The sequence below is a fragment of the Saimiri boliviensis genome, chromosome 19, assembly GCF_048565385.1.
Source record: "Saimiri boliviensis isolate mSaiBol1 chromosome 19, mSaiBol1.pri, whole genome shotgun sequence".
NCBI lineage: Eukaryota > Metazoa > Chordata > Mammalia > Primates > Cebidae > Saimiri > Saimiri boliviensis.
In genome coordinates, this window is record NC_133467.1 from 13,470,953 (window position 1) to 13,542,952 (window position 72,000).

At 43.0% G+C, this 72,000-nt stretch overlaps 1 protein-coding gene across 2 annotated transcripts; it reads left to right on the forward strand.

The window, feature by feature from the left end:
• The first annotated feature begins 7,967 nt into the window (after window positions 1-7,967).
• Window positions 7,968-57,217, forward strand: STX6 (syntaxin 6). Of its 2 annotated transcripts, none has more exons than XM_039460265.2 (8): window positions 7,968-8,266; window positions 23,810-23,979; window positions 26,524-26,618; window positions 36,239-36,301; window positions 39,564-39,689; window positions 41,305-41,411; window positions 45,133-45,227; window positions 45,898-57,217. In XM_039460265.2, the coding sequence occupies exons 1-8, from the start codon at window positions 8,232-8,234 to the stop codon at window positions 45,912-45,914; spliced, it is 708 nt and encodes a 235-aa protein (XP_039316199.1). In that variant the 5' UTR covers window positions 7,968-8,231; the 3' UTR covers window positions 45,915-57,217. The 2 variants fall into 2 exon arrangements, with proteins under 2 accessions (XP_039316199.1, XP_003925366.1); XM_003925317.4 differs by having other exon boundaries at window positions 7,969-8,266; window positions 53,531-57,217.
• Window positions 57,218-72,000: the final 14,783 nt, after the last annotated feature.

The window sequence follows — 72,000 nt, forward strand, 5'->3', positions numbered from 1 at the left end:
CTCTTTTGGCAGACTCGCCCAATACTCCCAGATGTCTCTCAGCACTGAAATTCCATAGCCATGTATTTGTTCCTTTGAATTTTTGTTAATATCTTGTTCCAAAAATGCATCCCATAGCATAACCTGCTGTACTACCATTAAAAAGTAGGTATGGCTACAATGTCTTTCTTTCTTTCTTTTTTTTTTCTGAGATGGAGTCTTGCTCTATCGTCCAGGCTGGAATGCAGTGGCGCCATCTCAGCTCACCACAACCTCCATCTCCCAGGTTCAAACTATTCTCCTGCCTCAGCCTCCCAAGTAACTGGGATTACAGGCATGTACCACCACACCTGGCTAATTTTTGTCTTTTTAACAGAGATGGGGTTTCACCATGTTGGCCAGGCTGGTCTTGAACTCCTGACCTCACATGATATACCTGCCTTGGCCTCCCAAAGTGCTGGGATTACAGGCATAAGCCACCACACCTGACTGATGTCTTTCATTTTTAAGTCATTTTATTCTGATCGCAAATTAGTAAATTTAATCCAGACCAGGCAAATACACACAAAAAAACAGAGAGTAATAAGATAAAAATTGCCCATCAGAAAAAAATTGCTGTTGGCTGGATGAGGTGGCTCATACCTGTAATCCCAACATGTTGGGAGGCTGAGGTGGGCAGATTGCTTGAGCTCAAGGGTTTCAGACCAGTCTGGGCAATATAGTGAAACCCCTATCTCTACCAAAAATACAAAAACTTAGCCAGGTGTGGTGCATGCGCCTGTAGTCTCAGCTATTCAGGAGGCTGACATGGGAGGATCACTTGAGCCTGGGAGGTCAAGGCTGCAGTGAGCCAAGATCATGCGACTGCACTACAACCATGGCAACAGAATGAAACCCTATAAAAGAAAGAAAGAGAGAGAGAGAGAAAGAGAGAGAGAGAAGGAAAAAGGAAGGAAGGGAGGGAGGGAGGGAGGAAGGAAGGAAGGAAGGAAGCAAAAGAGGGAGGGAGGGATTGAAAAAACTTGCTATGTTGCTCAGGCTGAAAACTGCTAACTTTTGATGTAGTTTTTCATATGTGTCACTTGGCTTTTCACTTCTCTTTTATTAATTTTTCTCTTCCTTTTTTTAAAAATCTTTCGGTATTTCTGATTATCCAAGTAACTATTTCATTGTAATTGACAAACTTTAAATACATTTCATTTTTTCTATGTTTAAAAATTTTTTATGTACCAAAACATTTCCATGTATAAAAAAGAACAGAGCTGAAATCATATCATATGTATAATTTTGTGTCTTGCTATTTTTACTCAAGCCATTCCTATGTCATTGCATACTTTTTTTTTTTTCTTTTTGAGATGGAGTCTTGCTCTGTTGCCCAGGCTGGACTGCAATGATGCAATCTCAGCTCACTGCAACCTCCGCTTCCTGGGTTCAAGCAATTCTCCTACCTCAGCTTCCTGAGTAGCTGGGACTACAGGTATGTGCCACCACATTCAGCTAATTTTTGTATTTTTAGTAGAGATGGGGTTTCACCATGTTACTCAGGCTGATCTCAAACTCCTGACCTCAGGTGATCTGCCCGCCTTGGCCTCCCAAAGTGCTGGGATTACAGATGTGAGGCACTGCGCCCAAGCTGTCATTACATACTTTTAAACAACATTTCTAATGACTATCAAATGGATGTTCCAGAAATTCTCCATCACTCCTTAGTGCTGAATATGTAAATTGACTGGAATTCTTCCTTGTTTATTTTAAATAAGTGTGTTGACAATGATGGAGGTGTTGGTAACAACCAAGAAGAGGAAATAAATCATGACCAGTGTGTTTTGATATGTATATGGATATTTTCTGTGGTTGGAGGTAGGAAACATAAGACAGCCACAGCCAGATCAGCGGAACTTAAGCGAATGTTTCCTGGAATGTCCAGGAACATGTACATGTATATCAGGGTTTCTAAAAGGTGGGATAATGATAAAGAGTATGATACCTTACATCTATGCAACACTTCACCATTTCTTATCTTTTCTTTCTTTCTTTCTTTTTTTTTTTTTTGAGACAGTTTTGCTTTTGTTGCCCAGGCTGGAGTGCAATGGCACGATCTCGGCTTGCGGCAACCTCTACCTCCCGGGTTCAAGCAAGTGTCCTGCCTCAGCCTTCCGAGTAGCTGGGATTACAGGCATGCACCACCACACCTGGCTAATTTTGTATTTTTAGCAGAGACAGGGTTTCTCCTTGTTGGTCAGGCTGGTCTCGAACTCCGGACCTCAGATGATCCGTCCACCTGAGCCTTCCAACGTGCTGGAATTACAGGCAGGAGCCACCATGCCTGGGCTTCTCCCTTTCTTTACCTTGTTTCAAGAAGGATTTAGGATGAACTCAACAAAAACAAAACAACCCAATCAAAAATGGGTTGAATAGACATTTTTCCCCACCCCAAAAAGATGATATACAAATGGCCAATAAGCACATAAAAAGGTGCTTAACAGCCGGGCCTGGTGGCTCACACCTGTAATCTCAGCACTTTGGGCTGTGGCAGGTGGATCTTGAGGTCAGGAGTTCAAGAACAGCCTGACCAATATGGTGAAACTCCATCTCTACCAAAAATACAAAAATTAGGCACGGTGGTATGCGCCTGTAATCCCAGCTACTTGGGAAGCTGAAGCAGGAGAATCACTAGAACCTGGGAGGCGGAGCTTGCAGTGAGCCGAGATCACACCACTGTATTCCAGCCTGGGCAACAGGGTGACTCCAGCTCAAAAAAAAAAAGGTATTTAACGTCATGAATTATTAAAGAAATGTGAATCTGAATCAAAATCATAATGAGATACCACTTCACACCCATTAGTACAACTACTGCAAGGGGGAAAAAACCAGACAATAACAAGTGTTGACGAAGATGTGAAGACACTGGAACACGTATGCCTTTTAGTAGGAATGTAAAATGGTGCAGTCACTATGAAAAACAATATGACTGTTCTTCAAAAAAGTGTAAAATCGAATTGCCATATTATCCAGCAGTTCCACTTCTGAATATATATCCAAAATAATTGAAAGCAGGGTCTCAAAGAGATATTTGTACACCTGTGTTCATAGCAGCATTATTTATTATAGCCAAAAGGTGAAAGAAAGCCAAGTGTCCACTGATGGACGAATGGACAAGCACAATGTGGTATATATACAATGGAATATTAGTCAGGCTTACTAAGGAAGGAAATTCTGCGATCTGCAGAATCAATGAGTGAACCTTGAAGATATCATGCTAACTTAAGGAAGCAAATCATAAAAAGACAGATCCTGTAGAATTCTACTTATGTGAGGTACCCAGAGTAGTCAAATTCATAGAGACATACAGTAGAATGGTGATTGCCAGAGATTGTTGGGGGAGAATGAGGAGTTGTTCAGTGGGTATAAAGTGTTAGTTCTGCAAGATGAAAAGAGTTCTGGACATTAATTTCACAACAAGGCAAATATATTTAACACTGCTACTAAATTGTACGCTTAAACATGGTTAAGATGGTAAATTTTATGTTACGTGTATTTTACCACAATTAAATTTTTTTTTTTTTGAGATGGAGTCTCACTCTTTCGCCAGGCTGGAAGGCAGTGGCGTGGTCTTGGCTCACTGCAACCTCTGCCTCCTGGGTTCAAGTGATTCTTCTGCCTTAGCCTCCCGAGTAGCAGGGACTACAGGTGTGTGCCACCACCCCCACCTAATTTTTGTATTTTTAGTAGAGACGGGGGTTCACCATGTTGGCCGGGGGTTCACCATCTCTTGACCCCATGATCCGTCCACCTTGGCCTCCCAAAGTGCTGGGATTATAGGCATGAGCCACTGCTCCTGGCCTCACAATGAAAAATTTTAAAAATAAAATTATTCCCATATATGATTCACTTGTTCTTTACAACAACCTGGTGAGGGAGCAGGCTGAGTGTCATTATTTCATTTTAGAGTAGGGAAGATGCCCTTGCAGAGGTGTCATGGCATTCCCACAGCTTCTAGGGACAGGGGGTAGCTACCCACTGCAATCCCTCTCAGGTCTATCCTGGCATCCCCAGCAATGAGATATGGTTTGCCCCTTTCTGATCCTCAGCTCATTTGGCTGCCTGTGCCTTATTCTCTGCGTTGCCATCTCTATTTCTGCAGAAGATGTACTGCGGGACCCAGTGTGCTGCCTTCCTCATGCACTGCTCTAACTTTGGAGACTCACTCAGGAACCAGAGGTTCTCCTGGCTGCCTGCTCATAACTCTACAGAAAGCTCAGAGTTGGCATGCCAACCTCCCCTAGAAAAAGGAACAGAAGTTAAGAGTTTTGGTTTGAGAAGTTGTGACAAATGATACTCTCATGTAACACACATTCCATCAAGATACAAAGCATTTCTAATACCACACAAAGTTTCCCTTCCCAGTTGAACTCTTTCCCCTAAGACAACCACTGTTTTGATTTTTCACTCCCTGAGAAATTTAATTTTTCCCTTGGATCGGGGGGTGGGGGGTGGGAAAGGGACGGGGGTACGGGAGTATTCTGAGTATTGCTGAGTATTCTTCCTAAGCTATTGTTTATGCCAGGACGTGGGTCCTATTAAATGAAAAAAAAAAAAAAGAAAGAAAGAAGAAAGAAATAACTTCCTTTGTTTCTCCTTGCATTTTAGCCACAGCTTCCCTTTCCTTGGGGGCAGTGGAGGCTAAGGTCTAGTTTGAGAAAGGGTGAAGGAGGGTGACGCATTAAAGAAAGGAACACACACACACACACACACACACACACACACACACACACACACACCCATTTTCTATCTCAACACTCCACTATCTCCATTGTCGGTGCTTTTTCTAAACCCCCAATTATGGGAATTTCCCAAGTCTCTGTCCTCCATCCTCTATTACTACTTGTAAGACTGTGACGTCTCTTTCCAGTTAAGAAATTCAAGGAACACAGAATAAGAGGCCATGCCAGGCACTTTGGTGGTAATAACATTACCGTAGTATCCTGTCCCTCCAGAAGTTTATAGTTTGGTGGGGACAACTGACATGCTAACAGCTAATTTACCTTCGTCCTAAATCAAATCCTCCTCTGTGTTCTCTTTCTTTATGACTGGAAGCAACACTACCCACCTGTAACTCCAGAATCCCAAAAGCCTTCCTCTTCTTTCATCAGTTCCCCCATACCCTGAATCAATCAGTCACCAAGTCTACTAATTTTGCCTCTAAAATGTGTCTCAAATACATCACTCTTCTCCAACTTAGCTGCCAGGAGCCCAGCTCAGGATACCGTCACCCCTCCTCTGGACCAGGACCTCTCAGCCACTGAAGCATCTGTCTCAAAGGCCAATCTGACCCTGTCAATTCCCTCAGTCCCTATGTGGAACTGTCCATAGGAAGTGTCCACTATTCTGAATATCACAAACAAGGGCCCCGATAATCTGACCCTCCCCACCTCCAGGCTTAGTTCCTGCTGGCCCTATCCTGTTCCTTTCACTCCAGTAACTCCCTTTCTCCTGGCTGCTTCTAGTCATTGCTCAGGAATACCCCACCCCAGCCCTGAAAACACACAAGTATACCGCTATCTTATCGCTGTGTTTCTATGGCAACCTGTGCCCTTCTCTCACCGTGCATTCTCCCACCAGCCTGACAATCCCACCAGTCTGACGGTTCCTTGAAGGCAGGAACCAAGCCTTGTTCATGCCTGTGTCTTCAGTGCTTAGCACAGAGTAGGAGCATAACATGTGTCAGGCACTGTTCTAAGCACTTTTCACACATCACCTCATGACACTCTATGAGGAAGCTGTTATTATGGTATCTTTTTCACAGTTGAGGATAGTGAGAGATTAAGCAGCTTGCCTGAGATGCAGCTGTCAAGAAGTAGCAGAACTGAGATTTAAATTCAAGCAATTGGGGTCCAAGTATGGCTCTTCAACACCTGCTCACCTGCCCTTCAATTTACATTGGCTTGTTGAATGAATGAACGATGACCCGTTTTCACCTTCCTAAGTAAATTCATCAGTTCCCTTCCAATAGCTTCCTTTCCCTGCGTCTGCCTTCCACCATTCGCTCTTTCGGGAATTTTGGGTTTTACCTCTCTCTTCTCTCCCCTACCGAAACCCATTCAGCCCCTCATCATGTCTAGGTGTTTAATCTTATTTTCCTTTTGAAACATCTGTCAGATTCACTCCTTCCTCTCTGTTCTCAATTGCTGTCATCCTGGTCTGGTCCTTATCCCTTCAGGCCAGATGACCTTAGCAGCGTCCTACTGGTTTTCCTAACTTCAGCAACTCAGTCCTTTGGGATCTCAAGGTCTCAAGGTTTACATGCATTTTTTTTTTTTTTTTTTTTTTCTGAGAAGGAGTCTCAGTCTGTTGCCCAGGTTGGAGGGCGGTGGCATGATCTCAACTCACTGCAACCTCTGCCTCCCAGGTTCCAACAATCCTCCTGCCTCAGCCTCCCAAGTAGCTGGGATTATAGGCACGTGCCACCACGCCCAGCTAATTTTTTGTATTTTTAGTAGAGATGGGGGTTCACCATGTTGGCCAGGATGGTCTCAGTCTCCTGACCTCATGATCTGCCCGCCTTGGCCTCTCAAAGTGCTGGGATTACAGGTGTGGGCCACTGCGCCCAGCTACATGCATTTTTATTTAACTATCACAACAATCCATGAACTAGCTATTATTATTTATGTTTCATGGATGAGGAAATGAATGATAGAGCCAAGGTTGGTGTTTCTCCAAGGACTGTGCCATCTCCAGAGACTGGTGACTTTGGGCAAGTCACCTAACCTCCCAGAGTCTCAGATTTCTCATTCATAAAATGAGGATGATAGCAGTAATTACAGCATTGTAAGAGCAACTGAGATAACATTTAACACCTGACACACACACAGTAAGTGCCCAATGATTTTCATCAATCAAAGTCCACAATCCCCATCCGCAAACTCCGCAGCATATCTAGCATGAGTTGGTTAATTGTTCTGGCCAAAATGTTTTCTGTAATTGTTCTTGAACCACAGTGAGACGAAGCTGTCATACCTGGCCCCTTCTTTATTCCTTGAAGGCGCTCTCTCCTGGGAAACACCATATGCTGTACGAAAAATTACTTTACATGATTATTTGCAGAATATACAGCAACAGAAGGTACACCCCATCTGGTGGAAAGTGCACAGAATCTGCAGTTCTGCCCTGTCCAAGCTGTGTGACTACAGAAAGTCTTGAAGCCTCTCTGAACTTATTTTCTCATCTACAAAATGGGGGCAATGGATGGGTGTGGTAATCCTACCACTTTGGGAGGCAGAGGCAGGAGGATCATGGGAGCTCAGGAGTTCGAGGCCAGCCTAGGCAATAAACTGAGGGCCACATCTCTACCAAAAATTTAAAAATTGGCCAGGTGTGGTGGCGCTCACCTGCAGTCCCAGCTACTCAGGAGGCTGAGGTTAGAGGATCACTTTAGCTCAGGAGGTCAAGGCTGCAGTGGGCTGTGACTGTACCACTGCAATCCAGCCTGGGTGATAGAAAGAGAGTCTGTCCCCTCTCCAGAAACCTTACCCCAAAAGATACTGAAATGATGTACATACAACCTTTAGCACACTGTCCAACAAAAGTAAGACCTAAAGGATCTGTGTAACATAACCAGATACTATGCTTCACTGTAAGTCTAGGACCAGATAGAGATATAAATTGCATACTGTCAAAATCAAGTACTAAAAGTAGAGGAAAGGTAAGAGGAGTTTGCAAATCAGGTGCAACTACAGCTTATCCTGAAAAGCCGACTGCCTACCTCGGAGGGAAGAAGCCACTCCTCACCCACGAGTGTGAGGGGGAGGGCGGCCGCAGGCCTCCTACCTCCACGGCCTCAGGGCTCCGCCTCCAGGGCGGTGTGACGCAAGCCTAGGCCCCACCCACGAGGGGGCGGAGCAGGCCCTCGTCACGTGACGGGGGTGCGGAAGTCGTGCTTCAGGCGACGTTCGTGATTGGCCGCGGCCTAGGTTCCCGGGGGTGGGGTCAGGCCCTCCGACGCGCCGGGAGGAGCCGGGACGCGGGGCTGCCGCGGGGGCTGGCGCTGGAGTCCTGTATTCGACCGGTGGTGCTGAGCGAGTGCTGGACCCGTGGCGGTCCCGGGCACCTGGCCTGCGCCAGTGCCTGCGGCTCGGCGTTCCCCAGGCTGAGACGCGGGCAGCTGCTGGAACAGGCGGGGTGGGCGGAGGGAGGCCGGGAGGCACGGGTGCCCTGTTCGCGGAGGAGGTGGAGGCGGCCGGGGCCGGGACGCCATGTCCATGGAGGACCCCTTCTTTGTGGTGAAAGGGTGAGTGTCGGCCGAGGATTCCACCGGAGGAAAAGGTGGCGGTGCTGCCTGCCTGCACCTCCCCGGTCTTCTTGCAGTAGGGGGAGGGGAGACAAGTTGAAGCTGGGGAGGGGACAGTGGAGACGGCTTAGCCTCGAGGGCCGTGACCAAAAGTCCCGAGACGTACCCTCCATCCCTACCTGGACCGTGAAGCCGCTGTCCCCAGCCAAGCTTCTGGTGGTAGTGGGGCCTTTTTGGCCTGTGCGCTGGGGTTCAACTTATTTGGGGGTCCAGGGGCTCAGCAGCTCTGCAGGTGGTGAACGAGACACGAGGGTCGTGGCCCACAGTGGCTCTCTAGTCGAGCATGGGACCTTGCTTCGAAGGAGCGAAAACAGCATCTGGGCAGGAAAAGGGAAATGGCCCTCCTGAGCTTTGTAGTTCGCCTTGACGGGAGTGAGCTCCATTGTCCATTGAGTTTGGAGCGCTGGCCCGCAGACTGGCTAGACCACAACAAGCCCAGAGGCGTCTGAGCACGTTTGCAGGGAGGGAGGCGGGGGCGGGGGCCAGTCTGGGAGGCTGGAGAGCAGGGCACCGGAAGACAATTCAATGGGGGAGTTTTTACTGAGTAAAGTGAGGAGAGGAAAGCAGTCGTTCATACTCAGTGATGATTTGGAAGGAAAACAAAATGAAACGAGCCAAACCAAACTTTCCTCAGCTTTCTGTTAGCAACCGGAATTTTCTCACAGTGCTAAAGGAAATGAGTGTTGCTTGTTAACTCCTTGATTTCATCCAGGCTGTTTGACAGGTTTCTCTCATTTCTTCTGCCTTTCAGAATAGAACTGCCTTCTGTTCCCTTATAAGCTGCCCTAACTCCGTCTTTGATTGCTCGATTGTTTCTTTGGAGATAGAAACTTCAATTGCACTTTGTAATATCCACTTCGTAGCCATTAAACAAATGCAAGAAGATCAATTCTGATGTAACTTTTAGTTTCTTATTAGAAACTTGTCAATTTTCTGTTTTAAATGTCAAACATGAAAAATCTGAAAACTGCAAAGTTCCCAGATCGGTACTGAGCACCGCAGAATGTCCCTTGCCTTCAGCTAGTTGCTGCTGTCTTCCTATTTCTGCAGTAGTACAAGCTGGCTATTGTTACATTCAAGTGTTCTAGAAAATTTAAATGGTACTTTAGGTGAAATACTTTATTGATGCAGTAAAATACACTTATACTACTGTTTTTTGGTGGCATTCTTGGAGAGAGAGGGAGTGTGTGTGTGTGTGTGTGTGTATATATATATATATATATATATACACACACACACATATTTTTTCCCACTTATACTACTACTAAACATTTCCCTGAAAAGGTTTTTCTTGACCTGAATAATTTAGATGGGAAAATGCTGAGTTGTTGAATTACTGGTAATACGTGGTTCCCTACCTGGAAAATGTGATATTTATTAGAAGGATTGAGTTAGGGGCTAATTTTTAAAATAGATGTGTGTTTTTCCTTTGAATGAAAGTTGTTGTTGTTGCTGTTTTGAGACAGAGTTTTGCTCAGGCTGGAGTGCAATGGCGCGATCTCGGCTCACTGCAACCCCCGCCTCCCTGGTTCAAGTGATTCTCCTGCCTCAGCCTCCCTCACCCTCCCCATCCCCCAACCCCAGCCCCAGTAGCGGGGTTACAGGCATGCACCACCACGCCCGGCTAATTTTGTATTTTTAGTAGAGACTAATTTTGTGGTTTTAGTAGAGTCGGGGTTTCTCCATGTTGGTCATATTGGTCTAAAACTCCTGTCCTCAGGTGATCCGCCCACCTTGGCTTCCCAAAGTGCTGCGATTACTAATAGGCATGAGCCACTGCGCCCGGCCTTGAATGAAAGTTCTTAATGCTTAGGCTGGCGAAGGTTATCTCTGGCAGTGGAGATCAGAGATGATCAGAAATTTGTTTGACTTTTCATGGAATTTGTCAAAAACCAAAATTGTTCTGCCGTCTTGGCATTTTTTTTCTTGATAATATCCAGTACAGCCTACTAATGCTTGCTCGCTGATTAAATATCACTACTTTATAGGAACATTGGCTTGGAGTGTTGATTGATTTTTACATCATTTTAGCTCCTGTCTTTAAGGTTCCTGAAGGAAAAGAGATTCTCAGGACCTTCTGCTGTGGAAAGGTAAAGTCACCCGTGAAGGTGTCTCCACATTTTTGGGGAGTCATGCACCTGCGTTTATTAAAAGTATCAAAAATGCACAGTATGGAAAAATTAAAGGTGCCTAAATTATGGCCCATAACCTAGGAGCTTCAAGTCTAATCTGAGAAATTATCCCAAAATTAAGTAGAAATAACAGATGGCAAATGATTGAGTGTTGAAGTGAATGCTACAGATAAGTGCCCCAGGAGTTCAGTGAAAGGCAGTTCCTTGGGAATTGTTAGGATTAGAAAAGCTTTTGGAGGCAGTAGTATATCTTGAATTAGGTTTTGTAGATAGGCAGAATTTAGATAATCAGGCCCATCTCTCTTATCTGGATGCTTATCAAAGAGTCTTTTAGTTGGTCTCCTTGCTTCTGGTCTTCTTTCCTCTTTCAGCTCTCCTTAGATCTATTGGATCAATGCTGTCCAATAGAAATATAGTGCCGGTCACTTACGTCATTTTACATTTTCTAGTAGCCACAGTAAAGTAAAAAGGAACAGATAAAATTAATTTTAATATAATCCCTAATACATTCAAAATATTCACCACGTGATTAAAGATTATTGATGAAATGGTTTACTTTTGGACTAATAAGGCTTCTAAATCTAATGCATGTTTTACACTTACTGCACATTTGAATTTGGACATTAAATTGTCATCAGAAATAATTGATCTGTATTTAAAGTTCATTAAACTTATAGTTGAAAAATGAATTCACATACTTTTTTTTTTTTTTTTTTTTGAGACAGTTTTGTTCTGTTGCCCAGACTGGAGTGCAGTGGTGCAATCTCTGCTCACTGCAAACTCTGCCTCCCAGATTCAAGCGATTCTTATGCCTCAGCCTCTGAGTAGCTGGGACTGCAGGTGTGCGCCACCTCGCCTGACTAATTTTTGTATTTTTAGTAGAGAAGGGGTTTTGCCATGATAGCCAGCCTGATCTTGAACTCCTGGCCTCAAGTGATCTGCTGCCTCAGCCTCCCAAAGTTCTGGAATTACAGGTGTGAGCCACCGTTGTCAGGACAATTCACATACTCTTAATTGTTCCAAACATACGTAAAGGTTTTTTGGTAACTGAATTGCATATCACTTATCAAGTTTACATTAATTAATTTCTGTCACACTAGCAACATTTCCAGTCATTGTATGTGGCTTCTGTATTGGACAGCATAGTATAATCTTTCTAGAGCCCCAGGCAGGTGTACCATACTTAATATTACTTAGTGGCTGATGCTGGCCTGCAGAATAAAGTGCCAGCACTTCCTGAACCTCCCTGATCTAGCCTCTACCCTCTCTTAGCCTTAGTGCTCCAGCAGTGGCAGACTCAGTACAGTGACTGTGACTGCTATACTGGATGCTCTTACTCTACATGCACTCACACTGCTTGATGAACCCACACAGCTTTCTGGAGTCAATGTAAGCATCTCTCTTGCCTGCAGGAAGTGCTTCCTTTGGCACCGATAATTATTGGATCCCTTCCTCTCTCTCTCTCTCATTATTGTACTATGAGCTCCGAGGATTGGGACTGTTTTTTTTCTGTCTTTCCAGCCCACACCTTGAATATATAGTGTGAATGTTGAACACAAACTCTTTGGTGGTGGTGGTGATTGTGATAGAATGGTCCTTCATGGGTGGGAACACCACCAGCAAAAGACCTAAGTTGGGCATTGTGTGTTGGCAGTGATCTAGAAGAGCAGCTCAGGTGGAGTAGGCAGTTTAGGGAAGTAGTAGTAACAGCTTACATTTAAAGGATGCATCTCCAGTGCCAGGCTTACTTAGCACTTAGAATTTTCCCTCTATAAAAAGACAGCCATATGATGAATACTAGCCACATTTTAGAGATGAGAAGCTGAGGAAGTATAGAGGGGTTAACTCACTTGCACAGGGTCGCACAGCTAATAAGTGCTGTACCCAGGGTTTAAATTAGAACAACCTGATTTCACAGCTACTGTCAATACTTGCCAGTGCAGGTAAAATAGAGTTAAGTCCTGTTGGTCTAAGGAGAATTTCATCTTGAGGCCATTACAGATTTTTAAAGCAGGGAAATGACATGAAATGAGGATTTTAGGAATATTGATTTGGTGGTCGTGTTGGGTGTATCAGTGTGAGGAAAGGTAAAAAAGGAGACCAGTTAGAAAGCTGTTGTCAATCAACATGCAGTGGTTAGTGGCTTGAGTGTTTGAGGCTCCGGTTGGGAGCCTCAAACATTGTCAATGTGCTGGTCAGAATAGAGTCCCAGAATGGGGATTGCTCTTTTATCCTTATGAAGTAGGTACTATTATTATCATCATTTCACAATAAGGAAAATGAAACCTAGAGAGTAAAAAACCAAGTTTATAAGCTTGTAAGTGGAAAGGCCAGGATTTATATATTTATTATAAACACATATATATATAATATGAGCATTTTAAAAATTGAGATTATACTCTGTATATGGTTTTGTGACTTTTTGTCTTTTTTTTTTTTTTTGACACAGAGTGTCACTGTCGCCCAGGCTGGAGTGCAATGGTGTGATCTCCGCTCACTGCAACCTCCTCCTGGGTTCAAGCAGTCCTCTTGCCTCAGCCTCCTGAGTAGCTGGGACTACAGACGTGCGCCACTACGCCTGGCTAATTTTGTTATTTTTAGTGGAGATAGGGTTTCACCCTGTTGGCCAGGCAGGTCTCAAACTTTTGACCTCAGGTGATTGCCCACCTTGGCTTCCCAAAGTGTTCAGATTATAGATGTGAGCCACTGCACCTGTCTTAAACGACTTTTCCTCTTTATTTCTTTATATACTTCAAACTTCTAGGTGGTGGCTTTTAATGACGGCATTGTATTTTATCATATAAATGTCTATCCTGGAAGATAAATTATATTACATTTATAATCATACTACAATTAATGTGATAAGGCTACTTGTCATAGGTCTGTATTGCTGCTTCTGATTTTCATAGCCTGTATTTTTGGAGCATAATTCCTAATTCAAAGGACACGCACAACAAAGCGTTTGATGCATACTACCAAATTGTTCTCCAGAATGTTCTCCCCTTCCCCTCCGAGTGTTTCAGGGACCCATTTCCCTTGATTTCAGTACTGGGATTTTTATTTTAAGAAATCTTTACTAATCTACTGGGTGAAAATATATTTAAATCTTATAGTCTTTGTATTCAGTAGGGACCTAATCAGTTTGTTGAGTGAGAACCCATATTGACTTTAGTTCTGTAGTTTTTTCCTCCGTTATTGACAAGCTTTTAGAATTAGGCTCCTTTTAGAATTTGCAACTTCTAATCAAACAGACCCCTAAGAAAACCATGTAATGGAGCATGTTGAGATAGAGTATAAGTGAGTCTCTCCTAAGGATAAAAGGCACGAATGTCATAGCTCTTTGCTATTTTGTTGCTTTGGAGGTTTTGTGTGTCTGATGAGGATAGTTTTATTTCCAGGTTTTTGGCTGTGGATCGGAGTTGAAATAATGACATAAGTAAGCAGATGATTGAGATCGTACACTTTATATTGTATTCTTTAACCTCTTTGTCTGTATATTTAGCTTTTTTAACACTAGATTATGAGCTCCTTGAGGGTATCACACATTCTGTTCAGTGTTGAAAAACCGTTTATTGGTATAGTCGCTGTGAAAAAAATAACCCTTGTTTGTCGAGTAATTTTGGCCCAGCAAAATTGAGTATAAATCAAATCTCATTTAATACTTTCTAAAAGGCAGAATCCAGTGTTTTATTGTAAAAACAACTTTGCAAGCCTTTATTATAAATTTATTGAGTGCCTAATATTATTTAGCTCCTTAAATTGTCACCTAGTTTGGAGAACACTGTGCAGATATGTGAAAGATACATTGTGTATAAGGTTTTGCAGTAGAGTTTAGATGCTGTGGAGATTGAAAAAGGAAGAAAGACCCATACTGGGAATGCTGGTCAATCTGAGCCCTAAAAGAAGTTATCTACTGAGGCATAAGGCTCTTCCAGACTGGGGAAACAGCTCAGCAGAAGTCTAGAACCAGGATTGAGAAAGATAAAGATGGGAAGAAGACCTGCCAACTGAAACGGAATTTGTTTTAGTGAGAAACTAGGCTTAATGTTAAAGACAGCCAGTTAGGGTTAGGAGGAGGAGTGGGAGGGGGTTTGAATACCTGCCTGAGGAGTTTAAATTTAATCTAATTCCTAGCATAAATTCTAAATCAGAAGGCAGTTTTTAAACTAGCAGTTGCTCTTCACTAGCTTATAGTCAGCTTTTATGGCTTCAAAACCAGATCTTCTGATTCTACAAAGAAAATAGATTTGTGTAGACGCTTTGCAGAAATGCAGTTAAATAAGTCTTGGTAATAGAAAGTGTCTCATAATCAGGGTTGGAAGAACTTGAGGCAAGCAGCCAAGATGTCTGAGCTCCAAGGTCTCATTTGTTTAATGAGCACAAACTAGATTATCTTGAAAGTTCCTTCCAGATCTAAAAATTCAGTGATTGGATTTAAGTAGAGGTTGTGCAAGGTGAGAAGGAGGAGGAGGAGTCAGAAATGACACTTGTCTAGACAAGTGTTGAAACTTGGAAAATGGTGGCACTATTAGCTAAAATGAGGAAGTTAGAAAGGGAAGCAGCCTTTTCTTTTTTGTTTGTTTTGAATGTGTTATGTTCTATGGGGAGGATATGATTAGTTTGGTTTTGGGCAAATGGAATGATCCTGTAAGCAGCTAAAAATATAGAAATTAAGCCTAGCTGAGTGGTTAGGGTTGGAAGTGTAGTGAGGGAGTCATCAGCTTAAGAGGGGTGCTTTGGACTTGTGAATGCTGATGAGCACGTAGAGGCCTCAAAAAGAGTGCTGAGAAGCATTGGGATCCAGTGGAGGAAGACAAGGAGAAAACTGGTAAAAAACTAGAGCAGCACAATGTCACAGAGACAAAGGAAGCGAGAGTGTTAAGAAAATAGATGTAATGGGCCGTAGTGTCAAGTGCACCAAAAATGAGGACAAGTTAAATTCACTCCTGACTTCGACCTGCAGTGTCATTGGTGGAGTTGTGGAAGCAGCAGCAAGTTAGGGTCAAAACTGTATATAATTGTAGGTAACTTAGTAAAGACTATGTTTCTTTCTCACAAGAGTGATTACAAAAGGTGTCACAGTGTGGTTGAATTTGAAAATGGCAGTAAAGTCAAGTGAAGGGTGTGTGTTTCCTTTTAAATACAAACGATGTGAATGTGGAAGTCAAGCAATAAAAAGAGCTCCTCTCTTTCCCAAGAGATTGGTGGTGCTACCAGGTTTGTGGGGTATGGGGCAGGAACCAGTTGGAGGAGAGTGAGGAGTGGGAGCCTGATGTGGTTGCAGAGGCTTGCTCAACCTGGGTTTTTCACGTTTCCTTACTAGAATGGAAACTAGCCTCTTTTTCAGTATGGATGAAATGGGGATCCCTCAGTAAAGAGACTTGCAGAGTGAGTGCTAGCCCAGATACCGGAGTTGTGGCAGATTGTATTTTTCCAACAATGGCTACACCAATAAATGTTCTGTCCTGTTTGCTTTTCTTAAATTGTGAAGCTGGCATTCTTTTATCGGACTGGAGTTTGTATTCCCTTCCTTTGAACCTGGGCAGACCTTTATAAACTGCATTGACTAACAGACTGAAGCACAGGTACACTGCTTGACTCCTGAAGCTTAAGTCATAAAAGATAACCAGTATACCTTCCGTCTGTATCTTTCATCTTGGGACACAAGTATAGGCTACCCTGAACTAACATAGAAGAAGTCTAGTTACATTGAAGCCGCTCAGTTAGAGCACGCCTGAAGGGAGACTGCAGAGAGATAGAGAGATGTGATGCCTTTACAGCCCCAGCCTGTTTAATCTTCTCAGCTGAGGTCCTAGACATTATGGAACAGGGACAGGTCACCTCTGCTATGTCCAATTCCTGATCTGCAGACTCCATGACATAATAAATGGTTGTTTTACACCACTAAATTTTGGGGTCATTGTTAAACAACCGCAATAACTGGAACAGATGCCAATTTAGAGTCTGCCAGCATGGGCAAAGAAGAAAGGAGAAATCAAAAGGATGAAGGGGGAGGCCAAGGCAGGAGAATCACTTGAGTCCAGGAGTTTGAGATCAGCCTGGGCAACAGTGAGACCCTGTCTCTACAATAAAAAAAAAAAATTAGCTGGGCATGGTGGTATGCACCTGTAGTCTTAATGACTTGGGAGGCTGAGATGGGAGAATCCTTTGAGCCCGGGAGTTCGAGATTGCAGTGAGCCATGATCGCACCGCTACACGCCAGCCTGGGTGACAGAGTGAGACCCTGTCTCAACCACCACAACAGAAAGGATGATGGAGGTTGTGGCTACAAATATGCAATTTGTTGGTACAACTGAATGACAAATACTGGGAAACAAAGCTCCCTAATGGCTGAGATACTCTTTTCTTCTCATTTTACTTGGCAAACTTGGTTAGATCCAAGTAAGAAAACTTTGTGATTTTTTTTGACATCTGGATGTATTACTTATAGCCCTAGAGGTTAGTTTGGTGGTGTACCAGATTGGGAGGTTGTATGGAAGAGGCTCAACTTAGACATTGACGGGATCAATGTTAGATTAACTTCAAAAATAAATGAGGTTGATTCTACCAGCATCAACTTTCTATTTATGAAGAAAGGAAGAATCGGCTGGGCACGGTGGCTCACGCCTGTAATCTCAGCACTTGGGGAGGCTGAGGCAGGCAGATAACCTGAGATCGGGAGTTCGAAACCAGCCTGACAAATGGAGAAACCTCATCTCTACTAAAAATACAAAATTATCCGGGCATGGCGGTGCATGCCTGTAATCCCAGCTGCTTGGGAGGCTGAGGCAGGAGAATCGCTTGAACCCGGGAGGCAGAGGTTGCAGTGAGCTGAGATCGCACCATTAAACTCCAGCCTTGGCAACAAGAAGGAAACTCCATCTAAAAAAAAAAAAAAGAATGAAAGAATCTGGATGCTTGGATGACTTTATTTTGTTTTTCCCAAAAGATACATTCTTCAAAGATGTGGTCAGTGTTTCCATTTTTGACAGCCACTTACTGGGAAAGCTGTAGGCATTGGGGTGAATAGCTGTGAAGAGCCAGCATTTTGGTGTCTGTAGGGAGTTTAGTCCATGAGAAGATGACAGGTCCCATGATTTGGATGGGCTGTTTTGTAGACAGCAAGGGGAAAAGCACATCCTTAGTATTGCCAGCACTGGCTCTTGATATCCACGAAATGCTACCTGTATCAGACAAGACTAATTTGGAAAGCATGTGTGGCGGATAGTGCAAGATTCGCTTGATGTGTGGAGATTCAGCCAGCTTTCGCCTTTAAAAATTTGAAAAAGGCTTCTCTGGGTCAGCAGCTAAAACTAATTCCTAGGAAAGTCATTAGCAAGTTTTCAGTGAGGTGATGTGCTAGACGTGATTCCCCAAGCTGTGGATGAGCAGATTGTTATTTACCAAGAAGTTTGCTAAGCTGAAGAACTCTGAAAATTCAAGGTATACCTGCCCCCTCATGGAAAGTTCTGAGTATCAGACTTCAATTTTTCTTGTTATATAGTTGGAAGACAAACCTGCAAATAACTAAATCAGACATAAAGAATAAAGAAGCACTACCTGTGATTGTCACTTTTCTGGACACAGACGAAAACGGATCTCTGTTGCCTAAGCAGTCAGCTGTAGCTGCTCACTCAGCAGGAAGTGCTCCTCAGAATGAAGTTTTCCTCACAGAATGAAGCGCTCACATGGGCTAGCTGTGTAGAACAGACAACAATGGTGGGTGGGCATTGGTGGGTCATGCCTCACTAGCCAGCTGATACGGAAACACTCCTTTGCCTTTCCTGAGAAAGAAATGTGAAATCAAGTAGATGGGCACTTCCCTTGTAAAAACCCTCACAAATCTCAAATAGGTGACTTTGTATGCTACTGTTTTATGAATCGATTTACTTGTAATGCCAAGTAATCTTCAGTTTTTAGTTGCAAGTACTTACAAATGGTTCTAAATTGAGAGGGTTGTCTCCCTGGTTAGATTTGTACATTATTAGGTGTGTCTTGTGGCTCTTGAAGCTGTTTAGAAATCTCAAGTGCTTTAGAAAATTCTGGTTACCATTAATGGTTGGTTTCCAAATAAGACTTGTGACCAGCATTATTTTTCTATTCCCTGTTCATGCCTTCTTTTTCAGGCTGATGCTGAGCTGAAATGATACTGGAAGAACAGTTTGGAGGTTTTACGCTTACACCCCTTTGCTTGCTATTAAGATGGGATTCCTTGATATACTGCAGATTCTGGCTTTCAGTATCCGATCCATTGCTGGCAGTTTCCACCTTTGTGATCCCATAAAACATCCATCTTAAAAATGGAAAATAACAACTCATTTACCTTTGTTATGTCTGTGTTACTAAAGGAAAACTAAACATGAATCCTCTTTTTAAAAATAAGAGCTTTAGAGTGTAATAAGCCAAGTCACTGGTCAGGCCTGTGGGATGCTGAGCATTATTCTACAATTGCTTTGTAGCATTTTTCTAATTCCTGCCATTTTTTTCATTTCTTCCTCAGGATACGCTTTATTTCTTGGGTGCTTAAGGATTTCTTGGCTTCATACTCAGTGCTACTAGAATCTACCCCTGCATACTCCCGACTCCAGTCTATCAGTGTCTTAAGACATTGTAGTTCTGAAAGTGGCCTGTAGATCACAAGGGAGCCCCAAGATCCTTTCGTAGAAGGATCTATCAGCTCAACACTCTTGATGATAATATTCAGATAATTATCTGCCTTTTTCCTTGTGTTGACATTTGCACTGATGGTGCCAAAGCTATGATGGATAAAACTCCTTGTGCCTTAGCAAAAATCAAAGCAGTGGTGCCATGCCATATTTTCTGTGGTATTCCTCTTCACCTTGTACTAACAATAAAAAAAAAAAAAAAAAAAAAGAGACATATTTCCTTAAGAATATTCTTCATGAGGCTGGGTGCTGTGGCGCCTGTAATCCTAGCACTTAGGGAGGCTGAGGTGGGTGGATCACTTGAGGTTAGATGTTTGAGACCAGCCTGGCCAACGTTGTGAAACCCTGTTTCTACTAAAAATACAAAAATTAGCTGAGTGTAGTGTCACACACCTGTAAGTTCAGCTACTCAGGAGTCCAAGGCAGGAGAATCGTTTGAATCTGGGAGGCAGAGGTTGCAGTGAGCTGAGATCGCGCCACTGCACTCCAGCCTGGGTGACTGCGTGAGATTTCGTCTAAAAAAAAAAAAAAAAAAAATTCATGAATCAGTAAAAATTACTAATTTTATAAAATCTTGACCCTCAAGTATAATTTTCTTCATTTTTTAAAAGTTATAATTTACCTACAATAAAAAGCAACCTTTTTAGTATACACTTGTATGAAATTGACAAATTCATATAGTTGTGTAATCATCACTTCCACAAGTAGGATATAGCACAGACCCATTTCCCCAAAATGTTTCTCTGTATGCCTACTTCCCCCTTGCCCAGCACCTGGCAAACCCCGATCTGTTTTCTGTTTCTATAATTTTGCCTTTCCCCGAATGTTTTGTCAGTGAAATCATATAGCACATGGCCTTCTGACTCTAGCTTTTTTCAATTAGCATAATACATTTGAGATTTGTCTATGTTGTTGAATGTAGCTGTAGTTTGCTCCTTTTTATTGCTGAATAGTATTCTGTTATACATATATACTACAGTTTATCCACTCAATAGTTGAAGGACATGTGGGTGGTTTACAATTTTTGGCTGTTACGAATAAAGCTACACTAAAAATGTGCAGGCCGTGTGAACACAAGTTTTCACTTAGGAGTGGGACTTTTGGGTCTATGGTAAATACATGCCGAAGAAACAACCAAACTGTCTTCCATATGGCTGTACTATTGTGCCTTTCCACCAGTAAGTTATGAGAGTTACGGATACTCCACGACCTTTCCAGCACTTTGTATTGTCAGTTTCATTTTCATTTTAATCCATTCTAAATATGTAGTAGTATCTCATTGAAGATTTAATTTGCATTTCATTAATGGTATCAGGCATCTTTTCCTGTGCTATTTGTCAATGTATGTCTTTGGGGAAGTGACTGGTCAAATCTTTTACCTTTTTATCTTTTTGAAACACAGTCTCACTCTGTTACTGAGACTGGAGTGCAGTGGTGCAATCTCAGTTCACTGCAACCTCCCACTCCTGGGTTGAAGTGATTCTCCTGCTTCAGCCTCCCTAGTAGCTAGGATTACAGGCATGCACTACCACACCCGGCTAGTTTTGTATTTTTAGTAGAGACGGGGTTTCCTTCATGTTGGTCAGGCTGGTCTCAAACTTCTGACCTCAGGTGATCCCTGCGTCTCGGCCTCCCAAAGTGCTGGGATTACAGGCGTGAACCACCACGCCTGGCCCAAAACTTTTTAAGCCCCAACAAGATGCTTGAAAGAAATGCTCATTGAAGCATTTTGGATTTTGGATTTTCAGATTGGGGTGCTCAACTGATAAGTATAATGCAAATATTCTAAATCTGAAAAAATCCCAAACATTTCTGGTCTCAAGCATTGTGGATAATGGAATCTCAGTCTGTACAAGTTTGACCAAAGGATTGTAATGTAAGGGAAACAAAGCTCCCTAATGACTGAGATACTCCTTCCCATTTTACGTGGTAAATCAAGAAAAACAAGAAAATTATTATTGTAAAATAAGAAAATCTAAAAACTTCTTTAATACAGTCTTAGGATCCACGTTGCAGCTAACCTTTAACAGCTAGTTGTCAAGTTTTGTTAACAAAAAAGAACACCCGCAGTTGTCTGAAAAGACTATTAAAATTCTCTTCCCTTTTCCAAGTGTTTATTTGTATGAGGCTGGATTCTCATCATAGGTTTCTACCAAAATGTGTGTCCATACACTGATGATAGAAGTGGTTGTGAGAATCCACATGTGTTAAAGAGATTTGCAAAAATTTAAAACAATGTCGTTCTTCTCACTACATTTTTTTTGTTTTAGAATTTTTAAAATCATTGTTAGCATATAAACTCACATTTTAAAATTGGCAAATACTCTTTAAATGTCTGTTTGAATTCCTAATATAGTAAATGGCATTCAATATATAGCACACATCACTCTAAGCTCTTTGGAGTCTTCAATAATTTTGAAGAGTGCAAAGGAATCTCCTGAGACCAAAAAAGTTCATAGGTTGCTACGTAGAATTTAATTCCAGCATCAAAATTGTGTACTGGTGATGGAGAACAAACCTAAACCCTAGCCCAAGGCTTCTTGGTTTGAGGCTGCTAGTTCTCAAAAAGGAATTCATATTTGCTTTACAGAATCAATAATTTTCTATTCTTTAAAATGAGATGTCTTCACAGATACCTCTTTAACTCTGTCTTCTATTATCATAGACGTTACTCAGTACTTAGAAATAAACCAGTGCAATCAGACCTTCATCTCTGTGGATTCCAAGTCTGTGGATTCAGCCAACTCAGGATTGAACATATTCAGGGAAAAAAAAGAATGATTGCATCTGTACTGAACACGTACAGACTTCTTTTTTCTTATTCCCTAAACAATACAGTATAACAGCAATTTATGTAGCATTTAAATTACATTAGGTATTATAAATCTAGAGATGATTTAAAGTATGTAGGAGGATGTGTGTAGGTTGTATGCAAATACCGTGCCACTTTATATATGGACTTGAGCATCTGCAGATTTGGTATCCTGTGGGGGTCCCGGAACCAGTCCTCCGAGGATACCACAGGATGACTGACTTTGCATTAAGGAATGGTACACAGCTCTTTCTCCACTAAATCGTCCAGATCTCATAAAGGGTAAAGAAAGTAGATTTGCACCTTACTTAATTCTTCCCCCTTTTATCTTAAATAATGGTTTCTCATTAGCACTGAACGTCTAAAGGCTGCCATGAAAGGAACAATGAGGTGACTTGCCTAAGCCATACGTGAACAGACGTTGGTCGATTTCTTATTGTCCGTATAGCTTGCTGACTTACTCAGCCTAGCTGTATTCTCTCTTTAACATTCAGCCTCTTAGCTCTCATCAGTATGCCACAGACCTAAATATTATAAGGTGCTTTTCTTCATTTTTGTTGGTGCTTTCTTTTTTCCAGTACTTGAAACTTCAGAGCGTATAGGATACGTGCGAATTCTGTCTTAAAGCCATAGACAACAAACACCCTGATCAGCTAGAACACGTTTTTGTGGTCTTTGTTCCAGAAGAAATCCTAGAAGGATCAAAACAGTTCTTCTAGTTTGGGAGCAGTGGGAATATCAGCTTTGTACATGAGAGACCATATGATTATAAAATGACTCCCTTTTGGCTTTTGTATGTGGTAATATTAGATTATAACATTTAAATGGTGAATATTGGCCCAGTGGTGGGGGTAAAAGTTCTTAAAATCTTGTGACTATATCTAATCTAAAAGCATGCTAAATCATAGCACTTAATGGCCTACTCTCCTTCTCTAAACAAGATAAACACTAACCTGGCGGGGTGCAGTAGCTTATGCCTGTAATCCTAGCACTTTGGGAGGCTGAAGCAGGTGGAGCACCTGAGGTCAAGAGTTCAAGAGCAGCCTGGCCAACATGACAAAATCCCCTCTCTACCGAAAATACAAAAATTAGTCAGACATATTGGTGGGCACTTGTAATGCCAGCTGCTTGGGAGGCCAAGGCATGAGAGTCACTTGAACCCGGAGTGGTGATGGTGGGGAGGTTGCAGTGAGCCAAGATCATGGAATTTCTCTCCAACCTGGGCAAAAGAGCAAGACTCCATTTCAAAACAAAGCAAAACAACAACAAAAAACCACGAATCTGTGATACGGTATTGTTTAATTAAGGAAAGTAGGTATATTTAAAGCTAATAATGTTTGGAAATCTTCTAATGAGATTTTTGGGTTTAAAAATTTCTCATTAAAATAATTAACCTATAATAAAACAGTAGCTATATAAGAGTAACCCTCCCTCCAGCATTCTCCTTTCTCCCATGCCAAGAAAAGAAAGACTGTATTAGGACTTTTTCATCTGAGTGTAAATTATTAATACTATCACACCAAGTGGTGGAAGCATGTGGGAATGCTCATTGCCCCTTAGTTAATTTGTAGGATTGCTTCACTATATTTTTATGCATAGTCTGTTCAGAGAAAAAAATTAAATTTGTCCTTCCCTAACAAACTTGATATTGTGGCTGCTTAAATAATGGCTATTGTATTCCAGGCATCAGCTGAGAACATAATTCTCAGACTGTGTATCAAAGTTTTGAACTTTGATATTTGTAAAGAGCTGTCTGTGGGAATGGTGGTTGCTGAGGATGGTGTGTGATCATAAATGTTAACCTAAATCATGCAGTAACTTGTTCATGGAATGTTCTCTGTGATTTCTCTCCTTTGCCTCATCTTGATTACAGAGAGGTACAGAAAGCAGTCAACACTGCCCAGGGATTGTTTCAGAGATGGACAGAGCTCCTCCAGGACCCCTCCACAGCAACAAGGGAAGAAATCGACTGGACCACCAACGAGCTGAGAAACAACCTCCGAAGCATAGAGTGGGATCTAGAGGACCTTGATGAAACCATCAATATCCTTTTCTGTGGTGTCTGTGCCATTTGGGGTAAATAAATAGACAAATGGACAAGTTTTTCTCCAGTTGTTTCCAGTATGTAGATGAAACGTTTTCTTTTATAATCAGTTGATGTTGCTCTTACTTATACCATGACGTGTTTAAAGTATTTGCCCCTGTAAGTTAAGGTAGAGTAGCTGAATTCTTGTACAGTGTGTGACAAATCCTGTACTGTAAATGTATATATAAAGGCAGCATAGTGTAATGATGACAACTCTAGACCCTGGCGTCAGATTGCTGGTGTTCAAATCCTGGCTCCACCAATGTAAAAGGAAGAAAAAAAAACCCTTTTTTTCTTTTAAGTCTGTGCCCTCCCACTCAACTTGGTGTGGTATTTCTGACACTGTTTACTTGGAAATAATATCAGGTCCACAAGTTAAGAGCTCAGTCCCGCAAGACTGCCCCCACTTCAGATGCTGTTTGCAAGCCCCAGGTTGTGACCAGTGCTCCTAACTGACCAGCTGTTAATTGAGGTTCCCACAACCCCCTCCGTAGATCGAATTAATTTAATTGCAAGAACAGCCCACGGAACTCGGGGAAATAGTCTCCTTTAGTTTATCCATTTATTGTAAAAGATATTACAAAGGATACAGATGAATGACCAGATGGAAGAGGTGCATGCAACCTATGGGAAAAGAGGTGCAGCACTTCCAGGCTCTCTCCAGGTACCTCCAGGAACCTCCACACCTTCAGCGATCTGGAAGCTTCCTGAACTGTCCTTTTGGGTGTATGTGGAGGCTTCATTACATAGGCATGATTGATCACATTAATTGGTCCGTTGGTGATCAACTCAGCCTTCAGCCCCTTTCCCCTGGGGTTGGCTTGAGCAGGGGGCTGAAAGTTTCTGTCTGATCACATAGTTGGTTCCTCTGGGGACCAGCCCCTCATCCTGAGGCTATCTAGGAACCTCCAGCCATCAGTCATGCCATTAACATACAAAACACAGTCATCACTCTGAAGATTCCAGGGGATTTAAGAGCTGTGTGCCAGAAATGAGGGGCAGACACCAAATTTGTATTTATTATATTACAGCATCGCAACCAGTTACCATGTGACTTGGGCTTCTCTTTAGTGGAAAGTTAGGATAACAAGAGTATGTAGCTCATAGAATTATTGAGATTATACAGGTAAAGAGTTTAAATGGCGCCTGGCATACAGCTTCTGTAATAGTGTTAGCGGTCATTATTATATAGAGATACATAGAGGCCAATGTTACACGTTGGTAATTAGAGATCAAAAGAAAATCTTTTTGTAGACTGTCTTCCTGTTTAAGATGTGATGTTACAGTGCTGTTCCTCATTGAAGAGGCGTCTTGTACCATGAAACTGCATTTAGTAAAAGCAGATCTGTTGTGTTAATTCATTATATTGATGAATTAGCAGTCCACTGTGAGTCCACTGATCTGACTGATGCACTAGAGAACTGTAGAAACTTCATTATATAGGCTTTTTTTCCAACTGGAAATCCCATTTAACCAAAACTTTAAATGGACGATATGCCACTTGCATACTCTGAGTTCTGTTTTGTTTTTTCCCTAAGTGAGATAAAACAGCAAGGAAACCAGCTTTTGTCAGGATCACTCTATAGTTAGCACAGGTTCATATGCAGTTAATAGGTGGAGTAAATAATTTCTGGGATTCATGATGTTCCTGGGTACTTTTAAAATTGTTAAAAGGCAAGTATGTTCTCTAAATTTAGTGGAAAATATGTGAGGGGACAGGATCAAAAGCACAGTTACAGGGAGATAATTCTTCCCTTGAGACAGGAGGGAAGGAAAAAAGGTTACGGGAGCTAGAGAAAACGTGAGATGAAAAAAACAAAGTTTTAATAGATACTCATCATTCATCCAGCAAATGTTTATTGAGTATACTATGTGACCGGCATTTTGTTGGTTACTGAAATTAGATTAATAAACATTATACCAGCCCTCACAGAACTTTGGGTGGATGGTAATCAAATAATAACACAGATACCCGCAGACTCTGCAAGGGAAGTAGAGAGAGCTATGCAAGTGTCTGACATGGCATGTTGGACCATGCTAGTGGGTAAAGGAATGAGGGCAGCTTCTCTGAAGAAGGCCTGATCTCTAGATTAAGACATAGGGTTGGTATTGTGGCATAATGGGAAGTGGTTTGGAATGGCAGGGGAAAAAGATTTGCAAAAGTTGTCTTAGTAAAAGTGATCAGGAGTTAAAAAAGGATAAACACAAGTGTTAGCAAACACGAAGAGCTCAGCTTAGCTGTGGTCAGATATCCTCAAGGGTTTGTAGTGAAGCTTCAGCAGGAGCTGTGCTTCCTAACCTCAGTCATCTCTGTCTTGGGACAGAAGGATCCTTCCTCCTATGGCTGTGGGCAGAAGTTTGAGAATGATTGGTGTCCGGTTGACTGTTTTCAGAAAGTTTGAACCAGATTTTATTTGTTTGCATGTGAGAGATTCAGTGGTTTAACAGGATGTTGTCAGACTTTGATGATGAAATTGTTTTACCTTGACTTTTTGACCTACGCATAGTTGAAGCAAATCCTAGAAAATTTAACCTCGATGCAACTGAATTGAGTATAAGAAAAGCCTTCATTACAAGTACTCGGCAAGTGGTCAGGGTAAGGAATATGATCTTACTGTGTTCTCTTTATAAGACATAGCCAGACTTCTTAGAACTCTTTTCCTTAATTGTAAACTAATAGGTTACCTCTCATATCACTTTTTAAATGTGAATTAAATGCCAGTTTCCCCACAAATAATTTTGCTGATTGGCTGGGCATGGTGGCTAACACCTGGAATCTTAGCACTTTGGGAGGCAGAGGTGGGGTGGATCACTTGAGCCCAGGAGTTTCAGACCAGGCTGGGCAACATGACGAAACCCTGTCTCTACAAAAAATAGAAAAATCAGCTGGGCATGGTAGTGCACGCCTGTAGTTTCAACTATGTAGGAGGCCGAGGTAGGAGGATCAGGTTGAGGCTGAGAGCTATAATCATATCACTGAACTCTGCAAAAAAAAAAAAATTCATGATGGAAGAAAAAGAAATCTGTTTTTAGTTTTTCTTTTTTTGACACGAGGTCTCACTGTGTTGCCCAGGTTGAAGTATGGTGGTTCAGTCTTGGCTGACTGCAGTCTCCACCTCTCAAGTGATTTTCCTGCCTCAGCCTCCCAAGTAGCTAGGACTACAGGCGTGCATCCCCACACCAGGCTAATTTTTCGTAGAGACAGGGTTTCAACATGTTGCTCAGGCTGCTTTCAAACTAGTAAACTCAAGCAGTTCGGCTGCCTCGGCCTCTCAAAGGGCTAGGATTACAGGCATGAGCCACCATGCCCAGCCTGTCAGGCTTATTTCCGAGAGCAAAAATGAAGCAGTAATCGTTGGTTTTGGGCAGGGTACTTTAATGCTGTCATCCTGAATGATTAAACACTTGTCAATATCTCTAGTTTATTCAAGCTAGTTATCTTTCTCTCTTTTTATTTCTTCGTGTACTCTATTTCTTCATGAACAAAACAATTACTATTGTAGAAACCATTTGGTTTTTTTGATTGATTGGTAATCACTTTGCATTGTTGAAGAGTGACTCTTAGAGGGTTTGGATAGCAGCTTCTTCCACCATCTGAATTCCTTCTGGAACTCTTGCAACCCATGTTACTGACATTTCCATATGTAACTACTTGACAGCCATTCCAGCGTTATCCAGAGCAAACAAGCATCTATCAGAGTGTAAAAAATTGACCCAACTGAAATCTTTAGTCCTAAGTTATTTAGAGTAATAACCATTGTTAAAGAATCTAAGAAAAAACATTATTTAAGTATAATCTTGTGTCATTAAAATGTTTCATATTTTGAAACTATATGGCTAAGCCATTTGATTAGCATAACTAGATGTAAGAGAACCAGCTGTCTTTAACATATGTACTAGAAAGCAGCTTCCTTGAATAAAAAGACTTGGGATCATACCAGTGCTAACATATGGCTTTTTAAGAGTCATCTCAGGCAGGAACCTTAGTATGTGTTTGCCAAAGCCTTTATATCATGTGGTTTCCTTTTGAAATTCTTTCAAATGGTAGATTATCACTGAACTTTATATATTATTGTTTCTTGTTTTACTCATTAGTTGCCTTTCTCTATACATATACGTAAATTGTTTATAAATAAACCCACATTTTAATAAGAAAGAAACCTTTCTAGACCTCAGATGCCCCATCCACAGTGACTGTTTTGATTAGACACTCTTAATTTCTAGCCAGTTCAAAATACTGTTCTGATGAGGAAGCCTTGTGGTTAGGTGACATTTTTTGTAAGATAAATAAATCCCCAATTATTTTTTATAAGCTTTTTTTTTTGTAGTCAGTTATTTGAAGGACACTGCTATAGACATTAATATTTAAGTGGGGCCTTGCAGTGAAGTTTATGTCCTTAACCTTAATCATTATATTTATTATTTCTGCAAGGTAGACTTTCGAAGTTTGCAGCTTGAAATCCAAAGGTCCATATATTGAAAATTAAGTTCATTGATATAATGGAAAGAAGAATCCAAAGTTTATTTTCTAATATCTGAAAAGCTTTTTAAAGTACATTCTTAGAGGTTGATATGGTTTAGCTGTTTCCCCACCCAAAACCTGATCTTGAATTGTAATCCCCATAATCCCATGTGTCACAGGAGAGACCAGGTGAAAGTAATTGAATGAATCATGGGGGGCATTTCCCCCATGCTGTTATGATAGTAATCGAGTCTCATGAGATCTGATGATTCTATAAGGGGCTCTTCCCACTGTGCTCTGTCACTCTTTTCCCTGCCGCCTTGTGAAGAAGGTGCCTTGCTTCCCCTTCTGCCGTGATTGTACGTTTCCTGAGACTTCCCTAGCCATGCCAAACTGTGAGTAAATTAAACCTCTTTCCCTTATAAATTACCCAGTCTCGGGCAGTTATTTATAGCAATGTGAGAACAGACTAATAAGAGATATTCTAAATCAAGTCAGTACTTCAAAATATTACTGTCCTTTTAGAGTTGAGATCTAAACCATACTCAACTGTGTGATCCACCTGAATATTTTAGGGCTTTAAATCATTTTTGTTTAAATTTATGACCTGTTTGGGCGAAGCTGTTAGTATTTACCAGTGGTAGGCTAATAGTACCTAACTCAGCTTTTGCTGATCTGATTTTAATAAATTCTAGTTCAAAGTCCTATAGAAGATAAGGAAATAGCAATGGTGCTCACTTGATTAAAAATAAAAACAAAATACACCTGTGTAATTCCATGTTACCACGTTTAGCTAAGCAGTGTTTGTATGTAGAGATTTCTGGGTTCTGGGTGGAGGAGCTTGACGGAGAGGGATCAGGGAGTTAGCAGATTTGGAAAATGAGATAAAACCAAGTTCAAATTAGGAATTTGTAATATTTCTGTTAGCTCTTCTGTTACTATTGTCAGTGGGCTTTCATTTAATGTTGCTCCAAAATTTTGACTATCTTTCAAACATTGTATTCTACTTATGCTTTCTCTTTTGTAGGCAGTGATACTCTATGCATTTTGAGTTTTTTTTCCCCTCTTTTTTGCTTCAACCTGAAGATATAAATCTCCTGTTTCTTCTTGATAAAAGTCCATCGGTTGTGCCTTTAGTAAGCCTTCCTTGTTTAGAGTCGTGTGTGTGTTTTTCCAAGCATCTTTTAAGTTTGTACAAATTCAGTTTTACTGGCAGTTTTTAGCAAAGAAACCAAAATATTCAAGTTTTTGTGTAAATAGCTTTCATATTTTTGAGGTGGTTGTTTTCACGCTTTTGGAATCACCTATACATCAAAGATTTTCCATGTGCAATATTTGTGTTTTAGAAATACATCACAGAAGTGACCTTGGTTTTACTTTAGGATCAAAAGATTTTGTAATGTATGGCAGAACAACAGTAAATAAGGGGTAAGGGAACCTGAGTTCTAGGCTACGCTGTGACATTAATAAATGTTAACCATGGTAAGTCATTCAACCTCCGTGGATCTCAGTTTTATCAATGAAATAGTCCTCACTAACATTCTCTGACTTTAACTTTAAAAGTTAGAATCAGAACTATTACTCTCTCCAGGAAAAAAACCCAACCTGCTCCAATGTAGGAATTGTTTACAGTCAATTATAAGTCAAGATGGAAATGGCTTTGGTTAATTAAAAAGGGTGAAGTATCCAGTGTGTGCACAGATGACCTTGAGATATAAGAGTTATGAGTGGGAAGCACTGGGATTTACGATGTCTCATTCATTCAGCTTGGAAGACAGTGTGAAATGGGAACAGGTGCATAAATAACCAAGACATTTGTTGTTCCTTTCACGGATTAACCATATTTTGTTGGGACTCACTATTGACTGCTGGTTCTAAAGTTCATGTGTTAGAAAGAAGAGGAGTAATTATGTTTTTGGCATGATAGATTGTTACAAAATGTTTAAAACTATTTAGTAACATAGTTTAAGATCCCACATTCTAATATGAAGGTGTTCCGTTTTGTGGTTTTTGACCTGCATGGATAAAGTGCCATCATAGAAGTGAAAGCCAACTAGGGCGCAGTGGCTCACGCCTTTAATCCCAGCACTTTGGGAGGTTGAGGTAGGCAGATCAGTTGAGGTCAGGAGTTTGAGACTAGCCTGGCCAACACGGTGAAACTCTGTCTCTACTAAAAATACAAAAATTTAGCTGGGCATGGTGGTGGGCACCTGTAGTCCCAGCTACTTGGGAGGCTGAGGCCAGAGAATCGTTTGAACCTAGTGACGGAGGTTGTAGTGAACCAAGATTGTGCTGCTGTACTCCAGCCTGGGAGACAGAGTGAGACTCTGTCTCAAAAAAAAAAAAAGGGAAAGCCATAGCTCATTACGTGCAGTGGTCACATAACTGAAAGCCATAGCTCCTTACCTTTGGTGCTGTCCCATACAGGATGCCCACCACAGGGCTGTCGGAAGAATCTGCCTCATCAGGGCTAACACCCATGAAAGCACACACATAACCCACATGGTTTTTATTAAGCATAAAACTTTAAAAACTGAAATTTTAAAATATATATTTTTTATATAATGTAAGCTCAAAGAAAATTAGAGAAATTTTTCAAGAGGAAAAAGCAGAAAAAGGAACCTAAACTCAATATATAAAATATATATAATAACATATAAAATATATATAATAATATATAAAATATATATTTTATATAATTTATATAATGTAAGCTCAAAGAAAATTAGAGAAATTTTTCAAGAGGAAAAAGCAGAAAAAGGAATCTAAACTCAAAATAATACACAGCACAAGACAGTTTTCTTCATAATTTTCCTCCCAGTGCAGTGCAGTTGTATTTTTACATAGTTATGATCATACCATTACACAATCATAGCATTTTATTTTCTTAAGTTAAAAATAATCTGTACTTGGTATTTATAAAATGCAAATAATTTTGATAGAAAGGAGCAAAAGGCCCCTTCATTCTCTTTTCACTCCCTAGAAATAATCAATGTCAACAATTTTTATTTTTGCAACCATTTTAAGGACATTGAAATACTTAAACTTTTTTTTTTTTTTTTTGAGACGGAGTTTCGCTCTTGTTACCCAGGCTGGAGTGCAATGGCGCGATCTCGGCTCACCGCAACCTCCGCCTCCTGGGTTCAGGCAATTCTCCTGCCTCAGCCTCCTGAGTAGCTGGGATTACAGGCACGCGCCACCATGTCCAGTTAATTTTTTGTATTTTTAGTAGAGACGGGATTTCACCATGTTGACCAGGATGGTCTCGATCTCTTGACCTCGTGATCCGCCTGCCTCGGCCTCCCAAAGTGCTGGGATTACAGGCTTGAGCCACCGTGCCCGGCCTACTTAAACTTTTAAAAAGCAGTGGCATGATCTATAATATTTTTCTATGAAAAATTACATTGTGGACATAGTCTTATAATGATACAGATAAATCTAGAGAAGTGCTGTTCAGTAGTGATAAAATGTGAACCTCTTGGTCATTTTTAATTTTCTAGTTGCTACATTAAAAGTAAAAAGTAGGTGAGCTTCATCTATTTTATGTAACCTAATATATTCAAAAGGTGATCATTTAAACATATAGTCAATACAAGGGATAGAGATTTAAATTTTTTAACTTTTTGTAATAAATCTGGCATGTATTTCATACTCCAGCATATCTCAATTCAGATGTGAAATTTTCATTGGAAATACTTAGAGTTGAAAAAGTGGAATCACAAACACAATTTTTCCAGACGTACTTAAATTTTTCTAATAACTGAATATCAATTAATTAAAATAAAATTCAGTTGCTCAGTTGCACTGACCACATGTTAGGTGCTCAGTAGCTAGTGGGTCCTGCATTACCCAGGAGCAGATTATCCTTTTTAATAGTTACATACTTTTATTTGGTGGTAATTTTTATTGAGTGCTTACTATATTGTTGGCTACTGTTAATCATGCTTCATGTGTTACCTCTATTAATCCCTGCAGTGATACTAAAAGATAATATCCTAAATGTACGGAAGAACTAGAAACTTAGCACAGCTATGAAAAAGAATAACTAAGTCTTAAACCTAGGTCTTTGACATGAAAGATTCTGCTCTTACCCTCTCCTCTAATGTGGCTCTGTTATGATTTTTTAAATCATTGACCTACCAGTAGATATTTTGGTTATTGTTATTATTGGCAATTTCAAACCCTACTTCAGGGACCATCTTTGTGAGCATAACTTACGTATTTGTTTAAGTAGTTAAAAAAAAAAATCAATGAGAATACACATTTGAAATATTCATAACGAGTCGTAGTGGGTCATGCCTATAATCCCAGCAATTTGGGAGGCCAAGGCAGGAAGATCACTTGTGAATTCAGGAGTTCAAGACCAGCTTGGGCAATATAGTGAGACCCCCATCTCTACCAAAAATTAAAAAAAAAAAAAAAGTAGGTGTGGTGGTGTATTTCTGTAGTCCCAGCTGCTCGGGAGGCTGAGGTGGGAGGATTGTTTGAGCCTGGGCGGTTGAGGCTGCAGTAGCTGTGGCAGCACCACTGTATTCTAGCCTGGCCATCAGAGTGATATCCTGTCTCAAAACAAAAAATTGTTTTCAAAGTATCCTATAGAAAGAACTTATCAGTTATATTTCTAATAGGGTGTTAGAATACACCTTCACTAAGTATTATCAGCCTTTTTCATCTTTCTTGGTATAATCAGAGAAAATATCTCTTAGCTACACTTCTTTGATTACCCGTGGGTTATTGCATCTACTCATGTTTGGTCATTTGTGGGTTTTCTTGTGAATTGTCTGTTCACTGAACTCTCTTCATAAGCACAATGCCTAGTACATAATGCCTAGTATGTAACACTGCATTGTGCGGATTGTGTTGCTGTTCCCTTATTTGGAGTTGCTGCTTATTTCTGCTTTTTTTCATATTGCAAATAATACTGCAGTGCACATCTTTGCGTGTCTTTTTTGTATATATTTTATATGATTTCCTTAAAATAAATTCCTGTTAGTGGAATTACTGGGTCAAGGCAGTGAATATTTTGAGACTCATGGTATGGAATGAAAAATTTATTTTCAAAGTGCTGGTCTAGTTTACCATCCAGCCATTGTTTGGGACCAGTGGTATTTTAAAAAATACATTTGTTAAAGTATAACAGTATAGAAAAGTGTAATTAACCTAAATATATAGCTTAATAAATTTATAAACTGAACACAGCCATCTAAACAACCCCCAGAAGCATTGCAGAGTGTTACCAGCACCCCCAGAAGCCTACCTGTGCTGCTTTTCAGCCAATATCTACCTTCCACTGCACTGACTTCTAACAGCAAAGATACATCGTACATGTAACATTCAAAGGCTAACATGTCACTTTTCCATACATGCATGTTGGTATCTTTATTATGCAAGTCATGTGTTCATTTTTTTTAAAAAAAGACTATAATGCAATGACTATATTTTTTATTTTATTTATTTATTTTGTAGAAATGGGGTTTCACTGTGTTGCCCAGGCTGGTCTTGAACTCCTGGCCTCAAGCGATCTGCCTGCCTTGGCTTCCCAAGTGCTGGGGCTGTAGGCTCAAGCTATAGTGCCCAGCTGAGTATATTTTTTAAAGCATGTATTATCTCCCTAGTGGATGTTGCTCTGCAGTTTTTAATATATATTTAAATAAATCAGGCTGTTGGATTGACTATCAGAATGTCATCTTAAACTCTAATTGATAACCAGAAAGGGAATCCTGCAGTCCAGGAGATACTTCTGTAATGGTCATTCTCTCTTTGAGGCTTCTAGATTTCTGTTGTAAGACAAGGAATGGGGGTGGGGGGGTGCTTGTTAAAAATGTGCCATCAAGAGTCTGATTTCATAGGTCTCAGTGGGGCCTAGGGAACTACACTTAAAAATACTTGTAAAATTTTATTTATTGATACATAATGGTTGTGCATATTTTTAGGATACATGTGATATTTTGATACATATGTATAATGTGTAATGATCAAATCAAGTGAAGGTAATTGGAATATCCATCATTTTAAACATTTTTCTTTATGCTGCAAACATTTGAATTACTCTCTTCTTGCTATTTGGAAATATACAATAGATTATTGTTGAACTTTAGTCTACCTACTGATCTATTGAACACTAGGTCTTATTTCTTCTAAGTGTATGTTTTACCCGTTAATCAACCTCTCTTCATCCTGCTTTCCCCCTGCACTCTTCCTGGCCTCAGGTAACCAACCACCTATCTATCTCTATCTTCATGAAATCCACCTTTTTAGCCCCCACCTATGAGTGAGAACATGCAGTATTTGTCTTCCTGTGCCTGGCTTATCTCACTGAGCATAGTGACATCCAGGGAAACTGCATCTTTAACAACACTCATGTGACTGACTTGCGCACATCATCCTGATGTGAGCTCCATGTGTGCAGGGACCTACCTAGTATTCACCGCTGTATGCCTGGCCACATAGTAGACATCAGTGAGTGAGTGCTAAGTGGGTAGATAAGTGGTTTGAAAGTTGAATCAGGTGGGTCTCACTCCCACTTACTATAGTACTGGGATTGTAAAAGTGGTGGCACTGTCTGATCTACTGTTCACTTATCATGGGTCTTTAAAAAAGTTTTTAAAAGTCTTATACTTTAACATCTGTGTAAATTATAAAGTATTTTGACAGCCTTTAAAAATTTTTTTATTGAAGTCACGATGTATTCAGTTCAAATCATTCTCTAGTATGTTGGATTGTAGCTAAATAAATAGAATGACTCATTTAATAAACTGTTTTGCTTCAGATAAAGTAATGGATCTATTCAATTTTCATTCCATACAAAATTATTTTTGACACCACTCTGGAAATTCACTTTGATGTTAGGGTTAGTCTATACCTTTAATGAATCCAACTCAGAAATAAAACGTGTTGTGACCGGGCACGGTGGCTCAAGCCTGTAATCCCAGCACTTTGGGAGGCCGAGGCGGGTGGATCACGAGGTCAAGAGATCGAGACCATCCTGGTCAACATGGTGAAACCCCGTCTCTACTAAAAATACAAAAAATTAGCTGCGCATGGTGGCACGTGCCTGTAATCCCAGCTACTCAGGAGGCTGAGTCAGGAGAATTGCCTGAACCCAGGAGGCGGAGGTTGCGGTGAGCCGAGATCGCGCCATTGCACTCCAGCCTGGGTAACAAGAGCGAAACTCCGTCTCAAAAAAAAAAAAAGCAAAAAAAAAAAAAACCTGTTGTACCCCTATTTGAAAGTATTCTTTGGTGCTTAATAGTAAATATAGTTTATACTAAAAGCACATGTTTTTTTAACATATATTATAAAAAAGATAACCCTCGAACACGTGCATTTGTGTTTGTACCCCAGGGATGTTCTTTACTAGTGATGTGACTTTGAGAAAGTATCATTGTTGTTTTGGACCTACGTCTCCTCAACCTTAAAATGGAAATAGTACCAGCTTCACAGCGTCCTTGTGAAAATTCATTGATAATGTGTGTACATGTTTAGCATTATTTTTGACCTGTGGTAGGTACCTGGTAAATGTTAATTCTGTTCCTCTTTCCTCCTATTTAAATTAGTAGCCAGGTTACTTGTTTTTAAGGGACCATCTTTCTTTTTGTTTTCTTTTCTTTATTTTTGAGATTGAAAATAAAGCCAAGAAATGCTGTCTTGTTTTTAAAAATAATAAATTGTGTGTTTTGCTATTGTACGAAATGTTAACTGTAATTTTGTTTAAGGATGTGCTTCATTTGTTTTCCTATCTTCTTTCTCATTAGGACATGAAAGATCAGATGTCAACTTCTTCTGTGCAGGCATTAGCTGAAAGAAAAAATAGACAGGTGAGAAAACATCAGGACATAATTATCAGTGAGGGAAAGTATACAGTTAGATATTTGATATTTAAAAATGCTGACCATCCATGGATCGTGTAATTAAGAGGAAGACCTCTGCATGCAGGCCCCGGTGTGACCATGGGAGGTTTGGTGACAGTCCAGGCAGCCTGTCCCAGCACCCTGTCAGCGTTTCCCTCCCCTTTCTCACCTTCTGATCCTTTCCTGGGGGCTCCCATAGTACCTTTTGCCTACCCTTACTATAGCACTGATCACAGAGTACTTTTACTGTTTTCATGTGTGTATTCTGCACCTGTGGAGCACTTTCTGTGTGCTAGGCTCTTTTAAGGGCTGTCATTACTTACTGTCTTTCTCTCTGCTGGGCCCAGGCCCCATGAGAGTAAGGAGAGATCTGTGTCTTGGTTTTTAGTTATTTGTTTTCTTTTTGTTTGTTTTTGTTGTTGTTGTTGTTTTTTGAGCTCTCTAGTAGTTAATACATTGCTTACCCGTGGAACACATTAGACGTCTAAGGATTGACATTTGATGTAAAGACATTAGAGGAACCTTAAACTTGTGTGTTAAATTTCTCTTTAAGTAGTTTTTAAAAATTACATACTTTGGCATATTTATAGAAACTGCTTTCTAATTGTTAACATACAGTCCTTTTAAAAAAATGTAGAATGGTCATCTAGAATTTACACTTTAATTTAGATTGAAATTTGATTTAGACCTTTTTGGTGGGATAGAATGTTTTTTGCCTGTTGCTAAACTGTTAGGTGATTTTTTTGACAGAAGTAGTTTTTAAAAATTCTGTGGATATCCATTTTCCTTAGGAGTAAACAGTAAACAGTATCATGAAAAATGATACTGTTTGTTTTAAACGAATTATCTTAACCTCATTTTATTCAGATTCCAGAAAGTTATGAATTGTCCATATAGTAGGCTCTTGAGAAATCTTGCTATTTTTACTTAACTAGCAATCAGTACTTCATAACATAAATCCTTACTTTATACCTGTGAGTGTTTGTCAAGCCACTTAATTTTGAAAACAAATATTATGAAAGCTTGAAGAAGGGGGAAGATTCTATAAATACCACCTGACTTAATTTTTCTGTTTCCTTTTCTTGCATTCCATTTTTCAAGTCATTGTTTTGTTTTTGGCTTTTTAATCTTATTTGCCTCCTTTGCTTTTTTTTTTTTTTTGATCAGTACAGCTAGGAAAAGTTACTAGCTGGTCCATTCCATCTGGCTTCCTCTCTTGAAAGAAGCTAGTGAATGGCCTCAAGTTGGCTAGTTTTGGAGTTCTCTTCTTATTTGCACTTGACCTTATAGGAAGTGGAAGTACCTGAAGTAGTTGTGACAGTGAAGTTGGTAACACCTATGCTGTCACCCTTAACTTCAATGTTTTATTCTCTAGATAGTATAGGCTATTATTCACATTAGTATGGGCTAATGTGAATAAAATGGGTATACATATTGCCTGTCCAAGTATGGCTTGGAATTTGGTTTTAGGCCATGAGTGAAATGTCAAGTTGCAAATTTTTAAGGAACGGCAAGGCAAGGGCTTTCTAAGCCTCCAGCAGGCATGGGCCTTGCTGTGTCATGCCAGGCACACACACAGGTGCATCTCCCAGTGCTTGGCTCCTCTCTCAATCTCTTTCCCATTATCACAGACCTCTACGGTCAGACCAATGAACTTTAAGCTACTTTACAATAAAATGTGGATGATTTGCCCTATACTTAGCTCTGCCTAAGTGTAGACCATGGAAAATGTAGGCAAAATAGCCCTGTGACCTCAGGAGCACACAAGGCCCTGGTGATGTCCCAGTTCACTGTCCTTAGGCCAGTGATGCATTATAGACTTTTTCTGACCCTAAAAAAATTGTCACTAGTTCCTCATGTCTTCCAAGGTCCTTAGAGTCTGGATCAGCATGAGCAGGATCTTTTCAGTGTCGACAGCCCTAAGAGACCGGGTCAGGGCAGGACCACCCACAAAAACCCTTGGATCTGCTTTACACCAGACAGTCACCATCCAGCCTCTTGACTGGACTAAAGCTCTGGGCCGCTGGGAGCTCTTGTAAGAAGAGCTTCTAATAACTGAGCTTCTTAGAAACTCTGCTAATAACCACCTCAGAACATAGCACACTGCATCCTGAGCTGCCCTGATCCTGGCCCCTGAAGTCTGGCCATTTGATGGAGTTCACCCCTTGCAGTCTGAGAAGAGGTCAGTGTCAGTATGAAGGAAGATCATGAGGCTGTTAGAAGGGTTTTCAGACAGAACCAACCAGCCAGGCTTTTAATAGTGCCAGAGATTTTTAAAAAATTATTACCTGATAGGAAATGGAAACTCTACAAGGAAAAAGAGTCTTAGTTGCTAGCGTCTTCTGGCTCTTGGTGCACAGCTGGTGCGAGCAGTTACTTTGCCCCGTCAGAAAGCCTTGTGGGCATCTGGTCAGAACCAACTGTGGAGACTGAGCTCTCACATTCCTGCCTGGCCTCTTCATGTGAGGAAGACATACCCAACCTTACCCATTTATGGCTGCAGACTTCCCTAATTTCATGCTTCAGAAACCCGGCCCTGTTGTCTGGGAGCCGTGGTGGAAGACTCGGACTTTAGGGCAGCCCTTGCCTAGGTTGCCAAGGTCAGGGATTCCTTGTGGTCATACCTGCCTGGTGAAGCAACCCCATTTGTCATCTGGAAAGCCTGAAGGACCCTGGATTCTATTCATGGGTTAAACTTAACAGACATTGATGGTTCTTAAGCCTTTTGTGTTTGAAGGGCTATGGCTTACCTGCTGGTTGTTCTAGGGAACTCTCCCCTTCCCCCACCAAAACCCCCCAAAACTTCCCTGGGTCACACTTTTCTTAAAAAAGTACTCTAGATCTTTGGAATCAGGTTGACTGGAACCTATGGGTTGCTGAAATTCCACAGGTACCAGGAAGAGCTCTTTTACAAAAGATTGAGTGCTTTTCAGTTATAACACAGTATCTAGGTGGGCATTTGTTGATTTAGCAGGCATTTATTTGCACTTGAAGGGACAAAGCCCATTGTGAGGCCTATTGGGAGAGCTTAAACAGAGAGAGGGCCCTTCTGGAATTCCTTAAATTGTACCACACAGGCACCAGATCACATCACTACATAAAAGCCTGGCCCAGGGGAAAATAGATGATAAGAAATGTGAAAACTCTTTATATCACTCTTGATGCTTCACTTGTTCAAGATAGTAACCGTTTGTTTCTCCTGACTCCTCCGGTTGTCCTGCTCACACAGGCACTGCTGGGAGACAGTGGCAGCCAGAACTGGAGCACTGGAACAACAGATAAATACGGGCGCCTGGACAGAGAACTCCAGCGAGCCAATTCTCATTTCATTGAGGAGCAGCAGGCACAGCAGCAGGTACCCCGAGGGGCCCGGGCTTAGGATGGGGCAGTGGGAAAAAATAAACCCACCTTAGTTCCTTTGCCAGCCATGGGGTCTCATGGCTTAATGACAAGTGCGGTAAGCCAGAGCTTGTCCTGTGGTTTATTGTGTTTAAATATTTAATGATTACATTCATAAAGAGTTTCAGAATCTTCACAGCATGACTGCTTCAAGAGAACCAAGCTCAGCCAGGCATGGTGGTTTATACCTTTAGTCTCAGCTACTCAGGAGGCTGAGGCCAGAGGATCCTTCAGCCCAGGAGTTCAAGGCTACAGTGAGCTTTGATCATGCCTTTGCACTTTAGCTTGGGTGACAGAGCAAGACCCTGTCTCTAAAAGCAAAGGACCAAGTGGCCTGGTGCGGTGGCTGACCCCTGTAATCCCAGCACTTTGGGAGGCCAAGACGGGCGGATTATGAGATCAGGAGATCGATACCATCCTGGCCAACATGGTGAAACCCCGTCTCTACTAAAATAAAAAAATTAGGTGTGGTGATGCGCGCCTGTAGTCCCAGCTACTTGGAAGGTTGAGGCAAGGGAATCGCTGGAACTTGGGAGGTGGAGGTTGCAGTGAGCCAGTTATCGCACCACTGCACTCCAGCCCGGTGACAGCGAGACAACCTTTCAAAAAAAAAAAGAACCAAGCTCGGTTCTCTTAGAAAAAGCAGATCTTTGTTCATTTCAGCAAAGGCACTTTCAGAAAGATCTCATTTTTTTCATTGAAAATTATTCATTGGTTTCATGATATATAAAGTTGACTGCTTTTGTGTATGGTAAGGGTAGGAGGGAAATGAAGTGGACTATGTCTGTTGTTGCCTCTGATGTGTAGAGCTGTATTAATAAAAGGCAGCTAATGATAATGTGTCTGGGGATTTGAGGAGCATGTATCCGTTGAAACTGTTGATTATTAAATACAGTGCTTTATGTATACAGATAGCTTATATGTTCTTTTGTTCTTTACATTAGTACGTCTGCCTAACAAGTGTTTACTTAAATTGCTATTAAACCCAGCAAAATTTTTCCTATAGAAAGTGAGAAGAATACAACACAACTAAAAGTAAATACTTGTCAGTCAGTAGTTGTCCTTAAGGTAACTTATTGCCCTGGGGCATCTTGAGTTTGTCCTTGAAGAGGGAGGAGAGTCTGTGTGCCTAGTTTCCCCACATCCAGAGATTTGCCAGACTCTCTTGTATTTAAGCTGTGGCAGTCTGTTGTGGATTGAGACCTTGATCTTGGCAGTGGGCTTCCTCCTCCCAAACATCCCCGTGTCTCAGTGGTCATCTGCACGTGTGCTTTCAGCCATTGTCTGCTCCATTATTGGATGTCAGCCAACCGGAGTAAATCTCTCTTGGTGGTTTCAAACCCCGCTGACTGTTCACAAGTTGGATCAGCAGGAGATATCAGTAGCTTGACAATCCAGCCCTTTGAGCAGTGTGTTCTCAGAGGCAACGGTCTGGTCCTTTGATTTCTGGGCTTTGCTTCTGAATGTGAATTGTCCCAAGTTGGCAAAGAAACTAGCAGCTGCTAGAGTGCTGGGCTTGGAACCAGGTAAGATGGATTTTAATTGCTTATTTCCCATTTCTCTGGCACCAGTTGATTGTGGAACAGCAGGATGAGCAGTTGGAGCTGGTCTCTGGCAGCATCGGGGTGCTGAAGAACATGTCCCAGCGCATCGGAGGGGAGCTGGAGGAACAGGCAGTGTGAGTATTGAGACGCCCCTCTTGCTGCAGTGAAACTGAGGGGCAAAACCATCCTACAAGGCCCCTAAAAAGCCTGGCAGCTACATGGCTGGTAAAACCAAAAGCTAGTTTATTCATTGCTGCATTTTAAATTCTTTTACAGACTAGCCTCCCCAAAAGAAACAAATCCACTCGGTAAATTTTACTACAGGCTTTAGGCAAAGTTGTTATTTTTGTAAACACCTCCAAAAACAGACACAGATTTCTCTGAGCAGATACTCGAAGTATAGTTATGAATGGGAATGTGAAACAAAGAAGCCTCTATAACCTGTGGCGATTTTCGTTTCAAAGAGGATAGGACCTGAGCTGACTTTATCATCCCATGACTCTCCTGCTACATTGAACAAACACTTTTTGCTTTGAATCTTCAATTATCGTAACTTTTTTTTTTAAGTTACAAAGTTCACTACAGTTAATGAGGAAAAAATCTTCCCTCTCAAAAAAATAAAAACAAAACATAACTTCAGTTTGTTTTTCCTTGTGAACAATCCCTTTTGCACTCAGAAGTTTGATGGCAAAAACTACATTCTTAAATGCTGCCACAGGATACCTTTATCATTTTATAAACATTTTGCTGGAGAAAAATAATAAAACAGTTCACCAGGATATTTCAGAAACTTTCCTGTCTCAATATTATGTTTATTATTACACATCCATTCATTATAAATTCTTAGCACTTGTTCTATACCAGGCCTTCTGGAAGCCTAGGGATATAGAAGGGAGCAGAACAGACAAGACACCCCATCTCTGCCAAAGAGTTTGCCACTTGCTGGGTAGAACGGACATTGTGTAAGTGGTGGGGGTGTCATTAGGTGATGGCAGTGGTGTGGGAGGGCCCCTGTGATGGGGCCAGTGCATGCCTGGAGAGCCCTAACTTAGCCCAAGGTCCCTGAGGAAGAGGGGTTTAACTGAAACCTGAAGGATGTGTGGACGCTAGCCAGGTGAGGTGAGAGTTAGTGTGAAGTCAGGTAGCATGGGGAACGTAGACCAGGAGGAAGAAAGTGCACCTGTGAAGATAAGAGGTGCACACGTGCATGAAGCAGAGAGGTTCCATGTGTCTCAAGGCAGAGAAGAAACCAGGGGAGTCCTTGTCAGCATGGTAAGGAGGTAGGACTACTTAGGCTCAGTGTGATGAGAGACCGGTAGAGGTGAGGTTAGGAGTGATGGTGTGATCAGGTGTGATTTAGATGATGCGCTGTAGTGGAACCAGGTAGGGAGACCAGGTGGGAAGCTGGAGTAGCCAGATGTGTTTCATTTCTACCTAAAATGGGCCTTGACCCTAAAGTTCACTTTGAGGATGGGAAGGGACTAATGGCCTGAGCTTGTCTGTTGATGAGGCAGCGTAGCTGGGCAGTGGGCAATAGAGTCTGAGGGACTTCCAGTGAAAAATGGTGAATTGACACACCCCTACCTCCACTCCCTCTCCACAGCTCACTAGAGCAATAGTAAAGGGGTTTGTTTTCAAGGGCATGAAACCACTGGGCATGGTGGTTTACACATGTATTCCCAAGTGCTAGGGAAGGAGGCTGAGGTGGGAGGATTGCTTGAGCCCAGGAGTTAGAGGCTGCAGTGAGCTACGATGGCACCACTGTACTCCAGCCTGGGTAACAGAGGAGACCCTGTCTCTAATAAAATAGAAATAGCAGATAATTGGGAAAAACATAGGATTTGGACTGAGGTCTGTGCTATCCAATCTAATAGCTACTAGCCACATGTGGCTGATGAGTAAGTGATCTGTGGTCAATCTGAGTTGAGATGTGCTCCAGGGTAGAATGCATACTGGACTTTGAAGACATAGTATGGACAAATGTAAAATAGCTTATTAATAACTTTTTTTTTTTTTTGAGACGGAGTCTCGCTCTGTCGCCAGTCTGGAGTACAGTGGCGCAATCTTGGCTCACTGCAACCTCTGTCTCCTGGGTTCCAGTGATTCCCCTGCCTCAGCCTCCTGAGTAACTGGGACTGCAGGTGCGCACCACCATGCCCAGCTAATTTTGTATTTTAATAGAGACAGGGTTTCACCATGCTGGTCAGGATGATCTCAATCTCCCGACCTCGTGATCTACCTGCCTTGGCTTCTCAAAGTGCTGAGATTATAGGCATGGGCCACCATGCCTGGCCTTATTAATAATTTTTTATATTGCATGTTGAAGTGATAGTATTTTGGCTACATTAGGCTAAATACAACAGAATATTAATTTCATTTGTTTCTTTTGAAATTTTTAAAAATGTGGCTACTGCAAAATGTAAAATGGCATACGTGACTCATATTTTTGCTGGATGTTATTGAGATAGATTTGGGCTAGCAACTTCATTGGTGAGTGTCCATGGACTGAAGGGCAGGTGATGTGCCTGTTTTGTCTTCAGTAAGAAAAACCATAACCAGCGCACAAAGGTAGCTCTTGCTTTTCAGTGTTTGGCGCTGCCTGCCAGCTGCAGGGCCATGATGCTGCCAGGATCTAAAATGAGATAAATATGTTTTGATTTGAAAATTTAGATAAGGGACAAAGACTTGTTTATTGAGTTGTCAATAGGAGTTGATGTAATAGTTAATTTAATGAAGAGTTGGTTGCCCCATCCTGCAAGGCTGTCAGGTGTCTGGTGTGGAGAGATCGAGACCAGCAGTTTCTAGCTGTCAGTGATGCTGTCAGACTTACTACAGCCTTTTTAGTGAGACCCTTAGTACTAATTGGTATGTTGCATTCTAGCCTCAGAACAATCATTTACTAATCAGCAGTTGAAAAGTCTGGACTATTTAGTGATTTTTCTAGGCACTCCTAAAAGAGTATTTTGGTGTTTTCTTTCCCAGATGCACATTGGACAGCAAATAGTGTAAGCCTGCTGGAGTCAGTTCTCCTAGTGGGAAATAACTGGTTTCTCTGTGAGGACAGATGGGGAGACACGTGTATGCGTGGGTGCACATACACACTCTCACACACACCCCATCAGGGATGTATGTTAGTCCTGAGGTCTTCTGGGTTTATGATAAAGCTTAGAGCGCTTTCTAGGAGATTATTTTATTAAAGCACATGCCTGAACTCATATTGACACAAAGTGCTTTAGTATATTACCTGGTTCTCACAAGAGCCCTGTGAGGGAAGTTGAGCTGATAGGATTGTCCTGTTTTACAGGTGAGGAAACAGTCCCAAAGAGTTGTAGGGTACATTGTCCAAGGTAGCAATGTAAACAAGCGGCAAAGCCTGATTGTCTGCCTCAGATAGCGTTGTTTCTACCACATTGCACTAGCACTGAGTTTGTGTTATTGTTTAGACAGATCCATACTGCCTTGTCTGCATTCAGTTCTGAAATCTAGAAAGCTCTAAAAAGAAATGTCAATGTGTTTCTTTAAATTTGCAGCAAGGTTATGTTACAGAAAAACCTCACCTGACTCCACCTGTGACTCCTCATAGTTTTCTCTGCAGAAATATTAAGTATCTGATTATGGGGACTGCCCCAGACCCTGCTGGTGGTATTGACTAATACAAAGCATATTTTTAAATCTCAAGAATTCCAAAATCAAAATCATATCCTGTCCCAAGGATTTTGGATACTAGACTAAGGTCCTGAATCCCAGCGTTGCCTATTTTGTTTGCTAAAATATAGGCCTAGTCGTGTTAACCCAGTGCAAGTGCACTGCCAAGGCTTTGTGCTTACAGCGACCTCTGTACCTGCTTTTCTCTAGTATGTTGGAAGATTTCTCTCACGAATTGGAGAGCACTCAGTCCCGGCTGGACAATGTGATGAAGAAACTTGCAAAAGTATCTCATATGACCAGTGGTATGTATGGTGTTTAAGCATTTGTACTTAATTCTAGAACTCTGTCTAGGGGCGTTGTCTCATAGTTATGCCCATGCAAATCCCCCCCCCCCTTTTTTTTTTTGAGACCGAGTCTCTGTCACCCAGGCTGGAGTGCAGTGGTGCCATCTTAGCTCACTGCAACCTCCACTGCCTCCTGGATTCAAGTGATTCTCAAGCCTCAGCCTCCCGAGTAGCTGGGATTACAGGTGCATGCCACCATGCCTGGCTAACTTTTGTATTTTTAGTAGGGACAGGGTTTCACCTTCTTGGCTAGTCTTGTCTCGAACTCCTGATCTCAGGTGATCCTCCCGCCTCAACCTCCCAAAGTGATGGGATTACAGGCATGACCCATTGTGCCTGGCTGATCCTTTAGTTATGGCACAATTTTTTTTTTTTTTATGATACCCTAGAATGGAAGACTGGTATGTGCAGTTTTTATCTTCTGCTTGTAGCCTTAACTTGGGAAAATATCTCTGTGCTCCCCCACCGTGTTCAGTTTTTTTTTTCCCAGTAGTATAACTTTCTTTGCAATTACAAAATCGATCTTTATTTTATTGGTTTTTTAAGATTTCCTTGCCAAAATAGGGAACTTTTTTAAAACAACAGTTAAGCAAGTTACTGTTTCTCCTCAACATTCTTTCATTGATAGAAAAACAGCTGCTATAGAATAAGATGGCGTGCATGGATCTACTTTAAATTGTTTATTTGAATAAATACTGAAATACTCCGGCAAATTTGCACCAGGATGAGGATGAAGCAACAATTTTCAGATTATTGTATATGTTCCAGTGACTCTTTACATGGGAAATAATATATTTTAAATTTAAAAATCCAGTATCTCTTCTTTATCTGGTGGGGGCAGCTTGGTAGAAGGAGAAACTGAGATGCTCCTTGAGGTAATCCGAATGTTCTGGGCTGTAGAACACCTCCCTTGCGTTAGAACATCCCCTATGGACACCTCATTCTTCTATTGGTTTCTTGCTGTCAGGTACATGTTATAAGGTTTAATAGGGTAGCTCTTTGAGGCAAGATTTAAATACATATGCATGTTTACTTCTTATAAGTTTAACTCAGGTTACATAACAGTTCTCTGGGCTCCGTTTCTTATCTATAAAAATAGATTGAGTCCTACCTCTCCAGGTCATTGTAAAGATTAAATGAAATAAGGATAAAGTAAAACTGTTTAACTGCATTTACCATGTATTTATTGATACTTAGTAAATATTTTTAAGAAATTGTAAGGCAACAAAAATTGTAATGGCCCCAAGGGGTCTCTCTTCTTCCACCTTCTCCCCTCTATTTAAAAACAAAAAAGTGGGGCGTGGGGGTTAATGAAGGGTTACATAGCAAGTTTAAACTCCAAGCCTCTCACTCATGTATGTATAGTCACAAAGTCAAGTAGCTACTTCGGCACCAGTTTTGTTTGGGGAAGAGCAAGTGAACAAAGATGCACTGTCTTTATTTCCCAGCATTCTGGGTATGAATAATTTAGAAAAGTACTTGCATTGTGATAAGCAGCCCAGTGTATATAAATAGCACTGACGTTTGCTTAGGCTTTATTCTACTTTTTCCCAAAAGAAAAATTGGGGAAGCAGTGTTATTACTTTGGTTGTATTTGTGTAAGAAAAAGAGCCAGGAAACAGAGCATTTATCCTGAAGGGAGCTTCACTTTTGAAAGGTTGCTTGTGTTTTCATTTTAATCTTTGCTTGCTACCCAAAGAAATACTCCCTAAGGACCTCCTCCTGCTTGGTGCTTTCTGCTTCAGTTTGACAAGCAAGCAGTTTGTACTGGTCTCTGCCCTCCTCCATACTTTTTGCAAAAGTTCACTGCTTTGTAATCAAACCTGTATATAAAGGAAGCCTATGGAGGCACAGTGAAGTGTGATTAAGTAGTTAGGAACACACAGGCTTCACGGTTCTTCGGAGGCAGAACATCTCCGCTCCCCATGGCTATCTGCTTCCTGGGGAGAAACCAACCAAGACTCTACATTTACTCTTTTGAATGACCCAAGAGGGACACTGATTTTATTATTCTCCTACGCACAGAAGTATTTTTAGTAGATACTGAGATTTTTTTTCCTTCTCACTTTCCAACATTCTCTTCATCTTTTTAGGGGAGGAAAATATTTTGAGAGAGAGGAAAAAAACTATGATTGGAGTTCTTTTGTTCCCTCTGACTTTTGAGGCAGGTCCTGAGCTTGCAATGCTGCTTAAAACTTTCCACTTGGTCACAAAAGGCCCTGTGGTTAGTACCCGTTCCTTCTATGCATGGAGCCTCTGCGGGAAGTGCTGAGAAGTCTGCTGGGGTAACAGCTCCCTGGGGCTACCTATTGCCTAGTTCATGCTTCATAGAGGCAGCTTAGCCACTTCAGAGGAAAACGGCTTTAAAAGAGCATCCTTGGGTTGTGCTGGCTTGTGTGGTATATGCTTCTCCTTGGTAAAATTCTACGTAATACAGTTGTGGAAGAGAAAGTGATTGGAGGGTGGTAGGGGCGCGAGTAGAGAGGCTGACGGAAAGCCAAAGAGTGGGAATCTGATTCAGTGTTGGAAATCTGGTCCTGAGAATGGCGAGATGCCTGGGGGAAGGGAGTAGACATGCGTGTGAGGTTGAGGGAGGGGTGGAGAAGGAAGCAGATACGTCTTCTGTTTTCATCCTGAAAGAATAGCAACTAATTTTAATGAAGTGGTTTGAAATTATTGTAAGCATTTTAATATTTAAAAAATTAATAAACTTTTTAGAATAGTTTTAGGTTCTTAGCAAAATAGAGCAGGAAGTACAGAGTTCCCTTCCCACACTCGTAATCTCCCTGACTCTTGACATCCAGCATCACGGTAGTCCATTTGTTATAGTCAGCCTATGCTAACGTATTAATCATCTGCAAAGACCGTCGTTTGCATTAGGATTCACTTGGTGTTGTACATCCTATGGATTTGGACAAATGTATAAATGACATGTATCCATCATTGCAGCATCACACAGAGCAGTTTCACTGCCCTAAAAATCCTGTGTTCCACGTGTTCATCCCCCCCTTCCTCCAGCCTCCCCAACTACTGATCCCTTGACTATCTCCACAGTTTTGCTTTTCCAGCATGCATATGGTTGGAATCATAGCACAAATCCCTTTCAGATTGACTTCTCTCACTTAGTAATGTGCATCTAAGTTTCCACTATGCTTTTTCATGGCTTGATAGCTATTTCTCTTTTAACACTGAATAATATTCTATTGTCTGGATGTACCACAGTTTATCCATTTACCTACCGAAGGACATCTTGGTTGCTTCCAAAGTTTGGGAATGATGAATAAAGCTGCTACGAATACCCACGTGCAAATTAGCCGGGGGATAGGGGTGGGGGGTGCGCACCTATAATCCCAGCTACTTAAGCATGAGAATCACCTGAACCCAGAAGGCGGACGTTGCAGTATGCTGAGATGTCAGCACCGTACTCCAGCCTGGATGACAGAGGGAGACTCCGTCTCAAAACAAACTATGTGCAGGTTTTTATGTGGACATTGGTTTTTAAGTTCATTTTGGTAAGTAACAAGGTATGCGATTGCTGAATGGTTATGGTAAGAGTATGTTTGGGTTTTGTAAGGAAAACCAAACCGTCTTCCAAAGTGGCTGTACCATTTTGAATTTCCACTAGGAGATCGTATTGCTTCACATCCTTGCTAGCATGTGGTATTGACACTGTTGGGAGTTTTGACCATTCTAATAGGTGTGTATTGTTTCTTGTTTTAATTTGCATTTCCCCAGTGACACCTAATGTTGCACATCTTTTCATATGCTCCCCTGCCATCTCTTTCATTTTTTTTTTTTCTTTCTTTGATACAGAGTCTCACTCTGTCACCTAAGCTGCAGTGTAGCGGCCCAATTTCAGTTCACTGCATCTGCCTTCCAGGCTCAAGTGATTCTTGTGCCTCAGCCTCCCAAATAGCTGGGATTACAGGCCTGCCCTACCACGCCCAGCTAATTTTTGGTTTTTTAGTAGAGATAGGGTTTCACCATGTTGGCTAGGCTGGTCTTGAACTCCTGGGCTCAAGTGATCTGCCCACCTTGGCTTCCCAAAGTGTTGGGATTACAGGCATGAGCCACCATGCCCAGTCCCATCTCTTTTTTGGTGAGGTGTGTGTTCAGGTCTTTTGCCCATTTTAAAAATCAAGCTGTCATCTTACTGGTGAATTTTTTTTTTTTTTTTTTTTTTTTAAACAGAGTTTCGCTCTTGTTACCCAGGCTGGAGTGCAATGGCGTGATCTCAGCTCACCGCAGCCTCTGCCTCCTGGGTTCAGGCAGTTCTCCTGCCTCAGCTTCCTGAGTAGCTGGGATTACAGGCACGCACCACCATGCCCAGCTAATTTTTTGTATCGTTAGTAGAGATGGGGTTTCACCAAGTTGACCAGGATGGTCTTGATCTCTTGACCTCATGATCCACCCGCCTCAGCCTCTCAAAGTGCTGGGATTACAGGCTTGAGCCATTGCGCCCGGCCTAAGTTTTAAGAATTCTTTGTATAATACATTCTGGACAACAGTCATTTATCAGATGAATCTTTTGCAAACATTCTACCCCAGTCTGTGGCTTGTCTTCTCATTCTTTTTGGCAGTGACTTCCACAGAGCATAGTTTTTAATTTTAATGACATCCCGATTTCAAGTATTTCTTTCATGGATATATAATGCCTTTGGTGTTGTTCTAAAAAGTCATTGCCATACCCAAGGTCATCTAGGTTTTCTCCTGTGTTTTCTTTCAGGAGTTGGATCATTTTGCAGTTTACATTTAGGTCTGTGGATACATTTTGAGTTCATTTTTGTTAAGCTGTAAAGTCTGCATCCCACTTCATTTTTTTGGCATGGATGTCCAGTTGTTTCAGCACCATTTGTTGAAAAGACTCTCTTTGCTCTGTTGTATTGCACTTGCTCCTTTGTGAAAGATTCGTTGACTATATTTCTGTCAGCCTATTTCTGGACTGTCTGTTCCATTGATCTGTTTGTCTGTTTTACTGATACTGCATTGTCTTGATTGATGTTATGGTAAATCTTGTTGTTCCGCATTTCTGGAATGTTCTGTTTGAGACTTTTTTCAGTCTTTTTTTCTTTTTTCAGGTTTCTGTTGATAAAATGTCAAGCTCAGAATCCTTTCTTTAGCTGTGATTAGCCCACTAATGAGCCCATCAAGGCTATTCTTCGTTTGTGTTACAGTGTTTTTGATCTCTCTTTTTTCTTTCCTAGAATTTCCATGTCTCTGCTTACATTATCCATGTAATATAAGCATGTTGTCTACTTCCTTCTTTAAAGCCAGGAGCATATTAATTGTGGTTTTAAAAAATTCCTCATCTGATAATTCCAAAATTTCTGCCATAGCTGACTCTGGCTCTGATGCATATTCAGTTTCTTCATACTGTTGCTTTTTGCCTTTTAGTGTGCCTTGTAACTTTTTGTTGAAAAGTGGACATGATGTACTGGGTAAAAGGAACTGTGGTAAATAGACCTTTACCAAAGATGGGGTAGTGAGTTGGGGTGGGGATGGCATTCTGTAGTCCTGTGATTAGGTCTTAGTGTCTGGTGAGTCTCTGCCCCTGGCCTGGGAACTTCACCAGTGCTTCCCAGATTTTCTACTGTTAGATGGAACCAGCTGGCTAGAGAAGACTGGAGTTGGATGTTTTCCTTCCCCAGGTTAGTTAGACTCTGGTTAGTTTCTTCTAAGGGCAGACTTTGTTTAGAGCAGAGTGCTCTGGAGTATTTCATAATGGTTCTTTTTCCCCTCTGCCTGCTGGAAGCATGAGGGGATTTTTCCCAATATTCGCTGAGAACCTGGTCAAGCTCCTGGAGGTAAAACCCACAGAAGTGTGGGGGTGCCCTTTGACTTGGTCTCCCTGCAATTTTTATTTTTATTATTATTTTTAATTTTAGACTTGTCCACACTGAACCATCAGCAACTCATCAATTACAGTTAAGGTTTTTCTACCAGGACGCTGGTTCCCATGGAGCTTGTTGCTTTATGGATTTCTGCTCTGATAAGCTGTGATTTCTCTGTGTGCACCTGTAGGTTTCTGCAGTTTTAGGGGCAGCAGTTTACCCTGTGACCTCGCTTCTTTAATGGATCTAAGAAGAGTTGTTGCTTTTTCAGTTTGTTCAGCTTTTACTTTTTAGGACAGAGTGATGGCTTCTAAGCTCCTTACATGCTTGGCTTGAAATTGAAATTTTAACTTTTTTTTTTTTTTTTTTTTTGAGACAGAGTCTCCCTCTGTTGCCAGGCTGAAGTGCAATGGCACGATCTTGGCTCACTGCAACTTCTGCCTCCCATGTTATAGCGATTCTCCTGCCTCAGCCTCCTGAGTAGCTGGGACTACAGGCACATGCCACCATGCCCAGCTATTTTTTTTGTATTTTTAGTAGAGACTGGGTTTCACCATGTTGGCCAGGATGGTCTCAATCTCCTGACCTTGCAACCTGCCCACCTTGGCCTCCCAAAGTGCTGGGACTACAGGCATGAGCCACTGTGCCTGGCTTTAACATTTTTAAATAGATGAGAGAATGCCAGCTATTCCAGTTTTCTTGACCATTGAAGTAGTAGTTAAACAAGTTCAAAATACGACCTGCAACCTGTAATTCCAGCACTTTGGGAGGCTGAGGCAGGTGGATCATGAGGTCAAGAGATCGAGACCATCCTGGTCAACATGGTAAAACCCCATCTCTACTAAAAATACAAAAATTAGCTGGGCATGGTGGCGCACGCCTGTAATCCCAGCTACTCGGGAGGCTGAGGCAGGAGAATTGCTTGAATTCAGGAGGCAGAGGTTGTGGTGAGCCGAGGTCGCGCCATTGCACTCCAGCCTGGGTAACAAGAGCGAAACTCCGTCTCAAAAAAAAAAAAAAAAAAATGACCTGCAGTAGGCCAGCTCTGCCTCCCCTAGACCTTTGGAACGGTCCTACCTGAGAACAAGGAGTGATGGACCTGAGGTCTTCGTCCTGCTCACAGAGTTAACTAAATGAGTTTCTTCTAGCATGTCCGAGGTAGACCAAGGTGACCACCACTGAGAAGGTACTTGCTTTACTTATAATTTGGTGGTAGTTCTCTTTTCCAGTTCTAAGACTTTGATATCCATAATATTTTAAATAATAATTTAAAGTACATGTTTTGCCTTGTAGAGAGTTGAGGAGTTTATTTTCATAGATTCAGATCTTTTTGCAGTGTGATTCTCAATAGTTACAGTGTGCTAAGGTCAGTGGGCTTTCAGAGAAACTTTAGTGAATCAATATGTCTTTATATTTCTATTTAAATGGAACTCATTCCTAGTGGTTGAACTGCATTTTCATTGGCTAGTGAATTCTGTTATCAGTTGGGCCCTACGTGGAAGATGGCAGGACTCATCAGTGGAAAGACTGCTCATTCTTTCTACATGTCCCCAAATTAAGGAAACATCCTCTGTGCCTTAGGTTTGGGCGCTGCACAGTGTGTGTATGACAGGGTTTGTGGTGTTAATTCTTGTAACAGCCCTGCGAGGCAGCTGTTGTAGAGTTGGGACCACAGGATTGTGAGCTGCAGCAGGGCTCCCCAGGGCCTGTCTAGGCTCTTCTGTCCCGCAGGGCCTCCCTGCTCTCAGCCGCTTGGATGGACTCTAGCCATTTTGTTTCCTGTGGCTGCTGTTCCAAATTGTTGGTAAGGCAGAAAGTTTCAGAAAAGACATTCCGCTTTCATTTACAGAGGAGCTCCATAAGTGACTTTAACACAGTTACTAGTTAAATAACCTTAGTTGACTAGGTGTGGTGTGAAATTAATCATGCTGTCTCACTGGAGCTTGCTTTTTCAGCTATTTACTTCCTGAAGTGACCAGCGGTAGCTTTCATCTCCTTTCCCTCTTCCCATTGTGCTCATTCAGAAAAGAATGTGATTATTGTTTAATTAAATGACTTGACTTTTATGGGAGATTAAAGCAGGCAGGCTTTGATCTGTAACACCAGTACCAACACCTTTTTTGAGGATATGCTAATCACCAACAGAAAGCTAAGATCTGCAGATTTTAATTAAAGACTTGAGACACAAAGCATGTAATTATTATGAGACATTTTCAGGGGACTGGCAGAGTTGTGACTGCATGTGAAGTGCAGGCCAAGAACAGAGCAGCATTAGAGTATCAGGCACCTGGGCAGGTGTAAGATCATGGCCCTGTCACTTGCACATTCTGCACCTTTTCTGCTTCAAAGGGTGCCATAAATTCCGTGTAACTGTATCTCGGGGAATCTGGAGTTCCTGTGAGAGCTAATCCCCCATGTCCTGCCTTCCAGATCGGCGCCAGTGGTGTGCCATAGCCATCCTCTTTGCAGTCCTGTTGGTTGTGCTGATCCTCTTCTTAGTGCTGTGACGGCGGGGCCTCTGGGTGCGAGTTCCTCCTGCATATGAACCGAGGGGAGGAGGAGAAGCTGAGCCCGTGTGACATTGCCGTCTACTCACATTCCTATCCCGGAAACATACTGCTGCACTGACTTTTCTCCGTGTGACCCCACAATTGACACAGCTCCTCCATCCCAGCGCTGGAAGGGCCAGTGGGAAGAGGAAAGAGATGTCTGCACTCCTGGCTGCGGCTGGACAGCAGAAGCCCCATGCCGTCTGTCGTGTTCTGAGGAGAACTCGCTGCTGCCTTGCCTTCCAGGACCTCATTTGCTCAGGAGGGACTCTGAGTCATCCAGAGAGACTCACACACTCCACTGGTGTTTTGCTGTTGCTCATTCCATGCATTTGGCAGCTCTTTTCTTCTGCTCAGACCCTTCCCCCTGCTCAGACAGTGCGCCGCTGTCCCATCAAAAGAAACCTGTCAGGAATGCGAGCTTCTGGGTATGTTTTGTTTCCCATCGCTGTAGCATTTCTTAGCCCCTGAGAGCTGATGATTATTGAGGACAGAAGGCTCAGAAACAGTTTGCGACAGAAAATGCAGTGTTTCATTTTTTCAGGGATAAATGCTAAGATAAGATTACTTTTCCGGGTGCATTTTTTTTTTTTTTTTTTTTGTGGTAAGAATAGCTAATAGAAAGTAATCACCCTAGGGTTTGGGGGCTGCTAAGAACTTTTCGCTTTAATTGACGGGAGCAATTAAAAAGAGCAAGCGGACTCTGCGTTGGCACAGCTTAGGGAGGGGTTGATGATGTCACCAGAGGTCAGAACCTGATCCTTGCTAACTTGATGGTGCCGTACCAGGATTTCTTCCCCAGAGGTGCCGCTTGCATTGTGAGGCTGATTCCTGCATATGTTGTTGCTAAACAGCTCAGTAACACACATGAATGTATTTGGATTCCAGATTGTCCTCATCACAGTTCTTTTACTCGACATTGGGGGTTGGGGTTGCAAGTGGTCAGTCCATTTATTAGATTTATTCAGAAACTGTAATGCCAAAAATGGTTAGCTCTGGGCCAAACTTCTCTTACCCTGTGGGTAATGGTGAGGATGTGTAGGTGAACTTGGTTCCTTTTTCTCCCTAAGATGACAACTTGAGTTTATCATCCAGTCAAATAACTGAGCCAATCCAACTTCACATGGTAGATGCTTTAATTGAGTTTAAATAGCTGGAACTGCTGAGACACTAAACTTTAAGCTTCTCGTGACTTTTTAAATGCCTCAAATGTGCACATGTATATAGGATATTTTTATAACTTCCCTGATGAATAATCTGATATTGAAGTAGTATTTGGACCCAAAGCCAGAACTCAGTGGTGGAGGCTGCTGGTTTCTCCTCACCACCTTCTTTTGCACTTGGAAAGAACAGTAACATCTGGATAGAGTTCTAGCTTTGACTGCTCATTTCCTTATCTTTTTGGGTGCATTCCTCAGCACACTTTTTTTTAACCTTTTTGTTTTGTTTGTATTTCATGTGGTTTTATTTTGGGGTTTTGGTTTTTCACCTTTTTTGTGATTTGCAGTGATGCGCTTGCCCAGCTAACTTTTGAATTGCACTTTTTAATAAATATTTGTAACAATTTTTTGAAGAAGCATATTTTATCTCATTTGAGATCATGGGTAGGTTCAGAAAATATGCCTGTGGATGAAAGCTAAAAGTAAATTTGTGAAACCAAAAGGGTGATTGACATTCATGTTTACACTCTGCTCTAATGTTTGATATATGAATAAGTTATTTTCAAATTAAGAAAAACAGTGACTATTGCAAAGGGCTTCAGATGTGTAGAGTACTAGGTTATTTATGTTTTATAAAGTTTTAATCTTCTATAAACTGAGAAAGGGGGTGGTCCTTAGATTTGCATTAAAATATAGAAATCTTTTAAAGTAAATGTGGACTTTGTCTAAGTACTGTAATCCACGTGCCACATTACAAGAAGTAAATCAGCATCTTAAGGAATTATAAAATTACCCTGTTTAAAAGCCATTCTGTTGTTCTGCTATTACCAGATTTACTGTGCCACACAAAAGCATCATGTGTGTCAGTAGGGCCTGTTTGGAACGAACCTAGTTGTTAATGAGTAAGATACTCCCATTAGTTCAGGGACCAGGTTTTATGACCTGAGGCTTAATGATGTTTGGATATATTTTAAATTGATGCTCTTACCTCGCTGATTTAAGGAATTTTCTAAATAATGGCCATTGTAGACCTGACTCAGGCTGAAGCTAAGTAGAGAACAATTTAGAAAGTCAACTAAAAATATAGGGCATTCTCCCCGTAGGGCCACCATGCCCTTCTGCTCCTGGCTGACTTGATCTTGGGTCTGATGCACCTGACTGGGCAGGCCCTGCAGAACCAGTGTTAATTCAAAGGGCCTCCACTCAGGCTCCAATTATAGCAGCCAAAGAGAGCAAGCCAGAGAACCTACATGTATTTTTAAGGACAAATATTTCCTCCTCAGTGATCCTGATTTTCAGGGCTTTAGAGAGAACCAGGTGGTCTCTTCACCCTGTGTCCTAGAACGGGAGAAAGTAGACAGCAGTGATGACCCCTCACTACTTTTAAGTGCACCCTTACAGCACTTGGGGCTTTTTTTCCCCTTTAGCCTTATGTACCTAGAACCATATTCCAGTTATAAAGAACTGGCAGAATGTGATGGATAACAGAGAAAGAGCTCAATTTATGTTTATTGGAAGAACATTTTAAGTGATTTGGGGGTGGGGGCGAGTGGGAAGGAATGAGCTATTGAGTTTGCCAGAGTGAAAATCCAACTGAAAAACTAAACTACCTTTAGTTTTTAGTCCTACTTTTTGGTCTTGCCTCTGTGTGGACTGTGAAGAATCACAATGCTCTGTATACCCTGGACCAGGCGTCCCCAAACTACGGCCCGCAGGCCGCATGCGGCCCCCTGAGGCCACTTATCCGGCCCCCCGCCGCACTTCAGGAAGGGGCACCTCTTTCATTGGTGGTTACCGAGAGGAGCACAGTATGTGGTGGCCCTCCAGCGGTCTGAGGGACAGTGAACTGGTCCCCTGTGTAAAAAGTTTGAGGACGCCTGCCCTGGACTGTGTGGCAAATGCAAGTTGCAGCGTGTGTGTTACATGAGGATCTTCCACAATTTCAGAATTCACGCCAGAGCTGAAGGGGAAACTTGGTAACTTGCCCATTATTCTCTGCTTTTAGCCAGCGTTAAACAGACTGATGGGTCTGGTAGCCAACAACTTGGCAACTTCCACTCCTTCTCACCTCGTGAGATTAAGGGCTGTGAAAAGAAACCTAGTCTAACTCCAACAGAAATCTGTCTCTGTTAAGTGTTTTACCTTCTGTAAGTAGAGATGGTAGAGCCAAGATTTTTCTTTTGGTAATTTCCCTATCTATAAAGTGAGACCAGTTCCCTGTTACCTTTTTGGAGAATTCATAACATTTGATAATGAAAAAATGGAACGATAAATATAAATGGCTTTTCAATTCTGTGGACTTTGTACCGTTTGGCTTCACCTTGTACTGCAGGATGCATTTGTAAACCAAACAAAATGGGACTGTCTGGAAAGCTAAAGTTCTAAAATATGGAATGTACTGCCTCTAATTTTTCTTTGTCTTCCTCTCGCTGGCATTTTTTTCTCTCCCAGGTTTTTAAAGAATGATGTTTTTAAAAAAACATTATTCTTTTTGCCCATCAAAAATAAAAAGAAGTAAAACCAAAGGGTTCCCAGAGCGAAGCCCCGGCAGTCACTGTGCACCACCGCTGAGCAAGTCTGCCCCTGAGGCAGTGTGTCCCCGCCGCAGTAACAGGCCCTGCTCCTCCCAGGCCCTTGCTTCTGGAGAAGGGGATGGTTCGTTACTGGCTGGCCTGATAGAGAGTGGTCTTTCTTTTCTTTGTCTCCCTCTTTTTTGATTAAAAAACACAACCAAATCAGAATTGATTGAAAGCTGGTACCTTTTAGTAGCTCAGATTAGAGCAACTCAGCTCAGAGATACTGTTACTCAGAACAACAGTATTGTACAAAAGTCTCAGGAAAAGGCAAAACAGTCTGAAAGAATTCAACTCTACAAGGACTGAATTACTAGAATGATCATGTTGCAAAATAACACAAAACGCAACAAAGTGCCACCTAAGCCTGAGGGTGAGAACTCTACTCCCTGGATTCTTGGATCACAGCCCATGACTCCTTGGGGCACAGAGGCTGACTTCAACACGAGGATCTCACCATTAACTGTATGTAACCAGTCCACGCCTGGGGCAGAGGCTAAACGCACGGATCGAGGCCGCCAGAACAGGGCACATGAGCCCATGAGGGCAGTGCTCTCTGCAGAGTCTATAGACCTGGCAGGGACCATGGATAGCTTAGAGGTGCTTACTCTGCAGCTGGTCACATAAAACCCTAGACTGATCTAAGCCCTACACTTCTCTTATCCAGATTCCCACTAACCAGTGAGAGAGAGGAGCAAGACTTGGAAGCTGCCTCCAAACCAATTTTTGGTCTACAGTAAACAAGGATAAACATAAAACACCATTCTTCAAAGGCCAGCTTCAAAAGAACTAGTGGGCACAGAAGATGAGAGATCCCAAAGCCCTATTTAGTACCCCCCACAGGAGGAGGAGGATGGGTGTGGGTGGTGAGATAGGCCTGTTCTGTGGGCACTCGTGACCTGTCCTGCTCTGCCATCTGGCCCTGATTGGTATGAGTCCCCCCTGCTTCCTAGATGTGCACTGTCATGGCCCAGAGCTCTCACTTTTCTGAGCCTCCCAGCCTGCAGCATGCACAGGGGAAATGCCAGATCCCAAGGGTTCTGTAAGGAGGGTGAGGGGCAGTTTTTCTGAGAACATGGGGTCCTTCCATGCCACCTCGGTTGCAGGTGGGGCAGGGCAGAGAGGATGCTGAGTCACAGGAGGTAGAGAGCAGTGGAAGAGCAAGGAGGAGAAAACAGCTGGGAAAATGCCTAGAAGTTTCCATTGCATGGACTCAGCAGGCAATTTCCAGGGTCACCTTGGTTATAAGGCGTGAACAGCAAAGCTTTAAAACTGATTGTGAGAACAGTGTGTGTCCCCTCTCCCCAAATTCCCCAGAGGAACGCTCCTCCCTGCTCTAGAACTTCACATCCAAGAAACAATACACCTAATGGGAAAAGTCTTTTCAGGACCCCAGAAGTGCTCGTTGGAAGTCCATCAGGTCAAGTCTGGCTTCTCATTTGTGGGTCCACAGATTTGGGCAAAATGGCTGGAGGGCTTGCTGTCCAAGGCCTCTAGATGCAGTTGTGCAAAATCAGTCCTACACAAATCACTGGCCAGCTGTAGTATGCTCATTCCACCACCCACTGGCAATGAGGATCTTTGTGCTGTCAGAGAGGGCTGCCATTCACTGACATGCCATGTATCTGTTCCCTGGCTGCTGGAGTGCACAGGCCAGGGGGTCTTGAAGACCCTCGTGTCAAGCCTGTGTGTCAGGCCTGAAGTTGGTTTCACCATAGATAACCCTTGTTGCCCTACAGCTGGGGTAACTGTTACTGTGTCTTGATCTTTTGCTCTTCCTCTTCCCTGTCTGAACTGAGTTCCCTTCTTGGATAAAGGACAACTTTTGACTCTCACAGTCTGAAATTCTTAGGTTTATTTTCTTCTTCCAGTATCAGGTCATCCACTCGCACAGTAGTCCACCTTATCTGTGGTTTCACTTTCTGAGGTTTCAGTTATCAGAATGGGTTGCACCAGAAAGCATTGAGGCTATACAAAGACTTCGGCAAGGGAGTCCCCATGTATATAAAGAAAGAAACAGTTTATCTACCCAGTAGGATCTGCAGTTTCAAGCATCCACTGTGGGTCTTGGAATGTATCCTTGCAAAAAAGCCGGGGCGGGGGAGCACTTCTGTATGTTTCAAAATACTACACAATGAAAATACACGGTGTTACCTGTCAATCTGAAAACAAAATCACCATGAGTTCTGGGCACTGTGATCTTACCTGTGGACTGGCTGCCTGACTCTGGAGCATCCTTGTATTGGACATGAAGGGACTATCCTAAGATGGCCACTTCTCATTTGTCAGCCTGTGGCAGCTGAGTTTGAATTTGGTGGTGGCTGTCACATGTTAGGGTAGCCATAGAGCTGCTCCCTCTCAGCCAGAGCAGCAAGCACAGTTTCACCCTTTCTTTTTTTAAATTTTTGAGATGGGGTGTTAATGGAGTACAATGGCACAATCTCAGGTCACCGCAACCTCTGCCTCCTGGGTTCAAGCGATTCTCCTGCCTGAGCCTCCCAAGCAGCTGGGATGACAGGCATGTGCCACCATGCCTGGCTAATTTTTTTTGTATTTTTAGTACAAAATGGGGTTTCTCCATGTTGGTCAGGCTGCTCTCAAACTCCGACCTCAGGTGATCCACCATTTCAGCCAAAGTGCTGAAATTACAGGCATGAGCCACCGCGCCTGGCCTTTCTTCATGTACACCTGTTGCCTCCACCTAAGCCAGCTAGGAAGGGCAATAGTCAGGTGGCCAAGACCAATTCGTTATGGAGCCAGAAGCAGACCTCCTTTCTTAGGGATTTCCACCATGAAGTGCAAATACTGTGGAAGCCAATTCAGTCCGGCAAAACATGTCCCAGAAGATTGATAAGCTGCATGACCAGGCCACTCAGTGGCTTCCTGAGACACAGTGTGACATGAACTGGTAACCCACAGACTGTGCATTCGTATCTGTTTTGTGAGTAAAAGGCAGTGTGTGTGTGTTGGGTATTTTAAAGTGTGTGAGAAGATTGCGTTTCAGCAGCTGGTGGATGCCAAATGTTTGACTTTCTTATTCCTGCCCTTCAGATTCCCCCAGAATTGTCACCTTCTAGAGCGTGGGTCTTCCCAGTGTGTTCCGGGAATTCTCTGTTCATGCCACTGTCGTGTTGCTCAGAAAACAATAGAGCTTTCAGTCCGTTCAGGTAACCTTAGAATCTGTGCTGATGCCTCAGAAAGGAAGAAAGGCCAGCACGGCCCCAGCTTGGGCGGCAGTCCTACTTCTCCCTTGGTCTCACCTCCTTTCCCATGTTGGTGGCTTCCTATTTCATCCCGTAGCCTCCTCTCAGAGGCTGTGTTCTCCCAGGTTGTTCCCACTCTGTGGCCCGTTTGCGTCCTCAGAGGTCTGGCCGCTGCCACTGCACCTGCCCCAGACCCGGTGTGACCTCGCCAGGGCTTCAGCCAGCCTGGCCTTCCAGCTGCCACCCAGCAGCTCAGCTCAGTGACTCAGAACCTTCTGGGCCAGACCTTCACACCCGACTCCTGCCCAGGGGCAAATGCAGAAGCCTCTGCTGGTACAGCCAACACGGAGTAGGGGGAAGGGGGAAGGGGGACCCTTACCAGCTCAGGGCATTGGTAAGAGTGGGTGGAATTCGCATGTTAAGAACGTTCATTAACCAAGTACCCAAATGGAGACAGAAAAGCAAATTGGGACCAGTTACACATTTCTGGAAAATTTCAGATATTTGGGTCCCCAAGATGGCTGAGAACTCATTTCTCAGCACCATGATAGGATTATGGCAAACCCTTCAGATACTTTTATCTGTTTGGATATTCTACACAGGCATTCTGCTTCTACCATTCTGAATGAATTGGCCTATTCTTTTATACCATCATCCCGCCCTTCCAAATCATTCATTCTAGTGTGCAGGCCATGTCTATTTTCTAATGATTGGCCAGAGCCACCATGCCAGCTTGTGCCTTGCACAAGGAGTGGGGACCAAACGGGGACCAAAATCCACTCTGGGTTCTGCTGGCCAAGCCGGGTGACCTGGCCTGGGCTGGCGACCTCCCAGAGGAAGGGTTCATTGTTCCAGTTTACACATGTGCTATATGTGGGTTAGCTGAGGCCTGCTCACGTCTTCACTTGGTTCACAAACCAGAAACAGAACAAATGGCCAGAGATTGGTGTTGTAATCACACTAGATTTACAACCAAGGCGCACTGAGTGGCATGATGGGTTTATCCTGCTGCATGGCAAGCTGCTCATGCGTGGGCTGTGCTCAGTGTTGTTTTTACTCAGCCATGCCGGCCATGGGGAAGCAGGAGGGGAGCTGGCTAGAGAAGGCAGCCTCAGTCAGAGGCTTGGTGCATTCCCCTGGAGCCAGTTTGGGGCTTCTCCCTCAGCAGGGATCCCCACAGTCTGAGTGTTTTCAGAAATCTTAAGTCCTAGAGACCCCAATTTTTTTTTTTTTTAAGTATAGTCTCACTCCTTCGCCCAGGCTGGAGTGCAGTGGCATGATCTCAACTCACTGCACCCTCCGCCTCCCAGGCTCAAGTGATTCTCATGCCGCAGCTGCCTCCCAGGTAGCTGGGACTACAGGTACATGCCACCATGCTGAGCTAATTTTTGTATTTTTAGTAAAGATGGAGTTTTACCATGTTGGCCAGGCTGGTCTCGAACTCCTGACGTCAAGTGATCTGACTGCCTTGACCTCCCAAAGTGCTGGGATTACAAATGTGAGCCACTGTGCCCATCTTGTGGGACCCCAAATATTATGTCCAGACCCCAGGCTCTGAACTCATATTTAACTACTGAAGGGCATCACCATTTCTCCTGTGGTTGAACTTGACCTTCTTACTGAGAACCAGCCAGGCAAACATCAGAAGCCTCAGGCTCCAGAGGAGAAGCTGGTGGACAAATAGATCAGAAGCAACTGCTTTCACCATCAGGGATGAAAGCTGAAGGCCAAGAACACTAGCTTGTCCTGTGGTGCAGGCATTGGAATGGAGGTGTGAGTCTTACAAATGGAAGAGAACTTAGTGTTGCGTTTTAAAGGAAGAACATCTGACCCCGCCCCCGAATGCCCCCAAACCCTCCAAAATTCCACAGATTCCCTTGTCTTAACTCCTCTCACAGAAGTAAGCTAAGGTAGTCAGTCTCACTGTAATTGCGGTAAATTCAATGATCCTGGTTTTCTAACTGCTAGATGATACACTGAAGCCAAAGAGCTTTGGTGGATTGAGGGAGCCCACAGAGGCTGGGTAGGGGTGTGTTAGGAGTTGAATTGTTTACCCCAGAAATAATTCATGTTGCAGTCGTAACCCCCCGCACGTCTCAGAATGTGACCTTCTTTGGAAATAGGGTTGTTGCTGATGTAATTTGGGAAGGTGTGGTCTTCCTGCAGTAGGGTGGACTCTTAATCCAGTATGACTGATAGTCTCCTGAAAGGGGAGCAGAGCCCTCCAGTTGACACAGTGCTTTTATGCATATTTTTCCTGTCAATTTCTGTGTGGTAGGCACTGTCACACCTGTGGATTTACTCAAGATGATTGCTTTTTTAGCCTAGCATCTCTCAGCCTCACTTTTTCTAATAACAGGAACCCCTTCTGCCAAACACACAACATATTTTGGAAAATTACCCCACCCCATTCTAACATGTGCCTGTGTTGAGAGGTACCAGTCTTAATCCTTCTGCCCAGCCCTAGCCTAAACAAATGGGTGTGCTGGTTAGGCTCTCCCCATCAGCCCCCAGCTAATCTCATCCCTTCTCCTCCGTGCCCCAGGAGGCTGTATATGTCAGACTGCACTTCCAGAGCCCCTGGCCTCTGGTTGGGTTTGGCTACTGGGATGAGCATCCTCAAAAAAGACCAGAGAGCTATAGAGGAGAGAGAGTGGGGCTTCATTCCCCAACCGACCTCACTGCAGTCCCACCAGCGGCCGTGGTCACAGCTCTCACAAGAAGCATCCTCTGCCGGGGTCGCAGCTCTTGCTGGACTATGGTAACAATATCATCTTTTACCCTTCAGCTCTGGTGGGGTAATGGCTTCCCTCTGTCACAAGTCTCTGGACACTCCACCATCCCTTACTGGTTTCCTCAGTCCTGTTTATTCCTCTACAGTTGATGCCTTTGTTGAATTTACTTAAACCATATTGAGTGTACCATTTAGGTCTTGCCAGGGCTGTTAGCTGTGGCATGTCTTAGAGGCTAATTCTGATGGTCACAGTGATTTGGCCCAGGGGTGCCACATGATGCAACACACGTCAGAGTCCTTCTGTGACTTCCTTTTCCTTTTGGTGACCAGAGCTGGGAGAGACACTCATTCTTACGGAGTGGTGAAGTGATGGCGGATATGAGCTTTGTGCTGGCAGTCACATCCCTACCTCCTGGATAAAATCATTCACGTCTTCATTTTGATCTCTTAGGTCCCCACACTGCCCTGATTCTCACCTTTAAGATAGCATCCCACTTTGTGCTTGAGCTGGTTTACATAGGTTTCTGTTATCTGCAACCATTAAGAGTAGTTTTTTAACTAGTGAATGGGAGAGTTGAAGCTCAAACTCTAGTCATCTGCCTCCAAAGCCTATACTTTTAGCAGATACTCCATATCCATAACTATGGCCAGTTACCTCCCCTGCTGTTGGCCACAGTGGGAAGATCCCTCCACTAAAGATTATTCCTGAGGAAAGGCACCTGTGTCTAGGTATTTCCTGTAGCATGATACAGAGGTATTTCATTCTGAATAATAACATCATACATGAAAAGTTTTGTATTAACTAAAAGTTGGAATGATTAAATCCAGCTGACTAACAACTAAATGTATTACCTCATATCATTTGCATAGAGATGGTCTTCCTTTTTTTTTTTTTTTTTTTTCCCCGAGACAGAGTCTCTCTCTGTCACCTAGACTGGAATGCAGTGGTGTGATCTTGGCTCACTGCAACCTCTACCTCCTGGGTTCAAGCAGTTCTCATGCTTCAACCTCCCAGGTCACTGGGATTATAGGCATACCCCGCAACACTTGGCTAATTTTTGTATTTTTAGTAGAGATGGGGTTTTATCCTATTGGACAGGCTCGTCTTGAACTCCTGGCCTCAAATGATCCACTCATCTCGGCTTCCCAAAGTGCTGGGATTACAGGTGTGAGCCACCGAGCCTGGCCTAGATGGTTTTCCTTTAATGTCCAGCTGCCTGCACCCACCTCCCAGCCTTAGAAAAATACGCTCAGACTTAAAAATAGTGAGGTCTTATTCTTGTGGGGCTCACGTTGGTCTGTTGTATGTGAACAGGATGCCATTCTCACCTGTTGATTTGGCAGTTAATTAATACTCACTGGGAAACGGTGCTCTCTGGTGTTGAATCCAGAAAACCAAGAGTCGAGTAGAGTAGAATGATCCTGAGCAGCATTGCTATGTATCTCATGACTGAAGCCCATGCTTGGTAACCAGGGTGGAGGTGAAACTTCAAAATAGCTGACTTCTGTAGTTATCAGATTTAAAGACAGACTCAGAGGGACTTGGGATCACTTAGCTTAGTCCTCTTATTAGCCATGAAAACAGTTACAGCTAACCCCAACATATATGGGAGCCATTTGGTGCAGTGCATTCTGGACTTGGCCATCAGGAACTGCACTTTCTGGGACCACCCTAAGGTACGTACCTGGGGGCAGGCTGCTGCTGACTTGTCATGCGTTCTCCTCACCGCTGCGACCCGAGGTGGTTTTTTTGCCTTTTGGACAAACACCAAAGCTCTGAAAGTTACAATGGCACCTTGGTCAGGTTGCTGCAATCTAGATATACTTTGGAATTCTTTATTATATTAAAGTCTCTATTATTACAGATTGAGGGGAAGGGAAAGAGGAGGAAAGAATCAGCTTGGTTTTTCTCCGCCATAAATGAACATGTTGGTGCTGTTTTCTTTCAGACATGCTCTTCGTGCAGAGCTGCCCTTCCCCGGGCTGTGTGGGCGTTAACTGTGCTTAGACAGCGATTGTTCCAGCTGCCTGCCGGCCCTACCGCCCGGGTTTCACAGGAACATTTCATGCAGTGCACCTGGTTTGCCAATGGCAGCCAGACCTTTGTGCAAAATTGTATTTTACCACTTTTTAAAAGGTTATGAGCTGTCAAGCCTGGAGGCCACTTGGTTATTCTGGGGGATGTTTGGAATAGGACCACCCAGCTTCATTGTTTGCTGACCAAGGCCCTGTGCTCTGGCCTCCGTGGCAGCCCAGCACTCGGCTCCAGCCAAGGTTTCCATCAGCCCTGGGGTGGGACCGAGTTCAGCGCTTTTTCCTGCTCTGCAGAAAGCAGATTTTAGCTGAGATCGTCCTACTGGTATACAACTGTGACCCTGCAGGTAAGGCCTGTTCTAGGAGAAGCAGATGTCTTCACCCTCAGAAAAGTAGCATATCTGTGCCCTGTCATCTGTGTGGGGTAAGGAGAGGACAGCCAGGTGTCCCGCTAATACGGTTTTGGAATTGCTTTTAGGCTCCATGTGATCACTTCCTAACTGACACAGGCTGGGCTCAGCTCTCAACAGACAGACTTCAGAGAATGCTGGGGTGAGGGGTGACCTAGAAGCCATCGAGGAAGGGCAAGAGAAAGCAAGCTGAAACCGATTATGGGTTCTGTTTCTCTAGCTGGAAATATCCTTTCACAGGCTTATTCGTAATCAGAAATTAGTGTGATTCAAAGACAGAATGTGTAATATGTGACAAAAGTCAGCAGGAATAACCCATTATATTTTTTTCCAAGGATAAATAACCTTATAGTGTTTTCATGTTAAATAACTAGAAGACACAAACCAAAGAAGTAGGATCAAGAATTAGAATTTCAAATGCCTGGGTGGTTTCCAGATGGTGCCTGAACCCTCGACATAATGAGAGGAGGGCCAGATCCCCGGTGCCAAGGTTTACAGCCCTCAGACACAGGTAGATTTTTGTTTCCTCTGTACAGCGGGTCTCCAGGTGTGGTGTGGGACCAGCAGTCGCATCTCTGCATGGAGAACTTGCTGGAAATGCAAGGCAGGGACAGCAGTGTGTTTCAGCCTCCCGGGGGTTCTGATGCTCGCTCCAGTTTGAGAACCACTGTTACACATGGACGTTAGGCTGCAGTAAAACAACAGCCCTAGCAAAATGAATTATCCATGGCTTTGATTGTCATCATAATATGAAATAAAATCTGATGATACTATAAACTTAAAACCTGAACCCCCCCGCCCCAAAATCTGTGTAAAACAAAAAACTGGCCATCCTCAAAAGTGATATTTTTATATCATGAAGTCTCAGTTTCCCTTGAGATCATATTACAACTGCATAAAGAATATTGTTCAGCTTTAAAGGAAAGTGGAGATGCCACAAGCCTTGTCCTGGGTGTTTTTTGTTTGTTAGATCATTTCTCAGTTTTGTTTTTAGTTCTTTCATACCTAAGCACGGCTCCCTTCTTCTCCTCCCACTCCCTCTAATAAAAGACATGTGCATCTGCCTGGGGCAGGAAGCGTTTGTGACTGCTGGAAGATCTGAATTCTAAATTGTGCTTTCTCTGGCTGAGCAAGTTATATGAATTCTTAAACCCCTAAGTAGCCTGATATGCTTGGCTGTGTCCCCATTCAAATCTCAACTTGAATTGTATCTCCTAGAATTCCCACATGTTGCGGGAGGGACCCAGGGGGAGGTAATTGAATCACAGGGGCTGCTCTTTCCTGTGCTGTTTTCGTGATAGTGAATAAGTCTCAAGAGATCTGATGGGTTTATTAGGGGTTTCCGCTTTTTCTTCCTCCTCAATTCTCTCTTGCTGCTGCCATGTAAGAAGTTGCCTTCACCCTCTGCCATGATCCCCCCCAGCCACGTGGAACTGTAAATCTAATTAAACCTCCTTTTCTTCCCAGTCTTGGGATGTCTTTGTCAGCAGGGTAAAAATGGACTAATACCATAAATTGGTAACAGTAGAGTGGGGTATTGCTGAAAAGACACCCGAAAATGTGGACGCAACTTTGGAACTGGGTAACAGGCAAGGTTGGGACAGTTTAGAGGGCTCAGTAGAAAATAGGAAAATGTGGGAAAGTTTGGAACTTCCTAGAGACTTGTGGAATGGCTTTGACCAAAAGCCTGATAGTGCTATGGACAATAAGGTCCAGGCTGAGGTGGTCCCACATGGAGATGAGGAACTTGTTGGGAACTGGAGCAAAGGTAACTCTTGTTACGTTTTAGCAAAGAGACTGGCTGCATTTTGCCCCTGCCCTAGAGATCTGTGGAACTTTGACCTTGAGAGAGATGATTTTGGGTATCTGGCAGAAGAAATTTCTAAGGAGCAAAGCATTCAAAAGGTGACTTGGGTGCTGTTAAAAGCATTCCATTTTAAAAGGGAAACAGAGCATAAAAGTTTAGAAAATTTGCAGCTTGATAATGCGGGGGAAAAGAAAAATTTATTTTCTGGGGAGAAATTCAAGCCAGCTGTGGAAATGTGTGTAAGTACAAGGAGCCTAATGCTGATCTCCAAGACTGTGAGGAAAATGTCTCCAGGCTATGTCAGAGAACTTCTTGGCAGCCCCTCCCATCACAGGCCCTGAGGCCCAGGAGGAAAAAGTGGTTTTGCGAGCTGGGCCCAGGGTCCCTGTGCTGTGTACAATCTAGGGACTTGGTGTCCTGTGTCCCAGCTGCTCCAGCTGTGACTAAAAGGGGCCAAAGTACAGCTTGGGCTGTGGCTTCAGAGGGTGGAAGCCCCAAGCCTTGGCAGCGTCCACATGGTGTTGAGCCTGCAGGTATGCAGAAGTCAAGAATTGAGGTTTGGAAACCTCCACCTAGATTTCAGAAGATGTATGGAAATACCTGGATGCCCAGGTAAAAGATTGCTGCAGGGGTGGGTGCCCTCATGGAGAACCTCTGCTAGTGTAGCGAGGAAGGGAAATGGGGGGTCAGAGCCCCCACAGAGAGTCCCTACTGGGGCACCACCTAGTGGAGCTGTGAGAAGAGGGCCACTGTCCTCCAGACCCCAGAATGGTAGAGCCACTTACAGCTTGTACCGTGTACCTGGAAAAGCTGCAGAGACTCAGTGCCAGCCCGTGGGAGGGTGGCTGTATCCTGCAAAGCCACAGGGGTGGAGCTGCCCAAGACCATGAGAACCCACCTCTTGCATCAGCGTGACCTGGATATGAGACCTGGAGTCATTTTGGAGCTTTAAAATTTGGCTGCCCCACTGGATGTTGGACTTGCATGGGCCCTGCAACCCCTTTGTTTTGGCCAATTTTTCCCATTTGGAATGGCCGTATTTACCGAATGCCTGTACCCTCATTGTATCTAGGAAGTAACTAGCTTGCTTTTGGTTTTATAGGCTCATAGGTGGAAGGGAATTGCCTTGTCTCAGTTAAGACTTTGGACTGTGGACTTTTGGGTTAATGCTGAAATCAGACTTTGGGGGACTGTTGGGAAGGTGTCATTGGTTTTAAAATGTGAGAACATGAGATTTGGAGGGGCCAGGGGTGGAATGACATGGTTTGGCTGTGTTCCCATTCAAATCTCAACTTGTATCTCCCAGAATTCCCATGTGTTACGGGAGGGACCCTGGGGGAGGTAATTGAATCATGGGGGCTGGTCTTGCCAGTGCTGTTCTCGTGATAGTGAATAAGTCTCATGAGATCTGATGGATTTCTCAGGGGTGTCCACTTGTGCTTCCTCCTCATTTCTCTCTTGCTGCCACCATGTAAGAAGTGCCTTTTGCCCTCCACCATGATCCCCCCAGCCATGTGGAACTGTAAGTCAAATTAAACCTCCATTTCTTCCCAGTCTTGGGTATGTCTTTTTCAGCAGCATAAAAATGGATTAATACAGGCTGGGTGTGGTGGCTCATGCCTGTAATCCCAGCACTTTGGGAGGCTAAAGCAGGTGGATCACCTGAGGTCAGGAGTTTGAGACCAGCCTGATCAACATGGAGAAACCCTGTTTCTACTAAAAATACAAAATTAGCTGGGTGTAGTGGCGCATGCCTATAATCCCAGCTACTCGGGAAGTGAGGCAGGAGAACTGCTTGAACCCAGGAGGCAAAGGTTGCAGTGAGCCGAGATCAGGCCATTGCACTCCAGCCTGGGCAACAAAAGCAAAACTCCATCTCAAAAAAAAAAAAAAAAAAAAAAAAGACTAATACATAACCATACTGTGTATGCAAAATATTACACAGCACAGAGTTTCAACTGAGACAGTGAGCTTGGGAGAACAGACAGACTAGAACAAGAAAGGAACTGAGTCCTTCATTCCCCGCCTCATTGAAGTGCTGGCAAGTAAGAATATTGGCCAAGCAAACTGGTAGTTGAAAGAGCTTGCCCTAAATTCCTTGTGGGATAAGGTGAGGAGGCTACATAGGGTCCTTAAGGGCAGAGAGATCTTGATCATTCCATTTGCCATCATCATCCTCACTGGTATTAACTTTTATCTGCCAGGCACTGTTCTAAAGACTTTGTACTAACACATAGACTACTAAAAATGGGAAGTTTCCTCATCTGTTACCTCAAATCTGCAGGTGAGGAAATTGGGACACAGCAGTCATTTTCCAAAGGTCACACAGAGGCAGAGCCGCTTACCGTTACCCCCATGCCTAGCACAGAAGGTGCCATATTAGTGCTTGCTAAGTCCTTAGCTTGATTTCTCCCAGATATGATAGCTAAGGAGAAAAGGTGACGGCAAGTAAACACACTGACCAACCTCGCCAGAAAAATGAGCACTTAGAGAGGTAGGGTTATATGTGTCCTCTAATAAAAGCAGATCACCTCCTCGCCCCAGGGAGAAACGTGGAGTATGTGGCTTTGGCAGAGGGAGACAGTTTGCATCTGCAAGGCTGAGGGGTCTAAGTTCTTCAGATGGACAGTGACTCTATTCTACTCATGGCTCTGCTGTGATTTGCCGTCATTCCAAAGGTCCCAAAATGTTAAAAGACAAGGCCGGAGGCAGAAATGAGACTCACAGGAAGGGAACGCCTGTCCATGCCACCATAATAGGTCACTGTCCTAGAGGACACATTTCAAATCAGTAAATGATCCTTGGTGTCTCCAGGTGTCAGCTGTGTGGAAACAGGGCCCGCCTGCCCAGGCGCTGCCACACGGAGCATTAGCAGCGGCAGGTGCAGGCTGGACCTGAGCAAGCATCGCCACAGATGCACCTCAGAGAGGGGGTGACGGGCTCCATGAGCCAGTGTGGGCATGCGCTCCCCAATCCAGCCTCTTCGGAACGTGTTTTCCCCTCGCCTCCCTTCCCAGCCCACTGGCTCACATACCATCAGGTGCTTTCTCTGGGCACAGTAAGATTGGCTGGCTTTTGAAGAGGTCATACACTCTCAACTTCCTAAAACTTTTATCTAAACAGTAGCTAATAGTTTTGGCCAGTATTTGATGCAAATCTGACATGTAGGTCTTTGACCAAGGCTGTAGGGATGCTGTGAGGAGCAGAACGTTTTCATTCCGTTTTCAACCTGCTGAGGGAAATACTGTTGAGGCCAATTTTACACCTGAAAACTGGGGCTGGAGCAATAAAGAAATTTGCCTAAGGCTGCAACTAGTAAATGGTAGAGACAGAATCAGACCCTAGGAGGCCAGGACCACACAAGTCCTCCATGAGAAGAAAAGGCACTGTCCTGACTTCAGTGGTGGCAAGCAGATGTCTCACTAAGCCGTCGCTCTAACCTGAGAAGTGGCAGCATAAGGCTGAGGACGGGGCAGAGGGGTCAAACAGCTGTGCCAGTTAGTGGCAGATGGAAGCATTGAACCTAAGTACCTGAGATAAAGCATGGATACCAGTTGCCTTGGACTTGACTGTTTCAAACCCCTCAAGCCCGCTGTAGCATTCAAGAGATCTCCTGGCTCAGGGTCTCACACAGATCCGCCTTGCTGATAAATGTTTTGGAGCTTTTTCTGTATTTGGCTGGAAATATGCAAAAAGTAAATGAGCCAAACAGTTTATTGTATAAACCCAGAAAAGCCTGGAGACTTAGTCTGGGGGGCCCAGGATGAGAATGAAAATTATGGCCTCTTAGTGCTGCCCCCCCATTGACTGCCAGCACCCCTTGTTCCTGAGTTAACACCAGAGCTGAATAGAGGCTGGTGAGCTTGTAGTCTTGGGGGCCATAGGCTCCTAGAGCTGGCTTTCCCAGGAACCTTTCTGCCCCTCAGGTAGAGTGGGGCCTCCTGCCTTTGGGCTTCCATTGTAGCCCTTGACACTCTGCTCTTTTTTCACAATTGAAGCTGAATCCATCCTGGGGATGTGGGTTTCCTAAGGGCAGGGCAGGCCTCTCCCCAGTGCCTGGCACCGGACCAGAACCCTAAGGGCAGCTCCACACTGTGAGTAGGGGCCTGAGCCCAGACTGCAGAAGGACATGACAAAGGCAGACCCGGCAGGCAGCCTGGCAGCCACAGGAGAGCTCCGGATGCCCTCCAGGACTGGCAGGGCAGCTGTTAAGCCCTGGCTCCATGGGCACATTGTCAGTGCCAGTCCTCGGAGCCCCTGCCTTTGGGGTCCAGCACTCCAACCTGGCCAAACCCACAGCCAGGGAGTGCTGGGCAGAGCTTCCTGCCAAGGAAGGCTCTTGCCATTTCTAAGCAGGTGCTCTGGCTCCATAGGAAAGAGGGAAGCTTCTCTGCGGATATGTGGAGGCAGGGAGAGAGGGAAGGGCTGTT

Coding starts and splice junctions, on each gene's coding strand:
- STX6 (XM_003925317.4), top strand. CDS start 8,232: ATGTCCATGGAGGACCCCTTCTTTGTGGTGAAAGG. Junction 36,302..39,563: donor CTGAAAGAAAAAATAGACAG/GTGAGAAAACAT, acceptor CTGCTCACACAG/GCACTGCTGGGAGACAGTGG. Junction 41,412..45,132: donor GAGCTGGAGGAACAGGCAGT/GTGAGTATTGAG, acceptor GCTTTTCTCTAG/TATGTTGGAAGATTTCTCTC.